Here is a 72,089-nt window from a genome sequence, read left to right as displayed (position 1 = left end):
CCTTGACTAAAATAATCCTAAAATCCAGAAAGCTGGGGAGGTCTTTGTATCATTAATTTTAGGATTTAATAATTAAAATAAAACAAAGCTAAGTTCTCACTTCAACATGGCCCATTGAATTTGGGAGATGAGTTTAAATCTGCTAGTCAGAGAAGGAAGAAAAAAATGGCTCAGAGTATAGAAGGAAGTGGCTCATCTTTCTCTCTCCTGATGTGAGGTGAAGGGAACATAATGAGTCTTTTGCATTAACATCTTGGTCATATCCTGGGGCAGAGGTGAAAGCTATCTCGGTGACCTGGTTCGGACATCACACTAAGCCATGGTGGGTTGTCATTGTGGGTGGTTGGAGGTGGTTGAACCTGGAGCAGCTTTCCTGTTGTGGGTTGATTTTCACAATCTAGCCATCCTGAGAACCCATGGGTTGTAGAAGAGTTGTTTAGGGTGGCTTGTTCTCAGCCTGGCCTAGCGTGACCCAGCAGGGCAATTTTATCATGGGAGGAAATGGTTAGAGAGCTGGCTGGCAAGAGTGGCAAACCCCCCTGCAGCCCCTCGCAATCTCACTAGTGCCGCTGCCATTCTCCCTCATCCTTTCTCAGCGCCCTCCACCTCAGGATGGATTTTTAATTCATTTTTTCATAGAAATCTTAAAGAAAGGACACTGGACAGTGTCCCAAATGTGTCTGCAATTTTTAAGAATTATTTTTATTTTCAGTCCTGCCCAAGCGTACAGGAGCAAATGTCAACTGCTAGGAAATATGCATAATTTCCCCCTCCATTTTACTGCTCTGCCTTGACATTTGTGTATGTTTAGTGACCCACACACTGCTCTGTAGTTCCCATATACATCTGACAGCTAGCAGTGGAGACCAGTGGAGGGAAGCAACAAGTATAAAGTGGGAGGGGAGCCAAAAGTGGCTGGTGGCTGCACGAAAGAAGGAGCTTTAGGGATGGGTGTTATTTCTTCAGTAGAATGTGAAGCGGCCTCTATTTTAAAAAGGTGTTCATTAGCAAGGGAAGCAGGGAAGTGGAGAATGACATTGACAAGGACACAAGTGGGGGATATTGGTATGCTTGGCTAAATAACAGACAGGCAATCTTGTAGGGATGTCAGAGAATTCCACCACAGACTCTAGTGAGGCTGGATTCTTAAGAATCCGGCCCCCCAGAATCCATGGCAGAATGGCCTCCTCCCTGTCACCCCGTGGAATCCCCCCGGGATGGAGTGTACCTGGCGGCGGATGCGGCGGCTCCGGCAGCTTCAGTGGCAGCGGATGTGGCGGTGGCGGCTCCGGCTGGTCTCCCGGCTGCTGCTGTGGCTGCTGCGGCTGCTGCGGCTGCAAATGGTGGCCATCGTAGCAGCCGCCATTTGCATGGCTGCCTTTCTTCGTGATAGACTAAGTAAATACACCATTTGCACCCCTGCTCTTTGCCTTGATAGGCTACATAAGTATTTACGTAGCCTATCACGGCTTGGCAGCCATGCAAATGGCATGGCGGCCGCCATTTGCGGCCGCAGCAGCCCAGCAGTGGCCAGAATTGCAGCTGGGGCTGGCCCTGGCCAGCAGCTCTGCAGAGTCACCACGGAGCGGAGCCGGCCAGGGAGGATTCTGGGCGGAGGGATGGAGCGCCTCCCCCCCACCGTGATGCCCTGGAATGGAGCCAGGTAAGTGTTTTGTACATCCCTACTCTTGCAGTCTTGCACACTTGCACAAGACCCTGGGGGATTTTTTTTTAAAATTGCGAATCCATTCTTGTGTTCATAAGGGCTCAGAAAACTAAATCCCTTTGGTGATCTGATGCTTGTGGGCAGGTGCGGGAGTTTCCCTCGTGAGCTGGCAACCCCAGTGGACCAATTGCAGAAAGGGTGCTAATATAGGGAATGAGGAAACAAGGATTTCTGCTGCCAAGATTCCTAGGATACATGCCTGCAGTGGCTGGAGGGACTGAGGGAGAAAGAAGCCATGAGAAGCTACTGAGCAGGTGATCATCTGATGGGAGTAATGGGCAAGCCACCACCCACAGTGGCTTGTTCTGAGCTTGGTGAAGTGTGATGTGCAAACTCACCCAGTGATTGTCTTAAACAAAGGATCCTCACTGAGGTGACAAAAGGCAGTCAGTAGGCTTTGCAGCTTTTCTCCTGCCTATCTCTTTTGAGACAAAAATTGCCTTTGTACCTTCCATTTGGCTTAATCGGGAAGGTTAAAAAATCAACATAAAATATTTCTTGGTAGGTGCTTCTGTTTGTTGACTTGAGGCAAAATCTGCCAGAGAGGAATAGAGGAAATCAGGACACAACACACCAGAAAGGTGTTTGCAAAAAGTCACATATCCAATTTCACTTGGGACTTACACAACCTGAATGGTCCTAATAGAGGCTGAAATCCCAAGCCTAGACTACAGTCTTATTCCAGATGCCAACTACCTCTTCCCCAAACAATAAATGTAGGGGCGCTTGGTAACAGTAGCTTTTGCTGTATCTAGTTAACATAGTACCTTTTTTTGTCATACCTGTATAATTATTGTGCAACGTTCAAGTTGGCTATTCAGTGGATTCTCAAACTGCTGAACATGAACAACAAAGAGACTTGCGGCACCAAGACTATTAAATTTATGTGGCATAAGCTTTCAAGGACTAGGATCCACTCTGGTCCATAAAAGGTTATGCCATAATATATGTGTCAGGGCCAAACTAGACATGATTGTCACTAGGGTTGGTCTTGCATGTTTGTTGGTTTGTTGAACAAATAGTTGGTGTATGGTGTATGAGTGAGACAGGGAATGCAGGGGAGGATTTTTAACCCTTGGCCACCAACATGGTCCCAATCGGAATCACCCCCCCCCAGTTCATGCGCCCAGTTCATGTGTCCAGTTCATTCACCCCACTCCTCAGTTCATGGTCCCAACTGGAGTCACCCCACCTCCCAATTCTGGCACCTGCTATTCGCTGTCAGGTGCCACAAGACTATTTGTTGTTTTTCTGCAATAGATAGCTCTGAAAATTATATGATGAAGCTATCCATTTCAATAGGAACCATCACTACTATTGAAACATAGGAAGCTGCCTTATACTTGGAATTTTGGTCCATCTGGCCCAGTATTGTTGTTGACACTGACTGGCAGCAGCTCTCCAGGATTTCAGGCGGGGGCTTTCCTAACCCTCTCTGGAGATGCCAGGGTTTGAACCTGGGACCTTCTACATGTAAAGTGGGTGCTCTACCACTGAGTTATGGTCCCTCCCTTACAAGCATCTTGTAAGAGCTCATTTTATGAATATGAATTGTCTCTAAAATGCTGGGAGAATACACAGAGAGTTGAAAGTCAAGCACTCCCCGTGCTCTAGCTATCCCTCTTTACTAGGGATCATCGATGTTTGGTTGTACCTGTCCCTGGCAAATAACTGCGCTAATTTTGTCCTTTCCCCCTTTTTTTAACTTTTGTAGGAAGTGGTGTTTTGTTTTGTTTTGTTACCATTCTGCTTATGTGAGTTGCTACAACAGCCACACTTCTGGACCTTAAACCCCTGAGTGGGCTGGATGCTTATTGATGCATGTAAGTGAGAGCACAGGTACATTAAAGGTGCAGTCCTTTGCCCACTTATCTGGAAGTATGCCCCATTTAACTAAATGGGACCATTTGAGTACTCTTGATTAGGGTTGTTGGAGATATCCACAATGGATTCCAGTGAGTTTGGATTTCTGAGCCTGACCTGAGCATTTCGCAGTGGACTGCCTTTTTCCAAGTTGTGTGGATTCTATGGACTCGGAGACTGTTTAAAAAAAACAACAAAACTTGTGTGGGGGGCTGTGCAAATGCACAGATGCACATTTATGTTCTGTGCATTAGTGCAAGTTTTTATTAGCGCAAATGCAAATTAGTGCATGTGTGCATTAGCGCAAGTGCGCATTTGAAAATGAACAAACTTCTTATACAGTTTTGTTGTGAACTGCTCAGAGAGCTTCGGCTACTGGGCAGTATAGAAATGAAATAAACAAACAAACAAAAAATCCAGTTCCATCAATGAGCAGATGACGGAACAAAAGAATCCCAACAATCCGCAAAACACAGACAGAACGGATGTAACAAAATCCATACATTCTTAGACATGAATAGGGTTGTGCTATAAGACACCATGTAGCATACTGCTTGCTGTTTTATATACTACAGATTGAGAGGTTCATTTTGAGTGGTTGTGGACGTTAACATATTATGTTACAATTATGTTCTCCTAGTAGAACTTTTATCCTCTTCACTTAAAAAAAAGTGGGGGGCAGAGAAGGCAGAGAAGTGCTTTCAGCAGTGATTGGTAGGGATGTTCTTCAGCAATCCTTGTGTGAGAATAATACAAATTCTTATTCTTATTCCTGCAATGCGCTCTACGTGGGTCTGCCTTTGAAGACGGTTTGGAAACTGCAGCTCGTGCAAAATGCAGTGGCCAGATTGATAACTGGGACTAGAAGGTCCGCACATATAAGACCAACTCTGGCCAACTTGCACTGGCTGCCTATATGCTTCTGAGCTCAGTTCAAGGTGCTGTTTTTAACCTATAAAGCCTTACATGGCTTACATGACCACAATACCTGATGGCACGTCTCTCCTGGAATAAACCTGCCCACACACTATATTCAGCATCTAAGGTCCTCCTCCGGGTACCTCCTTCGAGGGAAGTTTGGAAGGCAGCAATAAGGAAGAGGGCCTTCTCAGTGGTGTCCCCCCATCTGTGGAACAAGCTCCCTGATAAGGCCCTCCTGGCACCAACATTATTATCTTTTCAGCGCCAGGTTAAGACCTATCTCTTTTCCCAGGCATTTAGCAATTGGTCCTGCATGTGTCTTTAGCTATGATTGACAGTTCAAAGTTGTTTTAGTTATATGTTGTTTGTGTATATTGTCTGTGTGCTTTTATGTAAATGGATTTTAAACTTTTTATATTGTATTTAATGTTTTAACTTCTCTAAACCACCCAAACAGCTTCAGCTATGGGGCAGTATAGAAATGTAATAAATTATTATTATCATCATCATCACCATCAGACACCAATATACATGGTGTAGTCTCAAAAAAATGACATTGCAGAGGAAAATAAAGGCAGGGGTAGTCAAGGGAAGAATATGCAATTAATACAGTTACATTTACTCCAGCTTAGTTACAAGAACTGGTTAGGTAGTTACAAGTTCACAAGAATGTCTCTATTCTCAACTGTGAAATATTGGAAGGTATGGTACTGCAGGATCATAATTTGCGGCATGCCATCAACCTAACCTGGTTACAGCAGTTGTCCTTAAATTGTAAATCATCTCTTTATTTAATGACAATGTTTCATAACGTTAAATATTTGATGGCAAATTGCATGAAAGAATTACCCTAACTCTTGAAAGAATGGTTTGATGATCATGGTAGAAGAAAAGAGAGAGCAGAGGTAAAATGCTTTAAAAAAGAAAGAAAAAAGGAATATTTTTGTTCAGTCAATAAGCTATGAAATAGAATATTTTAAATGATAAGCAGGGCTTCTTTCTTTCTTTCTTTCTTTCTTTCTTTCTTTCTTTCTTTTTGTAACTACAGTCATCTTCCTCATGCCCCTCCCCAATCTTCTGATCTTTTTGTAACAAATTTATTGCTTTTTCCTTATCTCAATAATTACGCAACAGACATGAGAAAATAATGGACATTGGTTGGAGTCTTAATAATCTTACTTTGAAGTCCAGAAATGTCACCACAAATGGTGTCCCCTGGTTATATGTCTAAAGTATGAAAGGTGAAGCAGGATAACAGAAAAATACCAGAAAGTTTTCTTTGTTCTCAGATGTAATACAATCTTTTGAAGTCTTCATTTAAACATAATGGCTAGCATCCTGTCAATGACTTCACAATGAAGCTCGTTCAGTGTGTTTCTGCTAGGAGCTGGACTGTCTTGAATATGTCCTGGATCCAAAAGGTTTGGGCCCTTTGGGACATATGCATTGTGTTCATTCTGATCCTCCTTACAAACTTGGTTAAAATGGGATTGTTATCAATCATATGCATTACCTAGGGATGCATGAGAATTTTGTTTTGCTTTGTTTTTGACTTGAATTTCCCTCGCTTGCACCTCTGAATGTGAACACGAACATTTCCCCATTTTTCTGAGGGAAAACTTGGATGTTCCTGAATGTGCATTCGCATTCAAAAAATGTGCACTTCTTAAAAGGCACATTTTTTAAAAAAAATAATTGTAATGTTTTAGTCTATGGGGAGGAAAGTCCATGTCTGAGTGTGTACTTTCAAATGATGTGTTCCTAAATGTGCAATTTCCCCATTCAAATGAAAAGAAAAACAGATCGTAATTGAAAACGGGAGTGAGTTGGACCATGCTTTGAGATGGAACTTAGAGACTGGTGATGAGCTGGAGCCTTGCTGATTCTTCCAGTCCTAGCATAGCCACAATAAAACCCTTTCACATAAAACCCTCTTCACATTTGTGAACAGGCTACACCTGCTAATGTTTTCCCTCTTGAAGTTTAGCAGCTTTGTCTCCTTTTACTAGGGCTGTGCACCGCTTCAGCTGGAAGGCTGAACTCCGAGCCAAAGTGTGGCGGATTCATGCTGCTTCATGCCACTTCCGAGGTGAGGCGGGGGGGGGGGACGAAACGGCACAAAGCAGGTCAGGTTGCTCTGAACCGCTTCAGCGTGCTTCAGAGCGATCTGGAAGCCCAGCCGCGCCGCTGTGGCCATCGCCGCCCAGCCCCCAGCTCCTCACTTGGGCCCTCAGGGCATGCACTGACTCCTGTCTTGTTGTTCCAGGGAGTTTCCATTTTTAAAATGTAAAATGTATTTCTGGAAATAGATCTGGCGCAAATGGCAGCTGTCAAGCATACAACATTAATGTAGCGTACTTGACAGCCACCATTTCTGCAGGAACTATTTCCGGAAATACAAGGAGTTACCATTTAAAAAATGGTGACTCCCTAGAACAACAAGATGGCTGCTGGCACACATCCAAGGGCCCAGGAGTTGGTGGTGGCAGCAGCAACTCTCACTTCCTGGAACAAGAAGATGGCTGCTGGTGCGTGTCCTTAGGACCCATGTAAGGAACTGGGGGCTCATGCAGCACCTCGGGTGCATCAGAAGGCAGATCGGGGGTCTCTGAACAGCCCTACCTTTTACTCTTGGTCCATATGGCCCTGCTATAACTGTTCTTTGCTGAAGAGCTGGTGTGTTGCTAATTTGCTGCATGATCCCATGTCCATTTAAAATATTGCCTGTTGTTAAGCTGCAAGCTAGTTTCTGCTTGCTTTTTCTTGCTACTGTGAGCTCTTGAACAATGTGCAGAAAGGGTAAACAAAATGACTGGGGGGCTGGAGCGCTTTCCCGATGAGGAAAGGCTACATTGTGTGGGCTGTTTGGGCATATAACGTTAATATAAATAAACTATACAATGTGTTGGTTGCTTTACTGCATTCTAAAAATAATTCAAGATATAAAAATATTTGAACAGTTCCGACCAATTTCCTTTCATTGGTCATATGCCCAGTTCAGTTTGAATGGTGTTTCTACATGTGTTTTGTTCTGACTGAGAAGTGATGACGAGGAATAAGTGATCTGAGGATCTGATCTCTCAGGAAATATAGGTTGTCTAAATCTTTGTTTAATCAAACCTTTAATTAATTTTTGTCTTGTTAACTAATGAACATTGAAGGAAGGGATTTTTTGTGTAAATAATGGACCACAGACTTTGAATCACCATCTGAAACAATCAGGTTATTTCTATAACAGGAAAAAAAACAACCTGTGAGCTACAGAAAAAAAATTCTAGCAGTATGCATTCTTTCAGCTAAAATCATATTTTATGTCCCACTCTCCTCTTCCTTCAAGCAGTCTCACTCCACTTATCTAGCAAATTCAATAAAGCAAAGAAAAAACCAAAGGAAGATTGTTTTGCAGAGCTGATATTCAAGCCTGGCACTGAAAGAATATTCATAATGACATATTTGCAGCATCAACCCTTGTTCTTTCTAAAGATATGCAAAATACATGGGGCTGGCAATGCATCAAAGGTGGGCATGGTTGGGCACTTCCTGAGGGCCCACACCCCAACAGCGGCCCACTGACAAGAGCCCCCTGGACTTGCTCCTCCTGTTCACACATTGCAACCTGCTTGTTCACCTGCCTCTCACTTTTGCCCAGACAATGGTGATGGTGAGAAGGACGAGCAGTAGATGCCACTGCTGACTTGATCACTGGCTCACTGCCTGTCAAGTAAGCAAATGGTAGCAATGATGAGAAAGAGAATGTGGAGCAATAGCAGTTAGTGACCAGGGATGGCATGGGAGTCTGAAAAGAGGGTGGAGTCCGATGGACTGCCTGCACATCCAGCCTCCTGGACCCCGCACCGATGGACCCAGCTGCCAAGCACCCCAGAGCTCGGCGAGCGGCTGGGAGCACCATGGTACCCCAGCACTCTTGCCCTGGCCTCCTTGAGAGGAGGCCAGGGTGAGAGTGCTGGGGGCTGGCCACTCCTGGAGAGGTCCTGCCTCGGCTGGCTGTCAAGGGCTTCCTTAACAGCTGGTGTGGCGATGAAGGGCCTTGACGATGGTCAAGCCCTTGTGCGCATAAAGCAAGGGCTTGATGGAGTCCATGGCATGGAGGGGAGGGGTAGTTCATGCAGCTTGGTGGGCGGGCAGGGCCAGCGGGGATGCTTGCCGAGTGGGTCTGGCCAGCATGAGCTGGGGGGAGGCAGCTGGTATAGCTCCCCCCGAACCGGACAGAGATGGGTCAGTCCATCCCTACTAGTGACAATGGCGGTGGGAAAGTAGACTCACTGAGGAAGATGGCTTATTGAGGGGGTCTTGCCCATCAAAAAAACTGGATCTGGCACTGAAAACACAATTAGGCAACTCGTTTTGGTTGTGCATACATATAAACCCTATGAGGAATTCAATACCTATGTAATTCCAGTTGCCTCAGGGAGGGGGGATGGAGCCATGTTCGCTGGGGCCAGATGACTATTGCAACCCTGTCATCTCGCCCCACCAAAGTCTACTTGTTGGAGAGGGAAGGTCTATGATCTACATGCATTCAGAGTGTTGTCCTTTGAATGTGTGGAAGGCAGTGAGGCTGCACAAGGGGGAAGCCGGAGCCAGCAAACATATATCCTCCCCTCCACATGTATTCCAGTCACAACTTGTAACTTGTGCTATTGCCATTATGATAATGATCACTGTAAGTCCTTAGAAATGGTGAATTTGGGTCCTATGTGATGTTAAGCTCCTGCAGTAATGTGTGCCTTCTGAAAAGAATTACTATACATTTTGCTATATAAGGCTTACATTGCAATCCTATGCATGTTTCCAGCTGCAATTGTTTTTAGTGCATTATTCAACCTGTGGATCTAGAAAAAAAATTAAATGTTTTTGCTAATGCATTAAATTGAAAGAAATGGAAAATAAATATTTTAATTTGTCATTTCTCTTTTCTAAGGACAGGTCCCTTAGGCTGAAATTCTATCTCCACTTACCTGGCAGGAAGCCCCATTGAACTCAATGGCTTGGAACCAGCCTTAGTCATATTTAGAGGACACCCACTGAACTCTACTTCTGAGTACACATGCATAGGACTGTACTGTAAACTGCTATTGTAAAAAGATAGCTTAAATATTTTCTTCTTTAATCTGTTCTTAGAATAACTATATGGAGACAGTTAACAATTGTGAAACCTCATTAATAAAGTTAATGAATCGATTTTGCTGTTAAAGCACTCAATATTCCCTGAAACTAACATCATGAATATTTAATCAAACATTGATCTCAATCACTGTCTTTAAACTTCGGTCAGACTTAATCAATGCTGTTCATTTAATTTGCCTGTTATTTTTTGTTGTTGCTGAGGGTGAATCCAATAAAGCCATGTTATCATTTCATTACAGAAACATTTAATATCAGATTTATCAGTAATTCCGTTTTTACACTGAAAATGTCAAGCTCTGCTTTATTATGTTACCTGTCAAGTAGCCTATTAGAAGGGGGGATTCAGGCTGTAATACTATATGCAATTAGCTGGAGGTAAGCCCCATTAAATTTCATGGGACTTACTTCTGAGTAAGCATGCATAGGAATGCAGTCAATTACTTTAATCTCTGAGGAAAACAGCCTCTGATTTCAGCCTCATCTCCCCCTCCCAATTTTGCAGAACATTTTAAGGTGACATAAAATGGTAACATGGCAACAGCAGAGTAGTTGTTTTTTTCCAGCTGCAATTGTTCATTATTATCTCCCTAATATGAACTGGGATCACAAACGTATGGCAAAGATGATAGAGAGTAGCCTCAGATTTTTAATAATGTGACTGTGTTTGAATTGTGTTGGGATTGGTACCTTTAGCCAAAGGGGGTTGTATACATCAACTTAGATTTGTGTTGTCAGTTCTGTAATTAACGGCACCTCCAGTGAATAATGATGATTGTTATGCACGGTGATAAACACTCATAATGTCTCCTGAGATAATATTGACTAGTTATTGTAAGTCTGTGTATGCAAAAATATCTATTAAGTAATCTGTCCTCTTAACATTTCCTCCAATGATTAAAAAATACTATAAATAGTTCAAAATGAAAGTTACAGTATCAAGTTTTATTGTATATTTTGATAGGTTTTATATTTACTTGGTATTGGATTGAATAATGTGTCAGGAAGAAACTTGTATATCTCACACCAAACAGCATCAATTTTGGTATTTCTGAACACAAATTCAAAGGAAATGTCTGACAGGTTTGTAGCAGTACAGTTCGTTCTGCATCACTGCAGTGGGTGTGGGTTACTGTTTGAGCTTCATGATAGAACTTGGGCTTAGGGAGAGAAACCAGTTTCTAAATACATCAAAAGTTCTTGATTTCATTTGGAAAACCTTTGAAACTGAAAGCCTGATTTGCCTGTGGTGGCAGAAATGTTTTCCAAAGACTGTAACCTTATGTAAGTGCATTTTTGTACGTACTGCTTGAAGATTACATTCTAAAACTACCTTCGAAAAAACAGTCAAACTTGGCTAAACTCAAAACGATGCAGTTCCATGCATTTATTCAGCTGTTTCATATGCCTCAGATTCTGTGCGCCGGAAAGAGGTTTATATCTGAATAAACCTTATTATCTTAATAAAGAAATCTTTATTTTGCATGTGCTTGGTTCTATGCCACCACATGGCTCTCAGGGAATGGGCAATAGTAACAGAGAGATGCCTCCAATGGCGCTCTAATCTCCCTGCAGATGGCATCTTCTAAAATGGAGCATCCTCACTTCTTCAAACTGTTGCTGGGGGGGCCTTTGCCCCAGTGTGTGTTAGGCAGAGAGTTGCACAGGTTGGTTTGGGTCAGTTTTTAACAGTCTTGAATCTGCTAACTTGGGGCAGTATCTAACAGTGTCATCCCACAAACTCAAGTACTGGTGGTGTAGCAGAAATCAGAGTCAGAGAGACCACGGAGTAAAGAAAAATGGGTATTCTTTATTTAACGCGCGGGCTTAAGGCTGGAATCTTTTCCAAAGAGCCAAAAGCCCAGAGGCATAGCCACACATTACTTTTATAGAGATGATGACACACAAGCGACCCTTTCTCCCACCCCCTCTCCTGTGGTTTTACAGTTGGTACAGTTGTTTATAGTACAGGAAATGGGCCATAGGACATTCTATCTTGAGAACAAGGATACAGTCTTGCAGTAAGCAAAAAGGCAAAATCATGACTGTGTTGTGCAATTCGGCTTGCTGACAGGGGAAGTCTCTACATTGCTGTTCCTGCCAAACTATGCTAGCTCAGCAAGAACATGAGACCACTTAGTCTGACCCCCGACATGGCTGCTACAGTGGTGGAGCTCCACTGAAACTTTCCATTGTGCAAGCGGTTGCTCATTATGCTTGTACAGCCTGTTGCACAATGGGTTGCACAAGAGTTATGTGCAAGTGGTTGCACAATGGGTTGCGCAAGTCAAGTGTGGTTGCAAGCATTGTGCAACCACACTTGACTTGCGCAAACTTAACTTTAGTTGGATTCTCCTCTTGCACATAGTTCAGAACCTAGTTTCCGCTAGCGGAATGTCATTTATGCTAATGGAATGGCACAGCTGGATACTGTCCTTGGGTTTTAGATCCCCAAATCGATTCCAATTTAGATTGGAAATCCCAAGACTGTGTTGAAAGCATTTTTTATTTATGGTACTTTTAAACCAGCCCATAACCCAAGTTCTCTGGGCAGTGTACAATACATCAAAAACATTAAATGCAAACAATGCATAAAAGTAGTACATAATGAAACCAAGATGAACCCAGCAAAAAGATGGTGAAGAAGTATGTGAGGCTTGTAACATTTTGGCCTGCAGTATGTATCTGCTTCCTTTTTTTCCCCCTGAGTTGCCTGTACGGTAAATTGAATTTGAGACCTACAATGATCACAGTTTTTTTAAAGGTCAGGAGAAGAAACAAGAGATTCATCCCACTGTGCAGAGCTGGCAGACTGGGTTCTGAACTTCTGGTCTGAGCATGAAACTGAACCCTGGTCTCCAGCACTGATCTGGAGACCTCCCCTCCTTCAACTAAGTCTGTTCCATATGTTGAAAATGTCCGTTTAGGCTGGCTCAACATGTTAGTTCAGTAATCTCCTCCTGCACGAGGCTGCTCTCACTGCGTTCAGCATATGAGGCTTGGCTCTGTGAGTGCACTTGGTGGGGACACAAAGCTTCTCCGCAGTAGGGGTGTCAGAGAATTCTGCCGCTGATCTCAGTGAGGCCGAATGCCAGTGCATTCGTCCCCTCGAAATCTGTCGTGGAACGAAGCCCCCTGCTCCACCACCCCGTGAAAGGTGTGCGAAACGGAGCACTTACCTGATGCCCTTTGCGCTGCTTTGCAAATGGCGGCCGTATTTGCGGCCACCATTCGCTTCCCCATTTTTGCCATGATAGGCTACGTAAATACTTACGTAGCTTATCACGGCTAACGTAAATATTTATGTAGCCTATCACGGCAAAAAAAGGGAACGCAAATGGCAGCCGCCATTTGCACATCTGTTTTTTTGCTGTAATAGGCTACGTAAATATTTACGTAGCCTATCATGGCAAAAAAACAGGAACGCAAATGATGGCCGCTAGAGCCGCCGCCATTTGCGTCCGCAGGCTCCACATGCCTGCGAATGCACCCGGCCGGTGGCTCCACGGAGTTGCTGTGGAATGGAGCCAGCCGGGTTAGGATTTTGGGGTGAGGTGTGGAGCGCCTGCCCCCCACCACGAATCACCCCCTTCAAAAAGGTAAGTGACTTTCGCACTTCCCTACTCAGCAGCAGTGCCCAGACTGTGAAACTTCCTCTGGAAAGAGGCACAGTCGTCCCCTCTCTCTTTGCATTTTGGGAGTCTGGCACAAGTTTTTCTATTTTGCCAAGCCTTTAATCCAGGGGTCCCCAATGTGGTGCCCGCAGGCACCTGAAAATGTTTATTTTTATTTTGCCCCATTTTTTTGTATGAAATGCAAAACCTTTCTAGCAATTATGGGCTGCAACAAAAGTGGACCAAATATCAAAATAAGTATCCATTTGAAGGTGACATCTATATGCCACCGTTTCAAATATTGAAGGTGTTGTCAGCTCCTTAATCCATTGCATTATGGGAGGTGAGGGTTTATCCTTCCAGTGTTGTAATATCAATGTTTTAACTGTCCCAAGGGTCCAGAAAATCCATTTACACTGACCATTTGTTAATTTCCATGAAGCAGGGAAATAATTTAAAAGAGTGTGTACATCAGTGAATATTAAAGGCTGTTCCAGTTAGGGATGTACGGAAATCACTTACCTTTTGGGGATTATGCTAATGGTTGGGGGGGAGGTGCTCCGTTCCTCCCCCCAGAATCCTCTCTGGGGGGGAAGGTGCTCTGTTCCTCCTTCCCCGGAATCCTGGCCGGCCGGCTCCGCTCCGCAGGGATTCTGCAGAGCTGCCAGCTGGCTCTGCCAGCAGCCAGACATCCGGCTGCTGGCTAGCAGGGACGCAAATGGCGGCGGCCGTAGCTGCTGCCATTTGTGTCCCTGCAGTCAGTCGTGATAGGCTACGTAAATATTTATGTAGCCTATCACGGCTGATTTAAAAGAAAAACAAACAAACGCACGTACACAAATTTGCGTTCCTTATTTTGGCATGTCTTAGTCTACGTAAACATTTACGTAAACTAAGACAACGAAAATAACGGGAACGCAAATAGCATAGTGTCTACGCTATTTGCGTTCCCCTTATTTTCGCCGTCTTAGTCTACATAAATGTTTATGTAGACTAAGATGTGCCAAAATAAGGAACGCAAATGGCGGCGCCCATGGGTGCCGCCATTTGCGTACACGCATTTTTTTAAAAAAAATCAGCCGTGATATCACGGTGTTTTAAAAAAATCTAGCCATGATAGGCTACGTAAATCTTTATGTAGCCTATCACGTTTTTTGTTTTTTTGTTTTTTTTAATTGGAAATGGCGGCAGCGGCGGCAGCCGGTTGGAAGCCAAACCGCCACCTGAGCCGCCGCCAGTGCCGCTGCCGCCAGGAAGATCCGCCCAAGGTAAGTCCTGTCCCGGGGGGGCGGCGGGGGGGTGGCAGACCGTTCCACCACCGATTTCGGGGGGCCGAATGCGCTGGCATTCAGCCTTCCCGAGATCCATGGCAGAATTCTCTGACATCCCTAGTTCCAGTACAAAATCTTCCTGGGGAGTAACCTCGCTGCAGAAAGAAGCAACTACTGGACATTGCCAAAACATATATTTAAAAGAAGCATTAGCTGTATTGCACTGCCAGCAATTTGCAGAATTAGACAATTCCTTATTAAAGAGATGTTGTGGTGTCAAGACATGAAGCAAACGTTTTTGCTGATAAAGACACAACCTAAGATCCATAGACATGAAAGGTAGACACCAAAGCAGTAATCCACCAATTAGGCATTTTGTGGTGGTGTCCATAGCAGTATCTCAAATTCCCAAATGTGCCCACGGGCCCACAAAACTTGCCCCCCCCCCCGGTGACCTTCTGCTGTTGCTTTGTGTTTTTTAAATGGGCTCGGTTGTTTTATGCCTCCCTTATGCTGCTCTTTTAATGATGTCATTGATGTGCTGTATCTACTTTTATCTCATTATGTTTTGGTGTTTTTAATCTGGAAGCCCCATTGGAGGCTGGCAGATGGCATAGAAATTTTCTAAAATAAAATTCTTTTTAAAAGGCACAGCCATACCTTCTTATTTAGATTTTTATCCCATCCTATCCCAAGACTCAGAGCAACTTAAATGCTGAAAACAAAATCCAAGGGGTGGTGGAAGGAATAGAATATTTCCAGTGTTTTACTTTTATATGAAGATGGGGAAAAGGCACTAATTTCTCATAGAATTCATTCAGCATTCATCTTTCCTCTCAGTACTTAACCTCTTCACAGAGAGCACCCATTCCCCCCTTCTTATTTTATTTATTTATTATAATAGAATATTTATATCTCACATTTTCATTTTAAGAAAAAATTGTAGATCAGCTTACAACATTAAAAACCCTAATTAATACTCATTAATATAAAATAAGACAACTTTAACAAATAAAACAGCAGAAACATAAATAGTATTGGAATCACTGTACATTAAAAGTACAGACAAATAAGATCATTTTAACCTGGAAGCCCAAACTCAACTTGCCTGTGAACCTCTCTGGGGAAGGAGTTTCAGGAGAGTGGCATCAACAACCCCAAACCCCGTACATAAGGATGGGCGAGCAGAAGGCAGCTTGACACCCAAATTAAAGCCTTCAAGCAAGAGGTGATGCTGTTCAAAAGAATGTTTGCAGGGGCACAAATCCACTGCCCTCCCTTGCTTGTCCCATAAGGAGAAAAGGCCAGGGTGGCCAGGTGTCCTCTTTTACAGAGGACAGTCCTCAATCTGAAGGGCTGCTAGAGTACTGTCCTCTGGTTTGAAGGCATCATCTGTTTGAAGGGCTGTTGAGTCCAAGTGCAGTTTAAACTAAGTCAAAGGACCATCAGAAGGAAGAGCTGGGCCTTGAAGTTGCCCATCAGCAGCACCTGGATAGAGGAATGAGCAGGTGCCCAGGTCACAGTCTTCCACACTATGGTGAGATGTACTGTATTTCTATTTAAATTATAATAATTCTTTCTAAACTTGCACCTATACATATAAATTAGCATATGCAAATGTTATGCAAAGAGGTGTCCTCTTTTTTGGCAATTCACAGGTAGCCACCCTAGAAAAAGGTTACCTTGGGGCCTAACAGGTGGTGGCAACTTCTGTTTGGACAAGGCCTACTTGGCCACCCTTCTAGGGATATTGCAAGAGTCTGAGGGGGTGGTGGTGTCCAGCAGACTTCCCCCCACTCGACCTTCCAGACCCCTGTCCACGGACTGGTGCCACTTACCCACGTTGAGAAGGCTATCAATGGTTCCTAGTCCTGATGACTATGTGGTGCCTTCAGTATCAGAGATAGTATACCTATGTATACCAATTCCTGGGGAACATGGGCAGGAGGATGTGTTGCACTCATTACCTGCTTGTGGACTTCCTACAGGCAGCTGGTTGGCCACTATGTGAACACAATGCTGGACTAGATGGACCCTTGGTCTGATCCAGCACGGCTCTTCTTATATTCTTATGGGTGTTTGTCTATGCAAGTGTTCAATTTCTATAACGCTGTCAGGTGAAAAAGCCAAGTGCCCACCTATGATTGTCTCACTCAAACAAGCTGACCTCCCACTAGGGATGCTACGGGAATCTGGTTGGGGCTCGAAGCTCAGCGATTTCTCAGTGGCTTGGCCCCCTGGACACCACTCCGCTGATCTCCATCCTTGCCCAACTTGGCATACAACAAGTCAGGCAAGTGCAGGGATCCCTGATCCCTCACTGAGCTGCCCGTTTGCATTAAAATGGTTTTACAGAAAGGCCAGTTTTGAGCAAATGGCAGCCGTAAAGAGTCTAATGGGCTTCTTTATGTAAATAGGCCTCTTTACGGCCACCACTTGTGCAAAGCAGAGCTGCCATTTTTATGCAAAATGGTGGATCAGCAAGGGAGCAGGAGACCACTTGTTGCTCACCGGCTGCCCGGGGACTGCACATGGTGAGCAGGGTCAGATGGCTGGTGGGGACCTGGCAAGCGGCATGTGATGCAGGATGAGGTGACTTTGCCCATCCCTACCTCCCACCTCCCCAGGCTACTGCTGTTTAGTAGTTTTCACTCTTTCTCCTTTATTTATTAATATTTCACATTCTTGTTTATCCCCAATAGAGTTATACTTCTCAGAGGGGAACATGAAGCATTTTTATAACATTCCTTAGAGAAAACTTACTTAAATGCAGGAGATACGGAATTCCCCGTTGTACTAAGGCTGCATGTGGATGCATCGTGGTGCAATCTGTATGCAAACATTCCATATTAAAGAAGGCATAAGCAGCTATGTTTTTGTTTATTAAGAGTGTTAATCTCCTTTTTTAGGATTGTACGGTCAGTTGGTTCAACTAGAAAAATGGCTCTGCAGGTCAGTGACAGAGCGCATGTTGTGCATGCAGAAAGCCCCAGCTTCAATCTCTGCCATCTCCAGTTAGAGCTGGAGACAATGCTGAGCTAATGGACCAATAGATGGACTTACTTGGTCTAAGACTAATCCCTTCTTTCTCCCTTTATTCTCATCAGTTCACTTTACTGCAGGCATAGTGCTTGTGCGCAGAAGGGCTCCCATGCAGCATTAGCATCATCATCATCATTGTTATTTACATTTCTATACCACCCCATAGCCAAAGCTCTCTGGGTGGTTTACAGAAGTTAAAACATTAAATACAATATAAAAAGTTTAAAAGCCATTTACATAAAAGCACACAGAGAATATACACAAACATATAACTAAAAACAACTTTGAACAGTCAGTCATAACTAAAGAGACATCTAAGACCGATTAAAACTCATCATCATGTGCTGTCAAATGCCTGAGAAAAGAGGTAGGTCTTAACCTGGTGCTGAAAAGATAACAATGTTGGCGCCAGGTGGACCTCATCAGGGAGCTCGTTCCACAGATGGGGGGCCACCACTGAGAAGGCCCTCTCCCTTATTGTTGCCTGCGAGCTTCCCTCAGAGGAGGCACCTGGAGGAGGATCTTAGATGCTGAATGTACAGCATGGGTATGTTAATTTCGGGAGAGGCGTGCTGTCAGGTATTATGGTCCCAAGTCGTGTAGGGCTTTATAGGTTAAACCAGCACCCTGAATTGAGCTTGGAAGCATAGGCAGCCAGTGCAAGCAGGCCAGAGTCAGCCTTAATAATGGAGCTTGTTTGCCCCTTTAGCTTGACATGGACTGAATGGATATAGAAGGAGCACATGGAAGTCATGCTTCCCATTCCCCATTAATGATGCAGCACAAGTCTTATGGGGTTCCCTGTGCATTAGGGCACGGTGGACTGGGTTGAACCTAGAGATGTCAGAGAAATCCGCAATGGAACCAAATGAGTTCAGATTTTTATGAATCTGACCCGCGGATTCTGCAAAGGACTGGCTTTCCCCGTCAGGTAGATTCCACAGACTTGCAGTCCATTTTATTAACCTTTGGGAATTTTGCACAAATTTCATCATAGAAAAATACACCATTTTTTTTTTTAAAGCCAAAAATGCACATTTCCTCCAAAGGCTAAAGTGTGAAAATGCACATTTTTGTGGGGATTAGTGCATTTTGCATGTGAAAATTTGCACAAATTTGGAAACTTAAAAAAAGAATCCAGTTCTGTCAATGGATGGACAGTGGAATGAAAGGCACCTGACAACCTGCAAAACAGACATAATGGTATTTACAAAATTCATACATCCCTAATTGAATCCCTTGAATCTTTTCAAGTAGGGAAAATATGAGGATTAAGGACTGGGGGAATGAATTTTTCCAAAATCGAAATAAATCTTACCATGTAGCCACATGAAGCAGTGACTACAGCCAGCAACCTCTAAAGGGCGGGGGGGGGGGGGTTCATTTTCTTGATTCTGTCACTTCTTGTCACAAACAAACAAAACCATTTCAGTCCCAAGCTTCAGATGCAAAAAAATGCACACGTCTTATATTGGTCAAAGAAATGAAAAACACGCACTAATTTTAAAGCAGATAAATACAGCTAAAAAAAAATTGCTTTGGCAATTTCTAAATAAAAATGAAAACTGAATTAAGTTGTAATTAATCAGCTCATCCCTTCTTTATTACTTGAGTCAGTGTAATCCTACCCTACATTTTGTTTTGGGATTCTAGGATTCTAATGCTGTTCTTGTGGATCTCATCATTCATTTTTCACACTGAGCAGTAAAGGAAATAACATTTAGGTTGCAATCCCCTGCACGCTTACCTTGGAATAAGCGACACTGAACACAGTGGAACTTACTTCTGAGTATACAGACATATGCTTGTGCTATTAGAATGGATTCCCAGAAGCCAGAGCAATATTGGCCTATGCAGCATGAGAAATATTTTCTAGAAGAGGAAGAAATGTTTTTGGCTTCAGTTCTACACTTCCTTTTTAACATTTTGCCTAGTGTACAGAAAGATTGGGTTCCTTTCCCCCCATTTACAATATATAGCTTTGCAATTCATTTGACCTCTTTTCTGATTTCAGCAAATGAAGGACTCAGTGTTGTAGCTGAGGAAAGCAGAACTCTTCCATGAAAAATGTTGCCATTAAAAGGAGGAAAGCAAACTGCATAAATTACAAATGAACTGCTGCTGCTGCAGCAGCGATATACAAGCATGTTACCTGATTATACATGCATGTTTTCTTTGCCATTAATCCAGGAAAATAGCATGGCAATATGTGAACCTCATTGCAATCCAGATCTCTTTGTAAAGAAATACCAATTTTGAATTAGCTATGAATTTATGGGCCTTACATAATGATGTAAAGTTATAATGCTAATTTAATAGACACATTTATTTGGTCCTTTGCTTTCGACATGCTTAACGATGGCCTTTAATACTAATAGAATGCAAATAAGTGACTGCTGCTTGCTGATCTGATGAAGGGAAAACTTTCCATACCATCAGTGAATATTTGCTTCTTTTCTAACTGCCTTACACATTTATCCGTAAAGTCCTCTTTGCACTTACCCAAATTCATCAGAACACCTAAGTGCATCATTTAAAAATTGAAAGGGAATGTTTTGCTTTTAAAAAAATTGTTCTTATAAGTTGCTGAAGGGGGAGGAGGGAAACAGCAGGGGCACGTCATTTGGAGCTCTTTAAAGGGTCTCTTTGCTCGAAAAAGGTCTTTGGAGTAGGGTTGGAGTTTTGCCATCCCATCAATATGTGAAGGATAACCAGCTCTGTTTATGTTTCACATCACAATTAGGTGTTAACTGTGGATACACTGAACAGGTGCCTCAAATCAGTAAATGCAGAATGAGAGCTAGTAAACTGAAGCTCAAACTGAGGTGCTTTTGGTGAGTGGTCTATCAATCCAATATGAACAAGAAGCTTGGTTGCACTATTATTTTTGACGTATGTCTCACACATCCCGAGTCTCTAGAATCTCCTTTTTGTCCCAGAAGACTAAGTATGAATTTAGGTTTAGCCAGGGCAAGAAGGCTGTAATTTACCTTTGCTGGCATTTGACCTAATTAAATCATCAGGAGCAAGCTCACTAGTATGCAAAGCATGGGAACTCCTGAGCCTACAAATGTCTCTTTACTCGCTGAGTCACTATTTTAATCAAGCTACCCAAGGTACGCTCTAACTTTGCCAGCCTAGCCCTGGCAGGGAAAAAAACCCCTCCATCCATAAAGCACCACCTCCACCACCAGTAAACACCTTAGCATTTGCAGACAGAACTTTCCATGCATCAGTGGCTAGGTATCTCAGTATCCTAGATTCCCCTTTGTTCCCTTCAAGGGAACCGCCTCTCTCCTTGGCTAAAGTTTTCAAACAGGATTTCCATTCATGGAATAGAGAGAGTTTGTCTGTCTTTGTTGTTGTTGTTGTTGTTCAGTCATTCAGTCGTGTCCGACTCTTCGTGACCCCATGGACCAGAGCACGCCAGGCCTTCCTGTCCTGCGCTCTCTCCCAGAGCGTGCTCGCTCAGCCTTTAACCTGCAGTTATCTCTGCTCCCCTTCCATCCTATCCTCCCCCCCCCACTCTCCTGTTGCCATTCCCCATATCTGTGTCTGTTATTTTACTGTCTATCTAGTCAGGGCCTCTAGGGTATGAGTAGCTCTTCAAGCATTCCAGCAAAAAGCCTTAGAAGGTGCAGAGTTTAAAGGGACCAGCAAAGGACCTTGCTTGCTCCAGTTCCCCATCATACAATCATAGAAGGACAAAGCCTGAATCTGGAACTGAGCCTTACAGCATCCCACGACTTTTCTTTGCATACCTCATCCTCTGGAATAGCCAAACTTCCATGCTTTCACCTTTCAGTTTCCAACTTTTCATCTATCATCGCTCTACCTTGCATTGCCCAACCCCATGCCACTCTCTTCCAAGTTGGCCTGATTGTGGCCTCCAACACCACATGCCAAATCCTCACCCTCCCCATTCCCTTATTTGGCAACTTAATTTCCCCACCTCCATCGTGTTCCTGGTTATAAAGGGCAATAGCTGCTAGTCCAACCTACTAGTTTCTCTGTGTATCAAAGTCATATATTTGGGAATCTTGCATGTTTTGTAATAAAGCCAATATTCTTTGATTCAAAGTCTTAGTCTGTGTTCAGTAGCTAATCTCCGCTGGTTTAAGTGTAAAGTGCAGCTTCCTTACAGCACACGTCACCTCTAGGCCCCGAACCAAGACATCTTTATGTTGATCTTGCTTGTTGCAGTGCATGTGTAATCGAGGACACAGTAACTGCAGGGAAGGGGTATTCTAGGGCCACACTCCAATCTGAGGATATTGCACTGCTCGGGATCTTCCACCAGTTCTGGCTTATGCACTGGCTATGCTCTTTCTCAGAGAGAGAGGTGATTAGGCCCCATTTGTCTGTGCCCTAGTGCCTGGGAGCGCAACCACTTTTTGTCCAGGGGGATGGATTAACCAGTGGGCTGGATGACAGCAAGGGAGCGGAGCCCCACCCCCTCCCAGGATGTCATCCACTCCTGCCCTGCCCACTTCAAAAGGTATTAGTTTTTCTCTGTGCAGAGAGTGAGCAAGCGAGAGAGAGCTGGAGCTCTGTGCCTCTCTCTGCATGGAAAAAGGGACTCGGCAAGGGCTTGCATGGAAAAGGGACTCAACTGAATTGGGGTCCTTCTTCATGGTGTTTTGTCCCGATCAGGGCTTGAGCGGTGTGGGAAAGGACTTGGCCAGGGCTTTCAGGAGTCGGCCAAATGGTGCAGAGAAATCCCCATATTACCTCCAATCGGAGATAACAAAGGGATACCCCTTTGCACTGCTTGCCCTCTGATGCAGGTCAAGTAATGCAAAGGGGATTCCGATTGGAGATTCCTCTCCCACAGGGGGTGGGTCTTGGGGAGGGCATGGGCTGGTGCTCATGGAGGGTGCTCAAACCTCCATGGGCCCATGGGCTGGAAGTTGCCCTCCCCTGCCCATGTAATTTTGAGCCTGCACTACTGTAATGCATTGTGGGTGAGCCTCCTTTAAAAGCATCTGACAAGGACAGCTGGTTAAGAACATGGCAACCAAACTGTTAGTGCCCAGAGGTCCTCTTTCACACAGGACAATTGTCTATTTCAAGAGCTTCCAGGGGACTGCCTTCTGTCCGCAAGTGTCCTCTGTTTGAAGGACCATCCAGTCCAATTCTGGTTTGAAGTTAAAAGAACCGTAAGAACTGTTGCCCATCAACCGTGAGCACCTGAACAGGTGGGCACACTGGTCACCTGGCCACAGTCCTCCGAACTGTACTGAGAGATACTGTATTTCTACTTATAGTAATAATTTCCAAATTTGTATCTATACATATAAATGAGGATATGCAAATTTTATGTAAACCAGTGACATCTTTTGTCCTCTTTTCTGGTGATGCATTTCCTCTTTTTTGGCCAGCCTAGCAGGGACTGAATGCCACAAGCACATCAAGACAATTTCAACAAAGCTTTGCTGCCTGCCAGCTTGTTTCAAAGCTTGGTTCAGCTTGCTGGTTTTGTCTTTTAAAGCCCTAATTTGCCTGGGAGCTGGATGTCTGAAGGACTGCTTTATCGCTCCCCATCAACCAGCATGGCAAGTAAGATCATCTAAGGCTACTGGGATTGCACTTAAGGAATTCCCTCCCTGCAGCATGTGTGCTGGCACTGTTATTCCTATCCTTTAGATACCTGGCAAAGTCTGTTCTGTTTTCTCAGGCCTTTAATGGGATTTGATGTACCTTTTCTGGTATCTATTTCCCCTTTTTGTTTGTTTTGATGGCTCCAGGTTTGCCTTTTTTTGTGCTGCCTTCTGCTGTTTTTATGTTGTTTTATTGTCCTTATTATTCATCCTTAGCCACCTTGATACAATTGTTTTTGTGTGTCAAGCAGGATGTTGGCCTAGATGGCCTATAAGCCCCTCTCCAACGGTGTGATTGTGCTTTGTTTTGAAGTACACAAAATATACACAATGCAAAATTTTTATATATAGCAATATAAAAGATTCATCATTTTAATATAGACAAGTCAAGCTTAGAAGAGATCCATTGAAATCAATGGGACTTAAATGTACTGTTCCTACATATAAAGATCAATTTTCACCAGCTATAAATACAATATTTGTAAAATGATGGGGTCGGCACATGAGACGGAGTACTGAAAGAAAGGCCCATTGCTCATGTAGATGACCGTTCTCCTTAAATGGTATTTCCTAATAGGCTACTGCTCCAGGAGAATATGAACAGAATAATATATCAACCTTCATATATTTTAACATACACCGGCAAGCTCAACATTAATTATATAGTTCAGCCTCTTTATGAACACGAGGAAAGAAAGAAACCTCAAGCTTGGTCCTGGTAGAGAATGTATGCGTTAAATTAGTGATGACTAACTTCTCCTGTTGATTTCAGTGGGTCTTCTCTTTCCCCCCTTTTGCACACATGCCACCCAGTGCAGGAGCAATGGTGCCGCAGGCCCTGATTCCAACGCCCCCTTCCTCTGCAGGCAGGGCTCAGCCTCCTGCACACGTTCTTCTATGTCGGCCTTTTCCTCTTCACTCACCTGCAACAACTGGCTGTTCTTCTGCTAGCCAGAGAAATGGCTGAGCTACTGCTGTGCCTCTTCCCCTGAGCTACCGCTGCACCTCTTCCTCCATGTGCCTCTTCCTCCGCCTGGTCTGGGCAACACTATGTGCTGTCCTCTTCTCCTTCTACCTGCAGACCTCCCTGAAAGCCAGCCAGCTCTGGCTCCAGCCTTTCCCACTGCTGGCTGCTCTTCTGCTTCCCCATCCGCCTCGAAGCATGATTAAGTCTGGGTCCAACTCATTCAACATGAAAATGATCTACAAAACATTATCTTTAGGTTTAGTGGCCTACCATGATTGTAAGATGTAAAGCTCTGTGATTCTGTGATTAATCTTAAAGTAATTAAATGAATAAGGGAAAGGTGTGCAGTCCAGGGTGGGCCTAGACTGTGTTCAGACATCACATTTTTCCAATCCTCCATAGACAATCAGTAATGAGCCATATGCACACGTATTCCTGCCTCCCCCTACATCCCTGCCTTCTGCCTTTCACACATCCAGCTTATTAGAACACTTCCTGGGTTTAAGGTCCAAATCAGCACACTGGCTGGAGCATTCCCTTCAAACCAGGATTGCAAAGCAACGGAGAGATCGCTCTAACTATGGCTTGCCAAACCAAGAACTGCTCTATGAAGCTGGGCATACAGTGATAGGAAGGAAGGGAAAGGGTGAGAGGGAGTGCATGAGCACATGGCTACTGTTTTCAGGACTGAAAAAATGTGACATTTGAATGTAGCCTATGAGTAACTGCTAATTATCTGGGCCAAATCCTAGCAAGCCAATGTATAGATTCTTAACACTCCTCTCCCAAGCGTTTGGCATTTTTTCCCCTTAGACTCCTCTGCTTTAAGAAGGAGCAAATTCCAAACGTGGGGTAGGAAGTACAATGCTGAACAGGGAAATTCTGAAGAAAAAACCATGCACATACATAGGGTGGCCATGTGTCCTACTTTACAGAGGACAATCTTCTATTGGTAGGGTTGTCAAGGACAGTTCTATTTATAGATGTCCTCTTTCAAAGGGCCTGACCAGTACAAATCCAATTTAAAGATCAAGAATCATAAGGAGGGAGAGCAGCAGGGACCTTGAAGTTACCCATCAATAGTTAGCACCTGGTCAGTAGACTGAGTGGCCATAAGGTCATCTGGGGACAGACGTTTGCACTATGGTGAGATATATTTTATTTTTATTTGAATTATAGTAATTGTTTCTAATGAGCAAATATGCATGTAGATAAGCATATGTACATTTGATGCAAACCTGTACTCTGTTTTGTCTTCTTTTTTGGTGATGCATAAATGGCTGCCTCGTGTTGTCTAATTACCTCTGAGAATGTGTCTCTGATATGGCTGTGATCTTGACTCTTAACACAAGTGGCACATCTTCTCTTGATTGGCACATCAACATCAATCCAATAGTTGTACTGAAGTACAGCATACCTCTTTTGACCAGTACTGTAACTTTGGAAAAACTTGAATCTGGATTTTCTGTTGCCCCCCACCCTCTCTTATTAAAGATATACTACCCTCAAAGTCATATGATTGGTAAATATTGTATGTTATTTTTATTAATGAAATCAATCTTTAATGTATTGAGTTTGGATTCCCTCAGGGTAATCTGTTAAGATATTGTGTGCATCATTTAAGCAGATATTGGAATTGCAATTCTGTCATTTAAAATTTAACACTGTATCATTCATCTAAAACTGCATTAAAGGAGGAAAGGAATTAAAAAATAACATTTTTAACATTTTAAATCTTGCACAGGTTCAAAGGTGGTAAATTCTAATGAATCTCCTTAATTAAAGAATTCATTATGTATGCCTGTTTGTAGTAAATTAATTAAACTTTTATTCCAGATGTAAGCAGAAAGCTAATTCCTAACTAACTGATATAAGGAATCTGGAGTCTGACATAGTCACTGTACATTAATCCATCACTGATACAGTGGCAATGCACAGCATAATTAAAAGTGTATCCAACAGCAGAAACATAGATAATAGGAAGTTAGCATAGTCAAATGAAACATGCAGTTCTCATTTTACTTTTTTTTTTTTTAAGTATTTTGCCTGGTAGTCCAATCCCACTCATATGGTTTACATTTGGCCTGGCTGTGTATCTGCTGAAAACACTGATGACTGGTTGGAGCAGTACTATATCTCCTCCCCAGCTCTTTCAACAGGTCATCTACAGTTTCTAGGTTGAAAGTACACATGTTTTGTGACTGACTGTGCTGGCCATGGCAGCCATTGTGTGAAAGGCCATCCTCCCATTGCAGCCATTTTGTGATGGTGCCCATTACATTTTCTCAAACTTCTTAACTTGCCCCAAAAGCTTGGAGATCCCTGCTTCTGAATTGACTCCATCCACCCAGGCTGACCACTGGATCCTTCTGGCCAAGAAGGAGCAACTTGGTCTTCCTGGGCATATTCCTGTGAGTTTGGTTACTCTTTGTTCCTGACTCCTATCTTGCTCCTCGATCCTGCCTGCCTTAGTTTTCCCTTCAGTCCTGATTTGTCATTTAGTCCTGCTGCTGCTTTGTTCTATAGCTTCTGGTTCCTGGCTCCTGACTCCCCTTGGACTCTGCCCACAGCCCAGCCTTGATATTCTCAGCCTTTTAAAAACATGTTATTTTTTAAAAGCAGTTCATGGTTCTGTTTTGAATTGGATTGCTCTTGCTCTAGTCATCTGGCTTTTATTTCATATTTTCTTAAACAATATTCTGACAATCATATTTTTATTTTATCTCATTTGTGTTAGCTGCCCTGGTAACGCCCAATAGCTATTGAAAGTGTGGTATATAGTTTATGTAAATAACTAGATAAATGCATAACCTTCCTACTTGATTCAAGCACATGCTGATCAAGCATTGAAGTCATGCCAATTGAATCAAATTTATTTGAAAGGCAAGTCTTATGCAATAAATGTGTTTCTATCTTATTAAATAAGTATATTTCTCCTTTCAGGAGACTTCTTCAATGGCTAAGACTGCATCTGTACAACTGCAATTATATATGTTACAATTATGGTGGCATTTTCATTCTAATGCCCCCCTTTTGTCTTTTACTGCCAATCTGAAGAGAGTTAAGAACAGAAAGTAGCTTTTGCAGTAGATGAATTTCCAGCTATCTTTGTAACAGTTCCGTTACAGCAAACTCTCATTAGGTTAGATACTTACACAGTAATCTAAAGCAGTGGTGACCTTTGTAGTTTCGTTAACTGCAAAACATACATGATGTGGTAGCTCTCAGTTCAACTTGATCTATATTGGATAAAAACAGTGGTCAATCATCTTATAAGAGAAACGATTGCCTGAATATCTACCTTGTAAAAATTAACGGGTTTTTTCTGCTATAATGGTATATCGCTGGCTTTTGTAGACTAGGTCAATGTTGACTTACACGGGAAGATTTTGGGTGTAATCCTATGGGGGTTTAGACAGAGAAAAAGTCCTAGCTGGCTGGGGAATGCTGGGAGTTGTAGGACTTTATTTCTGTCTAAACCCACATAGGATTGTGTCCTTAATTATGCATGATTCAATTATTACAATGCAAATTGATTGGAAGGCTATTTAAGAGGTGCTAGCCCCTGTCTCGCCATTTCACTAACAAAGGCATGAATGGAGAGCCACTCTGGCACAGTCGTCTACTTCTTGAGTTGGAACTGAATGTAAAATTAAGGTTTAACAGCATGTTGTTGTTGTTCAGTCGTTAAGTCGTGTCCGACTCTTTGTGATCCCATGGACCATAGCACGCCAGGCCTTCCTGTCCTCCGCTCTCTCCCGGAGTGTACTCAAGTTCATATTCATTGCATTAGTGATGCTATCTAGCCATCTCATCCTCTGCCATCCCCTTCTCCTTTTGCCTTCAATCTTTCCCAGCATCAGGGTCGTTCCCAGTGACTTTTCTCTTCGCATTAGGTGGCCAAAATATTTGAGCTTCAGTTTCAGTATCTGTCCTTCCAATGAGCACTCAGGGTTGATTTCCTTTAGGATAGACTGATTTGACCTCCTTGCAGTCCAGGGGACTCGTAAGGGTCTTCTCCAGCACCACAGTTCGAAGGCATCAATTCTTCGGCGCTCAGCCTTCCTTATAGTCCAGCTCTCACAGCCATACGTTACTACTGGGAAAACCATAGCTTTGATTATGCGAACCTTTGTCGGCAAGGTGATGTCTCTGCTTCTTACTATGCTGTCTAGGTTTGCCATAGGTTTCCTCCCAAGGAGCAAGCGTCTTTTAATTTCATGGCTACAATCACCGTCTGTGGTGATCATGGAGCCCAAGAAAGTAAGATCTGTCACAGCTTCCATTTCTTCCCCTTCTATATGCCAGGAGGTGATGGGGCCAGATGCCATGATCTTAGTTTTTTTAATATTGACTTTCAAACCAGCTTTTGCACTCTCCACATTCACCATCAACAACAGTCTATTTAGATCCTCTTCGCTTTCTGCCACTACGGTGGTATCGTCTGCGTATCTGAGGTTGTTGATAATTCTCTCGGCAATCTTAATTCCGACCTGTGATTCATCCAACCCGGCGTTTCTCATGATGTACCCTGCATATAAATTAAATAAGCAGGGCGACAATATACAGCCTTGTCGTACTCCTTTCCCAATTTTGAAACAATCGGTTGTTCCATGTCCGGTTCTTACTGTTGCTTCTTGTCCCTCATACAGGTTTCTCAGGAGACAGGTAAGGTGGTCTGGTACTCCCATCTCTTTAAGAATTTGCCACAGTTTGTTGTGATCCACACAAAGGCTTTAGCATAGTCAATGAAGGAGAAATAGATGTTTTTCTGGAATTCTCTTGCTTTCTCCATGATCCAGCGAATGTTGGTGATTTGATCTCTAGTTCTTTAATGAGCTTCCGTCGTGCATTAAAAACGTGGTTGTTCAGGCAGGCATTTGGGGTGGGTTAGGGTATTTTTTTAAAAAAAAATTTTATGGTAAAATTTTATTGTTTTAAATTGTTTATGGTGGGTTGTACATCGCCCAGAGTGGTTGGGTGACCAGTCAGATGGGCGATTAATAAATTTAATAAATAAATAAATAAATAAATAAATAAATAAATAAATAGTTCCTCTGCCTCTTTGAAACCCCGCTTGTACTTCCGGTAGTTCTCGGTTCACATACTGCTGAAGCCTAGCTTGTAGGATTTTGAGCATCACCTTGCTGGCATGTGAAATGAGTGCAATTGTACGGTAGTTTGAACACTCTTTGGCGTTGCCCTTCTTTAGAATTGGAATGTAAACTGACCTTTTCCAGTCTTGCGGCCACTGTTGAGTGTTCCAAATTTGTTGGCATACTGAGTGCAGCAATTTAACAGCATCATCTTTTAGGATTTTAAATAGTTCAGGTGGAATACTGTCATCTCTGCTAGCTTTGTTGTTAGTAATGCTTCCTAAGGCCCACTTGACTTCACTCTCTAGGATGTCCGGCTCAGGCTCAGTGACCGCACTATTATGGCTATCAGGGACATTCAGATCTTTCCTGTATAGTTCTTCTGTGTATTCTTTCCACCTCTTCTTAATCTCATCTGCTTCTGTTAGGTCCCTGCCTTCTTTGTCCTTTATCATGCCCATCTTTGCACAAAACGTTCCCTTGAGATCTCTGATTTTCTTGAAAAGATGTTTAATCTTTCCCATTCTATTGTTTTCCTTGATTTCTTTGCATTGTTCATTTAAGAAGGCCTTCTTGCCTCTCCTTGCTATTCTCTGGAACTCTGCATTCAGTTGGATATATCTTCCCCTTTCTCCCTTGCTTTTCACTTCCCTTCTTTCCTCAGCTACTTGTAAAGCCTCCTCAGACAGCCACTTTGCTTTGTTGTATTTCTTTTTCTTTGGGATGGATTGAGTTGCTGCCTCCTGAACAATGTTACGGACCTCCGTCCATAGCTTCTCAGGCACTCTGTCTATCAGGTCTAATCCCTGAAATCTATTCCTCACCTCCACTGTATATTCATAAGGGATAAGATTTAGGTCATACCTGAATGGTTTAGTGGTTTTCCCTAGGTTCTTCAATTTAAGCTGGAATTTTGCAAGAAGCAGCTCATGATCTGAGCCATAGTCAGCTCCAGGTCTTGTTTTTACTGACTGTATAGAGCTTCTCCATCTTTGGCTGCAAAGGACATAATCAATCTGATTTCGATATTGACCATCTGGTGATGTCCATGTGTAGAGTCACCTCTTGTGCTGTTGGAAAAGAGTGTTTGCTATGATCAGCATGTTCTCTTGGCAAATCTCTATTAGCCTTTGTCCTGCTTCATTTTGTACACCAAGGCCATGCTTGCCTGTTATCCTGGTGATTTCTTGACTTCCTACTTTAGCATTCCAATCCCCTATGATGAAGAGGACATCTTTTTTTGGTGTTAGTTCTTGAAGGTGTTGTAGGTCTTCATAGAACCGATCAACCTCAGCTTCTTTGGCCTCAGTGGTTGGGGCATAGACTTGAATTACTGTGATGTTGAATGGTTTGCCTTGGATTCATACTGAGATCATTCTATTGTTTTTGAGATTGTACCCCAGAACTGCTTTTCCCACCCTTTTGTTGACTATGAATGCTACTCCATTTCTTCTAAGGGATTCTTGCCTACAGTAGTAGATATAATGGTCACCTGAATTAAACTCGCCCATGCCTGTCCATTTTAGTTCGCTGATTCCCAAGATGTCAATGTTCAGTCTTGCCATCTCATGTTTGACCACCTCCAGCTTACCTTGATTCATTGATCTTACATTCCAGGTTCCTAAACAATATTGTTCTTTACAGCAGCGGACTTTCTTTTCACCACCAGACAACATCCACAGCTGAGTGTCCTTTCGGCTTTGGCCCAGCCGCTTCACTCTTTCTGGCGCTACTTGGAAATACCCTCTGCTCTTCCCCAGTAGTATATTGGACACCTTCCGACCTGAGGGGCTCATCTTCTGGCGTCATATCTTTTAGCCTTGTGATACGTTCCATGGGGTTTTCTTGGCAAGAATACTGGAGTGGGTTGCCATTTCCTTCTCCAGTGGACCACATTTTGTCAGAACTCTCCACCATGACCTGTCCGTCTTGGGTGGCCCTGCACGGCATAGCTTATGGCTTCACTGAGTTACGCAAGCCCCTTCGCCACAACAAGGCAGTGATCCATGAAGGGGTTAACAGCATGGGTGGTGTTCAAAAATGGAAAATAATTGTTTTGAAAAATGGCCTAGAAGTATGAGTAGTAAATAAATACATCTGCCTAGTTCATTTTTGTTCAAATACCAAATATTGGGTTGGATACAGATTTAGTCATGTGTGACCGGACTGGTAGAACTAGATTTCCTTGCCCCCTGCTCCCTAGGTCAGCCCCTCCAGACTCCTGAAAAAGGCTACAGAGAGGCTATGGGGTATCTGTGAATGGGGTGAGCTGTGGTTCATGGGGAGGGTATCCCCCCAACTCAGGTGGAGGCACCTTCCATGAGCAGATCCTTTCCATCTACAGAAGGCAGATCCTAGATCCATCCCACTGCATCCTGCTTATTGTATTAAAATTAATCCTTGAGGTCTGGTATTATATCTTCTTACTCATGTGCCCATTATTACAATAGATTTAAAATGTAGCCTCAGGCATTGCCCTCAAACACAGTTACGAGATTCTGCATAGTTAATGCCCTGGTTCCTATGTTGAAGAGTCTCCAGACTATCAAAACAAAAAAAGGGAAGTTGAAGAATAGCAGGATTCTGTAGACAGCCCTCATGTGGAGGCATAAATCCATACCGTCAGCTTCCTCACAGTTCTCCCAGGCTGACCACATGGGGTATAAAAGCATAACAACATCAGCAGCTCCATTTTATATGAACCTAAATTAATAACATTTTACAATATTTTTTGCAAAGAATGTGATCATCTGTGTATATAAAATATGTATATAGTTGGATGATCTAGTGTTACCTCATGAGCAGTGGACTGGCTCAAAATGTGTGGTTTGTTTTCTGTTCCCATCAAGCTGCCTCTGCAGCCACTTTAGGAATCATTCATCCTCAAGGAACCCTATTCCTTAGACATTTCTTCAGAATGAGCAGACTCACAGGTGAGAAACCTCTTGGTGGAAGCTCAGAGCTCAGTGAGTGAGAAGAACCAGAAGAAAGGCAAATGCAGCCTATACACCAGCCTTCCCGAACCTGGTGCTGTCCAGATACGTTGGACTGCAATTCCCTCCAGATGTTTTGGGTTACAGTTTCCCAAATCCCCCAACCAACTATGCTTGCTGGGGATTTGGGAAGTTGTTGTCCAAAATCTGGAGAGCACTAGGTTGGAGAAGGTTGCTACAGACCTTGCATTCTCTACCACTTCTCCAGGCTGTGGTCCCAGAGTTTTCCATGAAAAGGTTCAGTTGGCCTCCCTCAGATGGACATATTATCTTCCATAACATAGACATTTAAAAAAATCCCAGTAATGTCAGCTCCAAAATTAAAACTAAAAATCAAGTCAAAACATGTATTTCCTATATCTGAGATCAGAGGCAGAGGTTCAAACAACTGGGAGGTAGCAAATAACATAAACTGTTACAGTGTCATTTAGTTTGCAGTAATGTCAAATACCTGTGAAATGCTGGACATGATGTGTGGTGGAATCCAATTTCACCTTTCCTTGTAATCTGAGGAAATGGTGACAAATCACAATATAATGAGAACATAAGGTGATTACTGTAGCTTTTCAACACTAGTACAAACAATTCCACAGCAAGGTAATGCCTCAACATTTTGTTTTGTTTTTAATATTTGACTTAACCAAATGTGTATATTCCTAGTGTTAAACCACTTAGGAATGGCTTTACTGAATTTCCCTGTGGTTGTCGGTTATGGATTTGGTTACTTAAATGGTAACGGAGTTATAGAAATCAGTTTAATGTAGCTTTTCACTTGATATGGTGGCCAGGTGTTCTTTTTCTGTAATGCTTTGTATTCAGCATTGCATTTGGGAATTTCAGGGGCTAAAGAGTGATGGTCCATGATATATCTGCATGCAGTTTGGCAAGTAAATGACTACTGGATTATTTTAGCTTCTAAGGGAGCAATCCTATGGCCGCTAGACAGCGGCTATATGGCCATAGGATATGTTGTTTTCCAGGATCTGACCTTGCTCCACTTCTGTGCTGCCTTGGAGGCAGAGTGGAACAGCCCCATCCTCTGCGCTCTCAAGAGGAGTGCAGAGTGGCTGAAAAGGGGCATGACTGGGGGCGTTCCAGGGCAGGGAGGGCGGAATTGCCTATATGACACATCCTATGTCAGCCTCCTTCCTTGCTCCATGCTCTCGAGGCTGCACAGCCTCAATTTGCTATCTAGCCAAAAATGCAGGGCAGGAGGAGCACGGAGGGAGTGATCCCCTCTGTGGTTCTCTTGCCCAGCTTTGGATGGGCGGTCGCCTCCAAGTTTGGAGTAGGGATGTATGAAACACCTACCTGGCTCCGTGCCGGGCAATCCGCAGTGGGGGTGAGGCACTCCGTCCCTCCCCCTGAAATCCTTGATGGGGGGGAGGCGATCCAGTCCCCCCCCCCGGAATCCTGCCCGGCTGGCTCCGCTCCGCGGCCAAGCCGCGGAGCCGCCGGCCAACTCTTGGCCGCCCGCAGCTGGACATCCAGCCGCTGGGCAGCCCTGCAGGGACGCAAATGGTGGCTGTTGTAGCCGCCACCATTTGCGTCCATGTATTGAGCCGTGATAGGCTACGTAAATATTTATGTAGCCTATCATGACAAGGGGAAAAAACCCAGTGTACACAAATGGTGGTAGCCGCCGCCATTTGCGTATGCTGGGTTCCCCCCCCCCGCCGTGATAGGCTACATAAATACTTACGTAGCCTATCACGGCCTCCGCAGGGACACAAATGGCATCCCTGAGTTAGCCGTGATAGGCTACATAAGTATTTATGTAGCCTATCACGGCTATGAAGAGGAGGAAGCGAATGACGGCCACAGGACGGCCACCATTCGCAAAGCAGCACGGACGGGAGCAGGTAAGTGGTCCATTTCGCACGCCTTTTGTGGGTTGGGGGCGGCGGGGACTTCATCCCATGCACCTTTCATGGGTTGGGGGGGCAGGGACTTCATTCTGCAATGGATTTTGGGGGGCCGAATGCACTGGCATTTGGCCTCAGTCTCACCGAGATCTGTCGCAGAATTCTCTGACATCCCTAGTTTGGAGGCAGCCACCTATCAAGATAAGATTGTGCCCTAAATGTGTAGAATGAGACCATGTAGTGTATAAGAATTGTAGAAGCATCAGTAAGTAAGAGCTAGTTATCCATTAATTCAATAAATGGGACATTTTGCATAAAACATGGTATCTGTCCAAATTCACTTTCTCTCAAGTTAAAAGCAAAAATAAAGTACTCACTGCAGTACAGAATTTCCTAAATATTTTCTTTTTTTGGTTTCTATAATAATGATAATAATAATAATAATGGTAATAATATTGCTTTCACTGAATTTCTTTTTTGTTGCCTGCCTTTCTCTGCTTTCCTGTGTAATGAGCATTTTATCCTTTCAGGGTTATTTCAGGTTACTGAGCTCTGTCCCGCAAAACACACAGGTAGGGTTTGTGCTATTTGTCGTTCTCATCTCCTGTAAAACAAACTTACAGATCATGCAAATCTCTGATGATTGATGCCATCAAAATATTGTACTGCCAGCTTCCTTTCTTTATTGTATTCTTGCCCAGACAAGAACCAAGAGAAGGAATAAAATAGAAAATAGATTCATCTGTGCATGCATAGGAACCAAGAACAGCAGAAAAGAAGGTATTCTTGGCAAAGCATGGGCAACAATGGGCCTCAGTTCTAAGGCATAACCAATGTTGTTGACAAATAACAACAGTGCCATAGCTGTCATGAATAGACATCTGTCCATACATAATTCATTGTTCTGGAAACTGAAGACATCATTTTCTTTTCAGTCTAGAACAGTTTATAGGTAACTTAAGCTGTACTTATTCCCAGCTGTGACTCATTAGGTAGCAAAGGTAAAATTCACTTTATATTTGCATAACATCAGACAGCCATTTTTTAAACCTAAGAATGTCCCTGGGGAAAACGCTATGTCCTCATAGAGTGTCATTTCCATGGGAATTCTGGTCCAGGAAGTATGGCCAGGAGGCAGAAGACAATCTCATTGCTGCTGCAAGAGGTGGCTTGGTGGTGGTGGTTTTAATTTTTTTTAAAAGGAAAGAAAAATCCACTTGGGCCCTCATCTAAAGTAAGGTAAGCCTAACCACAGCTGAAATTTCTACAGAGTTCACCCACTTCACTTTTGTACACCTCCTCCCACAAATGCCTAAAGAAAGTGAGCCCAAGTGTTTCGGCCCAGCTGTTGTCTGAGCACAAGACTGAAGCTTTTCCTAGCAGTAGTGGGAAAACAAGCAATGCCGCTGGGATGTAGCTATACTTGCAGTAAATTTCTGTGCCCATCTGAGCCACCTTGGGTTTTCTCATCTGTCTCTGAAAAATTATTGAAGGGATCAATGTAATCAAACTAATTGTGTGGATCACAATTTGTTTAACATCCATACTAAGGGGCATTCTCAGCATATGTACTCAGAACTAGGAATGTTGGAGAAATCTGCAGATTCAAATGAGTTCAGATTTCCATGAATCCGACCAGAGGATTCCACAACAGACTGGCTTTTTCCAAGTCACGTGGATTCCACAGACTTGTGTAGGGATGTACAAAAGTCACTTACCTTTTCGCGGATGTGATTCGCGGTGGGGGGGAGGTGCTCTGTCCTTCCCCCCAGAATCCTCGACCGGGGGGAGGCTATCCAGTCCTCCCCGCCGGAATCCTGCCTGGCCGGCTCCGCAGAGCAGCCGGCCAGGGCCGTCCGCAGCCGGAGTTCCAGCCATAGTGGCTGCCATTTGCGTCCAGCCAGGCTGCCGTGATAGGCTACATAAGTATTTACGTAGCCTATCATGACAAGCCAAAAAAAAACCACAACGCGTACACAAATGGCGGCTATGGCGGCCGCCATTTGCGTTCCCTATTTTTTGCCATTTTATCTTACGTAAATATTTACGTAAGCTATTACGGCGGGGGGGAAAAGGAACGCAAATAGCGCCCACTACGCTATTTGCGTTCCCTTTTTTTCGCCGTAATAGCTTACGTAAATATTTACGTAGGCTAAAACAGCGAAAAAAAGGGAATGCAAATGGCGGCGGCCATAGCCGCCACCATTTGCGTACGCATTTCTTTTCTTGCCGTGATAGGCTACCTAAGTATTTATGTAGCCTGTCATGGCAAAGGCAACTACGCAAATGGCGTGGTCGCTGCCATTTGAGTTCGCAGCAGCCGGCCAAGAGACCAGCTGCTGCTGCTGCTGCCGGAGCCACCGCCACTGGAACATCCGCCCCAGTTAAGCTTTCATCCCAGGGGGGATTCTGTGGGGGGGTGGGGGGGGAGGCCGTTCCACCACGGGTTTTGGGGGGCCGAATGCCAGTGCATTCGGCCTCACTGAAATCTGTGGTGGAATTCTCCGCCATCCCTAGACTTGTGGACCAGTTTTTTTACTTTTGGTAGGGATTTGCAGAAATGTGCATTTCCACAAGTGCACACTTGCTCTAATGCACATTTGCAAACAGGAATGAAATTCTTGCACACTTCTTTCACACTTGTGCACATGTGAACTCATGTGAAACAGGAATGAAATTCTTGCACACTTGTGCTGATGAACATTTGCAAACAGGAACACAATTCTTGTATATCCCTAAAAATAAAGTCGATTCTGTCAATGAGGGAACGAAAGGCGACTCTAGGGATGTCAGAGAATTTCTCCTAGGGATGTCAGAGAATTTCTCCATGAATCTCGGGGAGGCCGAATGCCAGCGCATTCGGCCCCCCGAAATTGGTGGAGAAACGGTCTGCCCCCCCCCCGCCCCCCAGGATGGGACTTACCTTGTGCCATTTCCAAGTTAAAAAAAAAAAAAGTGAAAGGCTACGTAAAGATTTACGTAGCCTATCACGGCTAGATTTTTAAAAAACACCGTGATAGGCTACGTAAATGTTTACGTAGCCTATCACGGCTGAGTGAAAAAAACAAACAAACCCGCGTGTATGCAAATGGCGGCGCCAATGGGTGCCGCCATTTGCGTACATGCGTGTTTTTTTTTTCCACTCAGCCGTGATAGGCTACGTAAACATTTATGTAGCCTATCACGGCTGACTGCAGGGATGCAAACGGCGGCAGCTACGGCCGCCGCCATTTGCCTCCCGGCAGGACAGGATTCGCGGCTGGAGGAACGGGGCGCCTCCCCCCTGGCCAGAATTTTGGGGGGAGGGACAGAGCGTCTCCCCCCCACCATGAATCAACTTTCGGGTTCAGGTAAGGGACTTTCGTACGTCCCTATGTGAAACACAGACAGAATGTATATAATAAAATCCATACATCCGTGTTCAGAACTTGACCATCTCAGTTAGAAGCCATCAGTAATGCCTACACATGATTATTTACCCAAATGAGGATTTGCAGCCATTTGAAAAAGTTGGCCACCACCATGCAGTCCTGCAACTATTGGGCTCTGCAGAGGATATGTGCATTGAGTTGTGGATATAAGGTCATCTATTTGATCTTAAACTGCCATACTAATTTCATCAGTTGCTGTACAATGTTGTAGTTATTTTTTATGAGAGATGACAATGATGCCCACTTAACTGTTACTAACAGGCATGGGAATTGACAACTGACAGTAATGGAGACAGCAATTCTCTGGAACATCAGCCTCTTTGCTGGATAGGTTGCCATGCCTATGCCATTCCTACAATAGCATTTTTAGAGGAGTCCAAGAGATTTTCCTCTATGGGAAAATGTGTTGCATCAAATGCTTGTGAAAAGATCTCAAAATTGCTCCCCTGTGCTGGATTCATTTAAAACTCCCAGTGTGCTGAGTATATTGGATTTGTGTTACTGTGCTCAAATAATAATGTGGGAAAAGGTCCTAGTCTTCAAAGGCTACAATCCTAAAAACAGTCCTACCATTAGGTAGAGTGAGGCGGCCACCTCAGGCAGAAGATGCTGGAGGGCAGCAAACCATGGCAAGATGTTGGAGGCAAAGCTGTGTGTGCCAAATGGCTTGCCCTGTGCCCCCTAAGCTAGCCTGCTGCCCTCTGGTGCAGTGGTGAATGTGTCAACCAGTGTTAAAGTAAGATTTAGATGCCAGTCTGGTTGGCTCTGTATGTGCAATGGTGAGGGAAGCCTTCTCGTCCTTTACTCCAGGCAGCAAAATGTCTCAGACCAGCCCTGAGTAAACTACATTGCATTCAGTGGGGCTTATCTCTAAGTAAATATGCATAGGATTGCACTGTTAGAGTATATCATACAGGAAGAAAAATAGTCATACAGTGAGCTTTGCAGGCATGGTTTATACTTCCCTGCCATATGTGTGCCAAGAAATGGGGAGGGACCATAATTCCACAGTCTTTTTTTTAGTGGGATGCTTCTCTGTCAGAAAAACCTTCTCACTCTTCCCCCCAGATGCCACCTTTCTCGGGGGGGGGGGGACATTGTAAAAATTCGGTGCAGCCCTAGTAATTTGTAATTTTGTGTTTGAGTGGGTCCTGTTATATGAACTAAGAAAAATGGCATTTTTCTTTGGTAAACAATCACATTATTTTGGGTTGAATCAAATGCACCATTCATGCAAGGTTGCTTGTCCAAGATAAATTTTCTCTCCACCCCATACCATCCCCCTGTTGCCCAACCAAAAAGCCTAAGAGTTGGGCATCTCCCAAGAATGGCCAAGTATTTGGGGATGCTGTTGAAGGGGATTATCAGGGGAAATTAGACAGAGTCCACTTGCACGAGTGGAATTTGCACAAGCTGCCTCTGCCCAATTTCCCCTATCTCCCTATCATTGCACCCTTTTCCCCAAATCACAGGCCTTTCCTGAGTGTCCCCAGGAGGCTGCTGTGAGGGGGAAGAGATGGGGAATTTCCTTTGTGTACATGCTGCACTGGGTGCAACACTTTGTATCTGTATCTTAACTACCATGGGACTGTTTATGGCATTATTCTTGAGGGAAAGATTTTAGTTATTATTGCCAATGTATTGGTGTAATGAAATGGTTGTGTTGTGGGCCACCATTAAAAAGGAAGATGTGGTGGCCTTCAGAATTACACCAGGACTGGAAGTTATGACTGGGAGTTGGTGTCTTTATTGCAACAGAGAGGAGCCAATTCTGATGGCCAAGCAAGACTCCAGTGACTGCTAGGAACCTGTCTAGGAGTGTGGTGATAGTTGTTTGCCTCAGGCATATAGGTGAGTTGAGAGCTTCTCAGTGTTTCTGTGTTTGGTACCATATATCTCCACGGAGAGACTCTGATTTGAGATCCATGGTCTTTGACACTTCAGCATGGTCTTTAACACAGGAAGCAGTTCCATCACTTCCTCTGAGTCTTGTCAGAGAAGGCAAGGGAGTTCTAAGTTGTCATGATTTCTTCCTTCACTGTCAGATCTTCAGGCACGTGTCCATTGCAAGCTGACAGAGGATTCGGTTTGAGCTTAACATGATGTAAAGACATCTATGAGAGTTCAATTTATAAAAATGCAAATTTTTGATCCTGGATTTATTTTTCTAAAGGATTGCAAATCCTAGATGTCAGACGATGTGCTAGTCATTTAAATAGTTCAAACCAGAAAGCTTCTCGTAATCTTGAGAACAAACGCTGTGCATTAAATTTAGTACTTCAGAAGTCAGCAGTATTACTTTTAAATAGTAGGTAAAAATTCTTATAACAAGCGGACTCTCTCATAGGTAGTGCCCAACCCCTCATTGTGTGCACATATGTATCCATAGCACATTAATTAGTTCAAGCAGTTGGCAGTTGGCATATAGACAACTAGGGATCGATCCAAAACAGAATCCTGGATATGTTTCCCAGCTGAACTTTCCTTTGCTGCGAGAGCTATGAAGTACCACATGCAATGCTCTATTAGGCCAAATATCTCATTGCCCATATATTCAAATGAACTGTAGAGGTTATTAACTTGCCCTTGGCAAAAAGATTTAGTTTTCTAGGGCAAACGCTTTTATAAATTCTATGTGTGACAGTTTTATTACATATTGTAAATAGAATAGCCTGCCAGATTTTTATGACAGCCATCACTAAGTCATTCAGACCTTATTACTTTGCAACCCCTCATGTACCTTGAATGTTCTTTTTTTAAAAACATTTTTAGCATGTTTGATTTTTGAACATTGCCATTTTTGCATATTGGAGAGCAGCTAGGCTCACAAAAATGATTTTTAGATAGTTTTAGATTACAGTTGCCTCATATATCTTTTTGTTAAAAGGCTACATTATAATGGTGCAGACAGACATTAATTTACACGTTCTGCATTTATAGCCATAGACTCATTTAAGCTTGTACAGTTACTGATAGCATTTACTTTAATGGTTTCTGTGCTCAGCTGCATACCTCTGCTGAGCCCTCCAAGCTGTAACCAGTGGGTGTTCTTGTACCTACTGCAGTAGGCAGTTTAATGTCAGTGGTTCATATTTCATAATAATGTACATGTTTTATTATAATAAAAAGAAGGGTTTGCCCAGTTTTCATATTAACCATCATGGGGCCATATATCAACTAGATGTTTGTTCCTCTCTCCTTTTTTTGTTCCTTTTCTGTTCTCCAATATCTAAAAGTTACATTTTAAAATACAATACCATTTATTTTTGCATTGAATTAACCTTTGCAGTTATTTGCAAAATATGCCACACAATGCCTAACGTGCTTAGTGCTTTTCACACCTGGAAACTGAGGATGCAGCATTTATACAGATACAGATTTATAACAGCAGCCAAAATTCTGAGCTCTGCTTTGACTAAAGGTGATAGGTATGTTATTCAACAAATCTGTGCTACACTTCACCATCACTGCTGCCATTGCTTTGACTATTATCCATGTTCCTTTAAAAAAATAAATTACTCTCAAATTTTGGGCAGGTTTTCAAACACACTTACAGCAGGTGCATTGCTTGCTTTTTGAAGAGCACATATGGGACAAATGTGATGTTGTATATTAGATGAGTAGCGTGGAATAAAGGATGGGTGAATCCTATGCCAAATGTTTTGATTCAAGCAAAACTGACCTATATTTTTTCTCTTTGAAAACAATCTTCTCAAAGTTGTAAACTAGTGTTGAATAAAGCTCTCTTTCAGACTAACAGTGTGCTGAACATACCTCTCCACGTATGCATGTGTGTGTAATACTCTGGGACTTTCTGGGTGTGTGAAATTCTAAGAATTTTCAAGTGGCCAAAGGTAATGTTCCCCAGGGCATATTTCTGTCCCAGGAAAGCCACTGAGTTTCTGCGCACAGCCACCACTCTTTGAAATGGCAGCAAGCCTTTTCTTTCTTTTCTTTTTTGTAAAAGAAATGGATGGAGTAAAAAAACAACAACCCTGGCCACCCTGAAAGGCCCTAGAAATTCAACCCTCCTCCAAACTTTAGGGAGGGCATTTTTGCCCTACCCCCATGAAATGCCAAAATTCTTCACAGTGCTATTTCAGACCATTTTCATGAGAAGCTGTTCTCTTCTAAACCAAGTCAGACCATTGCTGTCTTGATCTTGATAATATCTACATACAGTTTACTGTGTCTGAGGCTCCCAGTTCTGCCAGGAATGACCTTCTGCAAGCAAAGTACTATGAGCTGCAGCCCTTCCTTATGTGTATTGCCCCGGCCACGGACTTCGTCCTCTTAATTTAGAGGTGCCAAGATAGTGATAAATCAGACCCAGATTTACTTACAAGGAGTACTTTATTGAGTAACTTACAGCACACAGGCATATAAATGGTTGGATCAGACAGCTTCTCTGAACCCAGAGCCATGGGGTACAATGGGTTTTATACCATACATGTTAGCAATGAGGCAGCATAACAGCAGCAAGTGCCCCCTAGCATTCATTCCCAGCATAGACTAACAGCACGTGGTTCTCAGCACAGCCACCTGTAGCTTTAAGGTAAACAAACTTCGCTTCCCAGGCAGAGTGCTTGATAACACTCTCACTCATTAGTATGGAATGTGCTAGGCCGCACTATTGGCCGCACTCATCTCCACATGCTCAGAGGCTTACTAACAAGGGAATTGCACTAATAATGAACTTAAGCAAGCATTATGGATCTCTAGGCCCCTCTAACACTACAGGTGACTTGATATGCTCCTGGGGCCAATACATTATGTTGCTTTGTATAATTGTAACAGACTGGGATTCTGAAATCAGTCATGTAATGGAATAATGTAAGCAGGAAAGGGAATCCAGAAAGTTTGATGAGAATTAATTTGTATATTCTAGGTTTTAAGTGTTTGGTTTCTAAATGTGAAAAGGAAAATGCTTGTTCATAGGGCATTTGAAAGAAGAACTGTGTTATGGACAAGAATGTGGCTAATTTCAATAAAGAGCTAGGAGATTGTCCTAGCTTCTTGAGAGCTGTGGTATATTTTCTTGCCTTCTGGAAGAAAGAGACTGCTGTACTGCTTGTGCCTGGGCCAGAAGTTGTTTTGCAGCGAGGATCTGAGAGAGTGGTTTTTCAAGGGGTGAGAACCCATTCTACAGACTGGTATCTGGTGGCTGCTGCAGAGCTTGTGCCTGGTAGCCTCCTGAGCCAATGCTGAGAGTGATTAGACTTCGCTATCTTTTGTAATTGCTATGAGACCCTGGTTTGGGATGCTTGTGACCAATCCATCCATGGACATATGAGGAACTGTGCTAAGCCACTCTGTGTCTGGCTATTCTGCAAGGGACTAATTGGGATTGCCTTTACTTGATGTATGCTGGGGTGTGATTGATGTTCAATGTGTTGTAATACATCTCTTCTTAATTGACTTTCCCTTGCCCAGATGTGTGAGTAGGGTTAACTTCCTGGGTTGTTAGTCAGATTCAGGTTGCCCCATATAGAGCCATTTCCACTGCAGTGACATATGTGTGAATAGTGGGACTTTCTTGCTCAGTCAGCTTGCTCACCCTTCTGAGCTGTTGAATCATAGGAAAAACCAGTGTAAATTACCAAGTAGTCACTATTTGTCACATAGAAGTGGTGGTCACTGGGGTGATCTTCAAATCAAAGATGACCTATGTGAGTCACTTACTCTCCTCCAATGTGCAGGTCATTTGAATTCTATAGTGAATTATTAGAATCCCCATCATGCATTATATGTGTGAAGTGGACATCATGACATTACTGGGCAGTGTGGCTACACTCTAAATCCCACCCCTGGTAATGGGCACACTGCATGCAGCTGCTCACATGTAGCCTTCCATGTGCTAAGTGCTTAAGAGACAAGCAAAAGAAGCAACAGCTTATGAGAACTTTGTTATAAGGGTTTGAAGGCTATCCCAAAAGAGAGGGAGCAGATTGAGAGAGTGAGTGAGAGAGAAGCGGTGAACTGAAGGTCAAGGAAAGAAGGAGGGAAGAACAGAGAGAAATACAGCTTGTTACCTATCCTAAGGTATCCAAAGGTAATTATATCTTTTGAAAACAGAAGCACTGGGATAAAATGGAAGCTCACCCACTGGCAACAAGTCAAGATGGAAGCGCTGTTGGTTGGTAATCTATCTGACCATTGGGGTGGTGTTCAGCCTTTACTGTATGTAGATCCAGCTTTGTTGATTGATACACAACTATTCCACTTTCTGAAGAGATTACCCACAGTTTGGTAACAAATGGCTTGATTGGTTCAATCTCTTATAGATGAGGCTGTCTCTGAAAAGTGTTCAGAAACATCAGGGGGTTCAAAATGCAGCCTCCAAGTTGCTAATTGGGATTCACCATGGGAAACATATTTCCCCATTATTTGAAAAGTTCCACTGGATTCCACTTTGTTTCCAAACCCAGTGTGCTAGACCAAGTCTAGTCCAAGGTATTTGAATCATCACCTTCTCCCTTATAAAGTTGATCAATTAAGATTGTCATCTCAGGGTACTGGATTGTTCCATTTTGCCTAATCAATGGATCATTGCTTTGGCATCAATACGTGTCATGTCTACAGGGATGGTGCTGGCACCCAACTGGGTCCAGGAGTCCATCAGACTCCCCCCTTGCTCACTCCCCCAAACCAGCTTGGCGAGCTGCTGCCCCTGTCCACCGAAATGCATGAGCAGGCGGGACTTACTGGACCCGTCTGCTCACGCCCAGCAGCCGCCCATCCTCCTTTCAAGTTATCATCTTTTACACAAGATGGGGCTCTATATTTTCACATGTTTACTGTTGTGCACAACCACAGCCATAAAGGGACATTTCCACAACATTTGTGGCCTCTAATGTTGTGAAAATGGCCCTTTACAGCCATTCACAATAGTAAATATATGAAAATATAGAGCCCCGTCTTGCATAAAAGATGGCGGCTCGCCTTGAGGAGCAGGCAGCTGTGGCATGCTCCCAGACAGCTCTCCAACCCCTCCAGGGGCTCAGGCAGCTTGGCTTACATGGGGGAGTGGCAGCAGTGGCTGCTCAAGCACCTGCCAAGCAGAGAATCCAGTGAGTCCATCCATCCCTATGCATCTTATGGATCTTAGGCTGCATCTTATTCAGCAAAAATGTTTGTTTTGTATCTGTTGGATGCCTCAATATCTAGGGATGTCAGAGAATTCTGCCACAGATCTTGGTGAGGCCAAATGCCAGTGCATTCGGCCCCCCGAAATCCATGGCGGACTGAAGCCCCCCCGCCCCCCCGCGAAATGGGCCCGGAATGGAGCACCTACCTGCTGCTGTCCATGCTGACTTGCGAAAGGCGGCCGCGTCTGCGGCTGCCATTCGCTTCTTCCATGTAGCTGTGATAGGCTACATAAGTATTTACGTAGCCTATCACGGCAAAACTAAGGGAACACAAATGGCGGCGGCTATGGCAACCTGTTACAACCTGCAACCTGTTACAGACATGAGTTAGAATGAATATTGAAAGAGGTGGAATTTGGAGAACCTCTACGAGCTCGAATTTTGCTGATTTGTCCATCCTGAATTCACACATCCAAGTTACCTCTTGGTGCAGCAGATTTCAGGTGAGAAACAAGGATGTGTGAACCAGCCCACAATGTGATAAACACAATGCTGCACTGGTCAATAGCAGGACATAATACATACAGTGGACATTCCAAAGCTGCAAAAGCCTCAGGCAGAAATACTTCATGTGAGTTTCAGCACATTCCCACCTTTATTTTTACTCTATAGATAGGCAATAAAACAAACTTAATTCATGACTGCGTTTCAAAGTAGTTTGCAATTATTCTTTTCAGACTGAAACATTACCTTAGGGAATGTGGCTTTCTCATACATCAACATGTTATTGTGTTTGTGAGAGTATTCCCCCTCTGATTTTGACTGACACAGCTAATTACAACAATTCTTGAACTCAATGTGATTTTCTGGCTGTGACTGACCATTCCAAATGGGGCATGAATAGAGCAACCTGGCTGTAGGAGATATTGAGATTTTTAAATGGCAGCTTCCTTTCCTGCAGCACAAAAGCCAAACATATTTTGGCACAACAAAGTATTTCACATAATACCTTTAAAGCAAGTCCAGAAGGTGTGGTTATCCTGAGATAATCACCCTCAGGGGAGATTAGAAGCAATCTTCTCGTAAAAAGGCATAAACAAACTGAAAGGTCTGCAAAGAACAAGTCAGAGGGCAATGGGAAAGAGAGCTTGTCCGCGGGAGCTGTTGACTGTAATTGCAAATAAAACACTGGTCGCGTAATTCCAGCTACTGATGTTATTGGCAGATAAAGATGCAGTTCTTGCATCACATTTTCTAGGATAGTTTTAGTAAAAATCAATGTAAAAATCCTACTACTGAAGATTGTAGGACAAAGGATTGTGGCCTAGGCCAGCACAACTTGTGACTCACCAAACAGAACATCAGCATGATGCTAAGTAACACCCCATGAATGGAAGAGCTCCTTCTGTCTGCAGAAGGAACTCCAATTCACCAGAGGCTTCCACTGGAAGAAGAGAAGGGGAAGATGATCTTCACTCTGATCTTCGGTCCCCTGTGCCATCTCCATGCTGTTTAAGACCCCAACCCTTGGCGGCAAATTTTGGGGGTACAAGAGGCTGCAGGGGAGAAGGAAAATTGTGTGCGGGGGGAAAATGGCTTCTCGCATTCTGCTGGCAGGATTGTCCTGTGAGCAGAACTCCAGTGATGGGATACTTCCGCCAGTGGCGTATTAGAGTCAAACTACACTGTACATTTTTTTTTCCTTTTTGTAATCTGTGCACAGGGAGGCAGAATTTTAGGAAGAAAATGGAGCAGAACCAGTGTGCACCAAGAAGGGGGGATTAAACCTCATGTAGTTTGACCCTTAGTTATGATCCAAGCCATAGTGCACTGGGATGTGTGTATATATGGGCAACATTCCAAGATATTAATAAGCCACCTAGTTTTTCTGCCTGCATGGTTTTCCAAACTATGGGGATAGTTGAGCACCTCCTGGGAAGCCATGAGACATGGCTGTTGGGCTGCATTGGACTTGGTGGGACATGGAGCATTTCATATGATGGGTTTGTTTTCACAGCAACTTTCCACCCATCCTCTCCCCTGGTCCTTCATGTAGTCCATCAGCAAATGTAATCCTGTAGGACTGTTAGTGCAATGAATATGGGAATGGTGCCAAATACAATATTGGTTAAGGAGTGGGTTTTGGTCCTATACATATAAAAGATCAACATGATTGAGTGCAAAACATAATGGGTTGGATCCAGACTTAGAACAGACCCACGGAGATCAATGGAATAACTTGTCCCATTGATTTCAGTGGGCATACTCCAAGTCTAAGCATAAGTAAGTCTGAATCCATCCCAATATTTCTTCTGTGACTGTTATGCATAAGGAACAGTGCCATTAGACATGCTTTTTCTTCAGTTGCTGACAGACTAGGTTACATTTTTCAATTTCAAAATCCATATTAGTATAATAGCTGAATGAGGTCAACCATAAGATCACAAAAATTGTGCAAGTTTCGGTATCTCCTGAGCTTGAACAATTTTAATAATCTTTTAGTTGACTTAATAAAGGTGTCACAGTAATATGGATGTATAAAAAAATCATAACTCAGTCTAATAGTAATAATATTTTTGATTACATTATTCCCTATGTATAAATAGGGAAGCATGTAGAATGAACTGGTTGCAGGTCCCTTAAACACTGATGGTTATTAAAGTTGCAGTCCCATTACTAACTCAGAAGTTGGTGTCTCCTTATTCCAGTACAACTCAGCCTTCTGGGAAAACAACCTCTTCATAAGTTGAGATCTACCAAGCTGAAAGCAGCTCACCCTGCCATGAATTGTGGTCAACTAAGTGCCGAGCACCCCCCCCCTTCCCATTTTTTCAGTGTTGGATAGGTGGCAAATCCAGAGGGGTTTTTCAGTTGTGTGTGGGCCGTGTTTCACTTGATGGGCCAGAAGTTGTGCAGGCCTAGTTTACACAGTTACAGCACAATCCTTTCCATGTCTCCTCAAAGAGAAGCCCCACTGAGTTCAGTGAAGTTTATTTGCAGGTAAGTGAGTCTAGAATTGCAGGCTTAAGAATTGAAAGACAGGCTGGAGTGAGTTGAAATAAAGGGAAGAAATTTTGCTGGCAAAATTTTTAATTCCAAGATAACTGAAATGGTAACAAGAGATTTGTGCTCAGTGGAGTTTCACTCATTCTGAAGTAAGGGAACAGGGCAGTGATTTTTGCCAGTTTCTCCTTCCAAATCCACTCTGCCCCCTGAGCAGCTGCAACAGAGGATTGGGGGATCTTCTGGCATAGTAAGGGAGGTGGTACTGGGGGCTGCAGGAGAAGGGGAACCAGCAAATATCAGCTCCCACCTCCTTGCTTCAGCAGAAAGCTTCTGCTGGATTGGTTCCCTCTACAAAAGGAAGGAGCCCTTCTGTTCATGGAGGGGCAAGTCAGCATTTAACCCTAGGTAAATTTGTTATGTATGCAGTGGTGGATGGAGTGCAGAGTTTCCTGCAAACACAAGTTAAGATATAAATGGGCAATCAAAGAGCGATTTTTCAAAGTGAAACAGTATTACTGCCATATATTTCAGCAACACCATCATCCTTGCTGCCATCAAGTATTGTATATGAATTGTACATGAGACCAAATTGGAGGTAGGTTCTCCACCCGCAATTGCCTTTATCAACTTTTTAGATTAGATGTGCATGTCTACTGTTACTTGCTCAAATTCGTGGTTTACTAGATCTCTCCTTCAGTACTTTAGCTTATCAGGCCAATCATGTCACAACTGCTGTTGTCCAAGCAATAAGTTGTTTCGCTCATTGCCCTGGTTCACATGACACAACAGCCCACCATGGCTTGATTTACAGGGGTTGTCGTGTCATGCTGGGCACCCACAGACATCATTTTTGCATGGCACCCATGGATGCCCACCTTGCCATGGCTTGTCATGTCATGTAAACCCAGATGCCAGGGGTTGTTTGAGGATTAGACAACCCTCAAATAACCCTAACACAAGCCATAGTGTTGTGAGTTTTGTGTTTGTTTTAATGTTTTGTTTTGTATGTCGCCTTGGGGCCCCTGTTAGGGCAGAAAGGTGATTTATGCATATTTTATAAAGTATATTATGAAAATATAAAAAGATTACAACAAAATTACTGTTCAAACTTTGTCAGAACAAATATTTTAGAATATATGTTCAGTTGAGAGATGCTGAATTGAAAAATGCCGATACATTCTCCATCTGGCACCAGCTTGCGGGTTCTTTCTTTCTTTCTCTTTCTTCATTTTCACCAGGAGACTAAACTATATAATTAATGTTGAGCTTGTTGGTGTATGTTAAAATATATGAAGGCTTATATGTTATTCTGATCAGATACTACTACAGTAGTACCCTATTAGAGAACTCCATTTAGAGAGAAAAGTCATCTACTTTAACAATGGGGCTTTCTTTCAGTACTCTGTCTCATGAGCCGATCCCATCATTTTTCAAATGTTGTATTTATAGCTGATGAAAATTGATCTTTATATGTAGGAACAGTATATTTTAAAATGATGTATTTATGAGAAATGGTGGCATACTTTGATTTTAAAAAAGCAATGTTCAGAAACATGGTGTATGAACATGGTAGAAGCCTACTATTTCTGAAAGTGTGGAACAGAAAGAGATCTCTGGTGTCGGGCTATGACACCACAAATGACTTTCCATTGTTTGTTGCCATCCAAGCAAGTTGTGACTCTGTTCTGCATGCTTAAATGCATACCTAAATTCAATTACTACTGGGGCAATATCTTGAAACTCATGTAAAATGTCCATGCAGCTTTTAAAATCAAATGAAATCACAGATTTATGAGACAATTGGATGGGACTTAGAGATGAACACTTATGAAAGTGCTGCAGACAAGAAATTGACCTATTTATCCACCTCTAACAATAAAAATAGTTTGCATATCTTACAGTCTGTATATGTCTATTCAGAAGTAAGTTCAATGAGGTGTAGACCAGGGAAATGAATATAGTGCTGCAGCCTTAGTGAAGCTGAAGGATAGGCATCGAGGATGGAAAAATAGTGGGAATCTTTCTTGATGTATTTGAATGACAGAGGTTTCCCATCTAAGGAGAGGGTGATGCTATTAGCTCTTTCTCCCTCTCCCCCCCCTCCCTCCCCCCCCCCCACAGAGGACAATAGAATAAGTTTTGGAGACTCTGAGCATTTCTACACCAAACTAAAACCATGCACCCTTATCGAAGCTTCTGCTTCTAGATTCCTTGCAGGATTAAGATCAGCTCCTTTTCATGTGGTTTCATCCACTTTTTTCTTTCTGGGCAAGTTCAATATGTTTCACTATACAGCGACTAGATGGTGCTGCGACATAGCATGACTACAGAATTTCAACAGAAAGTTATTGTGCTTTGAAGTCTCTTATCATGTTCCTCCATAGAGAATTAAGCCGCTATGATGACCAGAAGGGATGGGAGGGGCCCTGGAGGTTGACAACATCATGTAAAGGGCATGCAAAAAGGCATGAGTGACCAATCATGAGTGCACCATAAAAGCCTTGTGTAGAAATGCTCTGTGTCAGGGAGACACAGAGGAAGAGGGAAGGCTGGACTGTGAGCTGTAAGTTGAAGGCACATTATGGTGCATGTAGTTCTCTCTGGGAATTTGTTGTGAGGTAGCATGGCTTACCAAGAGTTGCTTGGTATGCTTCCTGTATCCATTTATGCTCTACTTCAGCTTTCCCCAAACTGGCTGGGGGATTCTGGGAATTCTAGTCCAACACATCTGGAGGGCACAAGGTTAGGGAAAGCTGCTCTACTTGTACATTTGTAAATAAACCAAGTATTACCGCCCCCACCATCAAACAAAAAAACCTGTAAGCCACCCATGAACTGTCTTCCAAAGGGAACCAAAATCTAAGTAGTGCTTTCTCACTGCTCACAGAAGTCAGAGATGGCATATAACAGGATCAAAACTTTGTTCCACTTTAAAAAAGATCCAAGACATTGTTCTGTGGGTTTATGGTGCCCCATCATCCACTCTGCTACATTCCAGTTTAACTTGGGGCATTTCTAAAATTAATTTTGGAACGTACACATGTATAGTTTGCTGCAGTTCTCACATTGTGTCTCTTGTTTTACAGGCTACAGATGTGGTTCAGCACAGATGTGCATTGTTTAAAGCACAGCACAAAAAGGAATCTTGATGCACAATTGTGTGATCACCTCAAGATTTCTTTTTGTTGCTGTGATTTAAACCAGGGTGCTGATGCCCTGGAGAGCTTTGGTAATCCGTAATAAAAATGTGAACTGAAAACTGGCAGTTGCAAAATTGTGCACGCTGAGCAGTCTGAACCAAGTCTGGAAATCAAATATGGAAAAATGGCAGATTGCTAATGCATTTGGATGCTGCCATTTTGGATGGGGAGAATTTTCATAGGACACCAATTCCTAGTCTCAACATATGTGCTGGCATATTTTCTCACAACATCAGAGTATGTAACATCCCTCTTATATCAGTGAGTGGATGTTGTGTTATTGTGACACCAAGTTTTAGTCAATGTGTGGGAGTTGGGTGGGGGGAATGCCCTAATAACAGTGTGAGTTTGGCTATATTTTAAACCCAATGATCCAGCATCTCCAAGCTGTTTGATGTGGAGTTATGTAAACAATTATGGACTATGAGTACATTGTGAAAGTGTCTTGTAAGTAGTAGAGAGCATTGTAATGTGATCATTCAGTTTATGGCTGTGATCCAGAGAAGCTGCTGCCAGGTGACAAGAGGTCTGCATTTGCAGACAAATTGCCTATGGGAATGTAAATTGTCATGTGGAATATTCTGCACAGCCATGATCCCAAGCATTTATGGGCTCACAGCTTTCTCCCACCTTGTGCCAAAGTGTGCAGTGATAGAGGCGTAACTCTTGCAAAGATATTTGGTAAAGTGCCATGATGAACAACCTATCAACTGAATGCTGCCTTTACTGACATTGCTGTAGCTCTCCATCTCCAAAGAATAAATGGGTTTCAGTTTCAGGGCTAGTGGATTTTGAACCAGAAACCTGCTCCTTATGTGCTACTGCAGAAGCACCACCTTCAGCATCCTTTCCCCAACCTGGTGGCTTCCAGATGTGTTGGACTACAGGCCCCATCATCTCTGCCAGCTATCTGGGGATACTGGGGGTTGTAGTCAAACACATCTGGAGAGCATCAAGTTGGGGGAAGGCTGGTCTTCAGTTTATTCCCAGTGCTCAAGCTATTTCAGGCTGATTGAGATTTGAACCATCCTGTCATCCTCTAGCTACAAATATTTGTGCCAGCAGGAGAGAGCAGTGCAAGGGTGATAAGAGAAGGGAATGCGCAGAGAAGCAGGGGTAGTGAAACAGGCCATAGCTCTAATGGATCCAGAAAGTAATGCAGGCAAGGATCTGGATTTATTCCTACCCGTTGCCTGAAATGCACCAATTGGCCTACCTGCTGGGGTGAATATTGGAGAAGGATGGCACAGGCGAGAATGAGTCCACTGGAAGAACCAAGCTAGGAGTGGTCTGGTGCAGTGCAGATAGCCAGGGACCAAATGGTACGGCTGTGTACGGACCCCCTGATCTGCTTCGGATGCCGCTTCAGATCATCCAAAGCAACCCCAATCTGCCTCGGATCGATTCAGACCCCTTCCATTCTGACTTGGATCCGAAACTGAAGCAAGATTCAGAAATCCGGATTGCATGTTTTGGGCATTTTCCCATTGACTTGCATGGGAAAACACAAATGGTCATAATCTTTTTAGTTTTTACAATACAGGCATGAAATTTGGGGACCTCTCTGTGCCCCTGGAGAGGAGGCCACCTGCAAAATATCAGTTTGGCCCAGCAGTTTTTGTGCTAGGTGGAGTTGAAATCTGATGTTTTCCACAGAAACTCTCAAAGCAAAGAGCTGTAAGTTCTCCCTGTTTCCACAGATGTGTGTGAAACCTGGGCTTCTCCCAGCCCCTCTCCAGGGCATTGCACCCCCTAAAGCCCAGGCAGTTTGGCCCACCAGCTTGTGTGCTAGATGCAGGTGAAATTTGAGTTTTTCCAGGAAAACTCCCAAAGCAAAGAGCTGTAACTTATCTCTGTTTCCAGGCACGCATGTGAAACCTGGGCCCCTCCCAGCCCCCCTTGAGGGCATCCCACCCACCAAAGTCCAGGCACTTTGGCCCACTGGGTGCTGGTGAAATTTTATTTTTTCCAGGAAAACTCCAAAAGCAAAGAGCTGTAACTGCTCACTGTTTCCACACACATGTGACACCTGGGCACCTCCCAGCACCCCTCAAGGGCATCCCACCCACCAGAGTTCAGGCACTTTGGCCCACTGGCTCGTGTGCAAGGCACTGGTGAAATCTGAGGTTTTCCAAGGAAACTCAGAAAGCAAAGAGCCATAACTTCTCCCTGTTTTCATGGATATGTGTGAAACCTGGGCCCCTCCCAACCCCCCTGAGGGCATCCCACTTGCCAGATTCCAGGCACTTTGGCTTGTGTGCAAGGTGCAGGTGAAATTTGATTTTTTCCAGGAAAACTCGCAGAGCAAAGAGCTATAACTTCTCCCTACCTCTGCCCCTGCCAACACCCCAAAGATGCCTCATATTGCGCTGAATTGCTTTGCCACACAGTGGACTGTTATTGGAATAAGAAGGTAATTAATATAAATACTATGTGTCTCACGCTTTTTCAACATTGCCTTGAAATTTGGATGTATAGTGTTGGTGGAACAACAACCTAGCTCGCACACATATGCGGACACAGACACACAAGAGCTAAAGAAAAGCAGAACTACCAGAGCAAATGATGGGTGTCTTTAATTTCTTGTTTTACCTTTCATGTTCTTTTATAGAAGGTAGGATAACTTCAAGAAATACAGGGCGATAGCACAGGTGATTAGATAACAGCCAAATCAAACCCTTATTTAAAAAACAACAACCCTTCTTTAATTTCTGTTTTGGGAGGATCAACACAGAGAAGACACAGATGGTTCACTTCAGCACGGGGGTGGGGGAACAAACACTACACACATAGGCTGCTATAATATGTGTTTCTTTAAGGATTTAGAAAGAAAGAAAATACTGAATGCTTGAATATGACTTAAAAGGGCGGGGAGAACATGCCCAGAAGTCGATGTTTGTTTTTAAAATTCTAAATAAGAGTCGGTTTGTAAAAATCTGACAGAGACACACAATTGACTGACAAAAACGACAAGAAAATACAATAGAGAAAGCAGAAGTAAGGCTCAATGTTACACAACAAACTCAGCCTTTTCCGGAGTCCAAAACTGAGATAAATACAGGAATGGTGGGGGGAGGGGGAGCATGGCAGCAATTTGCAAAGAAAAGCTTTGTTAGTTTGAAAAAATATGGAAAGGAGAGATAGAATCTAATCAAATACAAATAACAAATGAGTTGGAGGTACAAAGATATAGGAGAAAGTGGCTGGAAGAGGTGCTGCAAAAGTCACTGTCCCAGTGGGGATGGACGATCAAGGGGTGAGAGAAGGGAATGCTCCCAGTACAACGAAACTGTTTCCTTTTAATTTAAATTCTGAGGAAAGCCTAATGGTGATCAAAATTGGATAAATTAAAGGAACAACTCCTAGGAATGCACGCGCGCACACATGATCATCTACCCACACCAGCCCTCTCTCCCAAAGACACAGCTAGCGCAATGACTGAATGCAGCCTTTTGCCGAAGTATATACCCCCTTCCTCCAACTCTCTCTCTGATTGGAGAGTGGTAGCGTTGGTTCTAGCTAAGGGTTCCTATTCCCCAAAGCACACTCCCTCCTCCTCCTGCGCTCACCTTCCCGCCTCCCTGCATCCACTTCCCTCCTCCTCCTCCTCTTCCTCCTCCTCCTCCTCTTCCTCATGCCCATCTACATGAGAACTGAGAAGTTCATACATTTTGGAGACAGCCTGTCTGGACTGCTGAGGCATTTAGTAGAGCTCCACATATACAAGTCAGAGGAGGTGCTTCGCCCCAGGGCACCTCGGTACTACTCTGAACTGCCTCATATCACAAGTTTTTTGCTCCAAAACAGCTCGCTTCACCTTGTTCAGGGGTGTACAAAACCCCGCTTACCTGGCTCTACCGGGTTCTGCAGGTGGGGGGAGGCGATCTGTTCCTCCCCCCGGAATCCTCAATGGGGGGAGAGGCGATCCTTTCCTCTCCCCCTGGAATCCTGCTTGGCTGGCTCTGCTCCGCAGCCAGGCCGCAGAGCCGCTGGCCGGGCCAACCCGCAGTGGGGCCTCCAGCCACTGCCGGACCGGTGCGGACGCAAATGGCATCCTGTGTAGGGGATGCCATTTGCGTCCTTTCCCCTCCCCGTGATAGGCTACGTAAATATTTACATAGCCTATCAAGGCTAAAGCAGGGACGCAAATGGCAACCCCTATGCCATTTGCGTTCCCACTTTAGCCGTGATAGGCTACGTAAATATTTACGTAGCCTATCATGGCAAAACTAAGGGAACGCAATTGGCGGCTACGGTGGCCACCATTTGCGTTCCCTTTTTTTTCCATGATAGGCTATGTAAATACTTACGTAGCCTATCATGGCTTCCACAGGGACCCAAATGGCATCCCTGCATTAGCTGTGATAGGCTATGTAAGTATTTACGTAACCTATCACGGCTATATGGAAGAAGCGAATGGCGGCCGCAGATGCGGCTGCATTTGCAATACAGCGCGGACGGCAGCAGGTAGGTGCTCCGTTCCAGGCCCATTTCGCAGGGTGTGTGTGGGGGGTTTGTTCTGCTACAGTTTTCGGGGGGCCGAATGCACTGGCATTCGGCCTCACTGAGATCCGTGGCAGAATTCTCCGCCATGCCTAACCTTGTTATTCAAACTTCCTAATGAGTTGGTGCACAGCCCTACCAAATGGCAGGCAAAGAAAGCAAAGTAATCAGTCAAGAATCAGAGTCCTGGAACAAGACTGGTCATAAAGAAGTCCTTCAGAACCCTGGAGAGGTCCCAAGGAAGGAATGATGTATTCAGACTAGGGATGGCAGAGAATTCCACTACGGATTCCAGGGGGGCCGGATTCTAAGAATCCGCCCCCCCCCTGTAGTCTGTGGCGGAATGGACCACCCCACCCCGCCACCCTGTGAAGTCCAACCCGGCCGGATCATACCTGGCAGGCTGGCACCGCCGGCTCCGGCTCCAGCCGGGTCCATCCACGGCTGGTCTTCGGACGCGAATGGTGTCCAGCCTAATGGATGCCATTTGCATACCTTCCCCTTCTATGATAGGCTACGTAAAGCTTTACGTAGCCTATCACGGTAAGGGGAAGGGACGCAAATGGCGTGTGCTATGCCATTTGCGTAGCACACAATTTGTGTCCCTTCCCCTTCCGTGATAGGCTACGTAAGCTTCCTGTAGCCTATCATGGAAGGAGAAGGGACGCAAATGGCATTTGCTAGGCTGGACACCATTTGCATCCTGAGACCGGCCGTGGCCGGAAGTCCAGCAGCAGTTGGCCCCGGCCAGCAGCTCTGCGGACTTGCCACGGAGTGGAGCCAGCCAGGGAGGATTCCGGGGGGTAGGGATGGCGGAGAATTTCTCCCCGAAACTTCGGGGGGCCGAGCGCCAACGTGTTCGGCCCCCCGAACAAGTTTCGGGGAGAAATCCTCCGCACCCCCCCCCCCGGGACGGGACTTACCTTCCCTGAATGTCCCTCCCGGCGGCGGGTCCGGCTGGCGGTTCGTCGGGTGTTCGAGCGGGGCGGGAGCAGCAGCGGGTCTTTCGACCGGCTGCCGCCCCCGCCATTGCAATAAAAGAAAAAAAAAACACGTCCCCTGATAGGCTACGTGACGATTCACGTAGCCTATCACGGCTAGATTTGCAAAGTCAGCCGTGATAGGCTACGTGAATCGTCACGTAGCCTATCACGGGTGACTTAAAAAAAAAAAAAAGTGTGTACGGATAATGGTGGCCCCCATAGGGAGCCGCCATTCCCGTTCCTTATTTGGTCGCTGTAGTCTACGTAAATGTTTACGTAGACTACGGCGAAAATAAGGGCAACTCTATTTGCATTGCCCTTATTTTCGCCGTAGTCTACGTAAACATTTACGTAGGCTACAGCAACTAAATAAGGAACGCGAATGGCAGCTCCCTATGGGGGCCGCCATTCGCGTACGTGCTTTTTTTTTTAAAAGTCACCCGTGATAGGCTACGTGACGATTCACGTAGCCTATCATGGCTGACTTTGCAGATCTAGCCGTGATAGGCTACGTGAATCGTCACGTAGCCTATCAGGGGAAGTTTTTTTTTTTACTTCCGCGTTCGTGGCCGGGCGAGGCGAGGCGCCTCCTCCCCGGCCTGAATTTCGGCCGGGCGAGGCGGGAAGCCTCCCCCCCCGGCCTGAACTTCGCGGGGGGAGCAGCGAAGCGCTCCCCCCCACCGCGAACAAGCTGCGAGAAAAGGTAAGTGACTTTCGTCCACCCCTACCGGGGGGGAGGACCGGATTGCCTTCTCCCCCCCCCAGTGGATGCAAGGTAAGGGGGTTTTATTCACCCCTAGTTCAGACAAGAGCTGGATGCTGACTCAGCACTTCAACAGACTGGCAACCATGACTGTCCTCTTGCTTGACAATAGAGGTCTGTACAAGGGCATCTGTAATACCTGCCCTTAAGGGCTTGGCATGTGAGCTGCTCAGGTGCGTAAGGTGGGAGGGGCATGGACTGGAGGGAGAGGAGAGTGGAAGGGAAGTTTGTAAGCCACTGGTGGGGCTAAGAAAGGAAAGAGGGAGGAGAGAAAGGGCTGCAGGAGAAAAGGAGGCAGCAGAAACAGCAGAGTGAAGGAGTGCAGCTGAGAAGGAAGTCCAGGGAAGGCAGCAGCGTGGTGAAGAAGAGAAATAGGTAGATAGAGCAACCAGAGAGGAAGAATGAACCACCAGAACAGAAGCCAGCAACAAAAAGTAACAACAGACTGAAGGAAGTGGGACAAGCAACTGTTGCTGGTCTAACAACAGCAGTACTGTGTTTTGTCATGATCTGTGGTGTAAAGTTAGAGTTGTTCATATCTGCTTCATTCTGTTCTATTTGTTATTTCATTAATATCGTTATTTACCATAAATCCTAAAGTTAAGTAAATGCTGTTAAATATTTAGCTGGCTGTCTCTGGGCAGATGGCAGCCTGCCCCTCCTCACCCTAATTATGAAACCCGAGACATCACACGTCCCTCTGGCCTGAGGCTCGGGGCTGGTGCCACATCGCCTCTTGGTCAGCACACTGCCTGCTGTCATGCACACATGTACCTGTTAGATATCCTTTCCTCGGTGGGGTCCTGGTTCAGGCCACTGACAGTCTCTGACTCAGGGTCCAGGTCCGGGTCCAGCATCTCTGTGGGTTGTGCCACTGGCCCTCCTGGTGCCCTCTAAGTCAGTGCCCATGTCAGTGCTGGGAGCCTGGGTCGTATAACCCCACCAACAGCTTGAGCCATTTCCACACAGCCTGTGCCCCAGTTCTTGGGAGGGACGGTTGCCTGACCTGTTTCCTAGAGGTCCCTTATGTGAGGGGTGTGGGTGTGGGGTGCCTTTCCTCCTGACTATGGATTCTTCCAGGATTCATACACAGGAGCGGGAGCAGGTGTGAGACAACATTCCTGTCTTGTTCCAGGTAAGGCAAGGCTTGAATGTAAACCACCTGTTTCCTTGTTCTCCTTTGGCTTCTTACACTTTCTGCCTCCTTTCTATCTTTTCTCCATTGTTTTCCTTTCTTGCCCTTTTCCCTCTTCCTTCTTTCTGCTACCAGGGCCCTCTAGAACAAACCTCTGAAAAACTAACTGGGAAGGATCTGTAGCTATAAGGATACAACTATAACATAATGTGGCAAAGGTAGGACCTGACAGTGGCAGCAACAGAAGCTATAGGGGAAGGCAAAACTACTGGCCTTCACTTCATCACCTGGGTAAAATGCCTTCCCGGCCCCAGTAGTCAATGGCTAACACAGAGCCCAGAGTAACACCTTGGCGATAGTAACAGATCTCTAGCACTGAAGAAATCAAACGGTGCAGCTAGGAGGTGGGAGGGATCACAGTAAACAACCAGCTCCAAGAAAGCAACTGGCTCTCTAAATAGTCCAGAAGCCCTTCCTCTGGCCTGCCCAACCTGGTCCCAACTTCCTCTGCCCCCCAGCTAAACAGCAGGTGCTGAATGGCTTCAGAAGGAAGAGTGCCCTGATGTGGGTATGGCCAGAGGGTTCGTCTGGCCACACTCTCCCAGCCAGCCCAATGTGGTGCATAGTCCTCTTTGTCACTGTCACATCACAGAGCACACCGGGGGGCTCCCCCTCAAATGGGAGAGAGGCTTTGGGTTAGTTGCATTCTGCTCCTGTTCACTTGAACTGATTTCTGGCCTTTGACTTTTTCTTACCCATGGTTTAGTTCCTCTTTTCCCCTTCACATCTTATCTAAGGCTTAATCCTCATGGGGATGGTCAACCTGTCTTTGTGCTAGACCATGCTGGAGTAAAAGTGGAAAGATCACCTGACTGAATCTTCCCCTATCCCCAGAAATCCCTTCACATGGAATATTGGTATGTCAGAGAGACAGGACACAGCAATGAAAAACCTAGCAAGCCGGAGAGAGTGTGAGTCTACACTCTGACGTGCTAGGTTTCTATGTGCATAATTTTTCATTTTTCATTTGTACTGAGGAGCGTTTTATCACATGCAGACTGCAGCCACCCCAGCCCAGACTCAGGTATGCCACCGCAGTGAGAATCAACTTTACTTACTATATTTGTTGTTCAGTCATTAAGTCGTGTCTGACTCTTCATGACCCCATGGACCATAGCACGCCAGGCCTTCCTGTCCTCCGCTCTCTCCCGGAGTGTGCTCAAGTTCATATTCATTGCATCAGTGATGCTATCTAGCCATCTCATCATCTGCCATCCCCTTCTTCTGTTGCCTTCAATCTTTCCCAGCATCAGGGTCTTTTCCAGGGACTTTTCTCTTCGCATTTGGTGGCGAAAATATTTGAGCTTCAGCTTCAGTATCTGTCCTTCCAATGAGCACTCAGGGTTGATTTCCTTTAGGATGGACTGATTGGACCTCCTTGCAGTTCAGGGGACTCGTAAGAGTCTTCTCCAGCACCACAGTTCAAAAGCATCAATTCTTCTGAAGACACTCAGCCTTCCTTATAGTCCAGCTCTCACAGCCATACGTTACTACTGGGAAAACCATAGCTTTGATGATACGAACTTTTGTCAGCAAGGTGATGTCTCTGCTTCTTACTATGCTGTCTAGGTTTGCCATAGCTGACCTCCTAAGGAGCAAACGTCTTTTAATTTCATGGCTACAGTCACCGTTTATGGTGATCTTGGAGCCCAAGAAAGTAAAATCTGTCACTGCTTCCATTTCTTCCCCTTCTATATGCCAGGAGGTGATGGGGCCAGATGCCATGATCTGAGTTTTTTTAATGCTGAGTTTCAAACTAGCTTTTGCACTCTCTTCTTTCACCCTCAACAGGAGGCTCTTTAGATCCTCTTTGCTTTCTGCCATTAGGGTGGTATCATCTGCGTTATCTGAGGTTGTTGATAATTCTTCTGGCAATCTTAATTCCAACCTGTGATTCATCCAACCCGGCGTTTCTCATGATGTACTCTGCATATAAGTTAAATAAGCAGGGTGACAATATGCAGCCTTGTCGTACTCCTTTCCCAATTTGGAACCAATCGGTTGTTCCATGTCTGATTCTTACTGTTGCTTCTTGTCCCTCGTACAGGTTTCTGAGGAGACAGGTAAGGTGGTCTGGTACTCCCATCTCTTTAAGAATTTGCCACAGTTTGTTGTGATCCACACAACCAAAGGCTTTAGCATAGTCAATGAAGCAGAAATAGATGTTTTTCTGGAATTCTCTTGCTTTCTCCATGATCCAGTGAATGTTGGCAATTTGATCTCTCATTCCTCTGCCTCTTCGAAACCCAGCTTGTACTTCCAGTAGTTCTCAGTTCACATGCTGCTGAAGCCTAGCTTGTAGGATTTTGAGCATAACCTTGCTGGCATGTGAAATGAGCGCAATTGTACGGTAGTTTGAGCACTCTTTGGCATTGCCCTTCTTTGGAATTGGAATGTAAACTGACCTTTTCCAGTCTTGTGGCCACTGTTAAGTGTTCCAAATTTGTTGGCATATTGAGTGCAGCACTTTAACAGCATCTTCTTTTAGGATTTTAAATAGCTAAGCTGGAATACTGTCATCTCTGCTAGCTTTGTTGTTAGTAATGCTTCCTAAGCCCCACTTGACCTCACTCTAGGATGTCCAGCTCAAGTTCAGTGACCACACTATCATGGCTATCAGGGACATTCAGATCTTTCCTGTATAGTTCTTCTGTGTATTCTTTCCACCTCTTCTTAATCTCATCTGCTTCTATTAGGTCCCTGCCTTCTTGGTCCTTTATCATGCCCGTCTTTACACAAAACGTTCCCTTGGTATCTCCAATTTTCTTGAAGAGATCTCTAGTCTTTGCCATTCTATTGTTTTCCTCGATTTCTTTGCATTGTTCATTTCAGAAGGCCTTCTTGTCTCTCCTTGCTATTCTCTGGAACTCTGCATTCAGTTGGATATATCTTCCCCTTTCTCCCTTGCTTTTTGCTTCCCTTCTTTCCTCAGCTACTTGTAAAGTCTCCTCAGACAGCCACTTTGCTTTCTTGCAGTTCTTTTTCTTTGGGATGGATTTAGTTGCTGCCTCCTGAACACTCTTATGGAACTCCGTCCATAGTTCCTCAGGCACTCTGTCTATCAGGTCTAATCCCTTAAATCTATTCATCACCTCCACTGTATATTCATAAGGGATATGATTTAGGACATACCTGAATGGTTTAGTGGTTTACCCTACGTTCTTCAATTTCAGCCGAAATTTTGCAAGAAGCGGCTCATGATCTGAGCCACAGTCAGTTCCAGGTCTTGTTTTTACTGACTGTACAGTAGGGATGGACGAAAGTCACTTACCTGTCCTCGAAGCTTGTTCGCGGTGGGGGGGAGGCGCTTCGCTGTTCCCCCCGCGAAGTTCAGGCCGGGGGGGGAGGCTTCCCGCCTCACCCGGCCGAAATTCAGGCCGGGGAGGAGGCGCCTCGCCCGGCCGCGAACTAAAAAGTTTTTTTTTTTTTTAAATGCCCCCATGATAGGCTACGTGATGATTAACATAGCCTATCATGGGGGCGTTTTTTTTTTCTTTTATTGGAATGGCGGCGGCGGCAGCCGGTTGAAAGACCGGCTGCCGCTCCCGCCCCAGACAAACACCTGCCGAACCGCCGGCCGGACCCGCTGCCGGGAGGGACATTCGCCAAAGGTAAGTCCCGTCCCGGGGGGGGGGTGCGGGGTGTGTGGGGGTGCATAGAATTTCTCCCCGAAACTTGTTCGGGGGGCCGAACACGTTGGCGCTCGGCCCCCCGAAGTTTCGGGGAGAAATTCTCCGCCAACCCTACTGTACAGAGATTCTCCATCTTTGGCTGCAAAGGACATAATCAATCTGATTTCGATATTGACCATCTGGTGAGGTCCATGTGTAGAGTCGCCTCTTGTGCTGTTGGAAAAGAGTGTTTGCTATGATCAGCATGTTTTCTTGACAAAACTCTATTAGCCTTTGTCTTTCTTCATTTTGTACACCAAGGCCATGCTTGCCTGTTATCCCAGTTACTTCTTGACTTCCTACTTTAGCATTCCAATCCCCTATGATGAAAAGGACATCTTTTTTTGGTGTTAGTTCTAGAAGGTGTTGTAGGTCTTCATAGAACCGATCAACCTCAGCTTCTTCGGCCTCAGTGGTTGGGGCATAGACTTGAATTACTGTGATGTTGAATGGTTTGCCTTGGATTTGTACTGAGATCATTCTATCATTTTTGAGATTGTACCCCAGTACTGCCTTTCCCACCCTTTTGTTGACTATGAGTGCTACTCCATTTCTTCTAAGGGATTCTTGCCCACAGTAGTGGCCCTGCATGGCATAGCTTTGGCTTCACTGAGTTGCACAAGCCCCTTTGCCACAACAAGGCAGTGATCCGTGAAGGGGACTTACTATATACCTAGCTTGATTTCTGTACTGCTGCTGCTGCTGTTTCACTGAGCCTTGAACAGGATTCAGCAAAAGATTCAGTCGTGTGATGCCAACCTTGGCAGCAGATTCCTTTCCTCAGCAGCAGATGCTCAGTTCTCCAGCTAAAATATCATTCTTTTGTTGTTAATGTAGAAGGCAGATCAAAATACATTTAACCTGTATGTGATGGTGTTAGCTCTGGACCGCTGCCTGGAGCAAACTGCATTGAGACCGTCATTTTTTCAATAATATCCATTGATATGCTGGAAACTGACATATAGCATGGTGTCGGGTGAAGGGGTGCCTTTTTCTTGGCAGTTGCAGTGTAGAACTTCCGATGAAAGACAGAAAAGCAAGCAAGCAAATAAGGAGCCCTTTGAAGAACTGAACATTAGGTAGATCGGTATGTTCAACATTATCCAATAACTTTAAAATCCCATTGAAAACATAAACTCCACTGTAGCAGGGATATGTTTTATTATGTTAGTTTAGTATAAATCTCTGGAATATTTGCGATGGATATTACTTCCATATGAAAACCTTGGCCTGCTTCATAAAGAAGAGGAGACATTTATGATAAAAACAACTGTGTATAATCCAGGGACAAGCAGTGCATCCTATAGACCAGCCTTGCAGCCTGGTTCTCTCCAGCTGTAATACGATACCTCCTACTCCCAACCCACTGAGCTGTTCCAGTCTGTGAGGCTGCTGTGAGGTCCAGGAAAACCAAAGGGTAGAGACTCCCCATGACTTTCTCCCAAAGTTATCAACCAATGTGAGGAAGGCTGCTTCAGTGCCAAGACTGGACCTGAAGCCAGACTGAAATGGGACTAGATAATCTGCTTCATCCATGAACGTCTGCAGCTGGTCAGACACCACCCTTTCAATCACCTTGCCCAGGAATGGGATATTCGCAACTGGGTGGTAATGATCTAAAACCTCCAGGACCAGGGTGTGCCACTTCAGAGGGGTTTCACCAAAGCATCTTTTAAGGTGACAGTGATAACATCCCACCCCCTGTAACAAGGCATTTACTAACCCCCTGGACCCACCCAGTCAATCCAATCCCTGCTAGATTTCACAAGCAAGGGAGGGCAGGGATTGAGAGGGCACATAGTCAGCCTAGCTCTAATAAGCATCCTGTCCACATCCTCAGACTGCAACAACTGAAATTAATCCCATAACCCATGACCAGATGGTGCCCTGAATACTTGCAACAATAGGACTTGCAACAATAGTGGAGTCCAGTTTGGTATGGATGCAAGTGATTTTGCCCTCAAAATGCTTCGCAAAACCACCACAGTGGTTTTCAAGGGCCTAGCTGGTCCCATTCCCAGACTACATCTCATCAGGCCAGTCACCACCTGATAGAGCTCTGTGGGTTGATTAGCTGAAGATTCAAAGGTGGTGGTGACATATGCTCTCTGTCTTCACTGCTGCCACATGGTAGGGCCTCACCTGTGTTTGGGCACATTTGGACTGAGACCTATGCCACCTGCACTCTGGCTGCTGTTCAATTTGTTTTATTTCTTGGAAGGCCTCAGAAAACTAGGGAAATTTCCAGGTTCCATGTGGCTGGAGAGGACACGCTGGAGCTAACATGTCAATAGCCCTACATATCTCACCATCCCATAGTGAGATGAGTGTGTCAACAGCCATGTCAGCCAGAAAGTTCCCCAGAGCATGTAGGAATCCTTCAGATCCCAAAGATCTCTGGGGTTGGCCCACTAACCTCCCCTGCATGGTTCCCCCACCCCTGCAGGGGAGGTTGTCACAACCAATCCAAACTTCACCAGGGAGTAATTTGTCCATGACAATGGAGTCACATTCACCCCCTCCACCAGTGCTTCACTCCAAGACTGCCCTACAGCAAACACCAAATTGAAAGTATTACCTGCAACATGCGTTGGGTTAGCGATGTATTGAGACAGCTCCATGGTAGTCACTGTGGCCATGAAGTCCTGAGCCAACCCAAGGAAGGAGGCTCTGGCAGGAATGTTCAAGTCCCCCAGGGCCACCTTCCAAGGATTCTTCAACACTGCCCACCCCCTGGAAGTTGCCTCTGCCAGCTCAGCCAGGGAGCTTGTTGGGCAGTGGGGTGGACAGAACACCAACAACATCTCTGTCCTGTCTCTTTGACTCAACACCAGATAAAAACCCTTGCATTCAGCTGCTAAGTAGACTGCTTTCCTTGTGAGAAAGATTGTTCTGATTATTGTGGTTGACTGCAACACCTCCCTATTCCCTGAACCTCTGACTAGGATTGGTACTGCATCAAATAGAACTAGGCCCACCCAGCTCACCCACCTAGGTCTTATACATGCCAGGTCGGCCCCTTCATCCACAAGCAAATCATGGATGAGTGATGTTTTCTTGTAGACTGACTTGGTGTGCAGGAGCAGCACCAGGTGGGAGGGTTGGCTGGTATGGCTACCCAAGTCTTGAGAGAAAGGGTGCTGACTAGAGAGGGATAGATTCCCTAGTTGATGAATCCATTCCTCCTATGATGGTTCCCCCTGCTCCCCTCTCCAGACTTCCCCATACCAACCACCATCGTAATAGCAGAACAACAAACCTCCCATGCTGTCCCCTTCCAGCTAGGCACATATCCTTTGCTCCATCTTACTCCCAAGTACTCAGGACGTAATTCTGTATTTCAGGTTTGAACCAATATCTTGATCACCACACCCATTTTTTTATTTTTGTAAAGGCTGGTGGCAGGAAATATAAAGTTTATTTATTTAAAATATTCATATTCTTCCTTTATAGCTGTGACAAGTCTCCAAGGCAGCTAATAACATGATTACTAACAACCCATTTAAACAATTAAAAATAATTGCACATATAAAATAAAAACTAACAGCCAATTTTAAAAGAGAACAAACAGTGCAACCAGCCAGTCAAATCAAATGCCACCCAACGCTTGACTAGCATTTAAGGTACCTTGCTCCCAAGCTGTTTAGGATCCTTGAATTGTGCATGGAATCCAATGGGTAGCCAGTGTAACCCTTCAAGCACTGGCAAAATATGGTCAAATCTATAAGTCCTGGCTACTGACCTAGCAGTGGTATTCAGTACCAAATGTAGTTTCTCAACAGTCTTCAAAGGCATATCATGCATTGCAGTAGTATAATGAAGATACCACCTAAGCATGGAAAACACACCACAATGAAATATTGGACTTGAAGAGTGAGAGGTCACAATGAAACATGTTGTGTACTTTCTAGTTTAATATTACTTTGAAACTTTGAACACCAGTTGCACCTTTTTTCTTGGGTGGCACATGGAAAAGAAAAGCTGTGGAATAGATCAGTTGCATTTGATATTTGAAGCTGGCCTCTCAAATGCTTTTATTAATGAATTACAGTGCAATCTGATGTCTACTCAGAAGTCCCACTGAGGTCAATGGGAGTTACTCCCAGGTAAGATTGCAGCCTTAATAAATTTATGTGATGTTTTCTTCAATTCAAAGAATAATAGAATCATAAAGTTTGACAGGGCATCAAAGGTCATCTTATCCAACCCCCTGCCAATGTAAGAAATCCACCACTACAGCAGCCCATATTGGTGGCCATCCAGCCTCTGCTTAAAAACCTCAAACGAAGAGTCCACCACCTTCCTATGCTAACATTTCTCCATCTTCTTCTTCTTCCTCTTCCTCTAAATATAGTCCCCTAAACCCTCCCCCCCTTTTTCTAATATTTTTTATTGTGAATTTTCAACAATACAAAATGAAACAAAAAAAGGAGAAGGAAAAATGGTAGGTACATAAATTTTAATATATCAGTTTCAATGCATGCATATTTTATATATATAGGGGGGGGGGGTTGGTGTAAAGCCACACAATAGCAAGGCTACAAGGAGGCTCTGGATCCACTGTGGATGCAGTCAGTCTTATGGTAAATGTATAAGAAGAATAGAAAGACTAACAACAGAGAATTCAAAAAATGTATTTAAGCTAAATGTTTCAGCTTCCTCCCTCATCAGTAGCTGTGCTGTTAACTAGATATTAGGAGTGGCAGTTTGGAATGCCTGGAAATGAAAGTTCCTTAGGAGAAAAAACAGAGGTATGAGTGGTGTAATACTTACCTCCAGATAATTGTCCTCCAGATTAAGGCCATTTGGACTAAGAGTTCTCAGTCTGTAAATCCCGAAATTTTCCCTTTTACCAAGCATATCAGGGTCTAGGGGTGTACAAAACCCACTCACCAGTCTGCTGGGGGGGGGTCCGCAGGGTGGGAGGCGATCTGTCCCTCCCCCCAGAATCCTCCCTGGCCAGCTCTGCTCCGTGGTGAGTCCGTGGAGCTGCCAGCCAGGTCCATCCACAGCTGGACTTACATCCTCTGCTGGTCTGCGGATGCCATTTGCGTTGCTTCTCTTTGCCGTCATAGGCTACATAAATCTTTACATAGCCTATCACAGCAAAGAGCAGGGACGCAAATGGCGTAGGGGACACTATTTGCGTCCCTTCTCTTTGCTGTGATAGGCTACGTAAATCTATACGTAGCCAATCATGGCAAAGAGCAGGGATGCAAATGGCATTTGCGTCTCTGCTCTTCGCCATGATAGGCTACGTAAAGATTTACGTAGCCTATCATGGCAAAGAGAAGGGACATAAATGGCGTCTGCTACACCGCACGCCATTTGCTTCCGCAGACTGGCAGCGGATGGCAGCGGAAGGACTGGACCCGGCTGGTGGCAGGTAGGATCCATTCGGGGGACACTTCACGGGATGGTGGAGGTGGGTGGTCTGTTAGAATCCAGCCTCATTGGAGTCTGTGGCAGAATTCTCTAACATCGCTATCAGGGTCTTTTGTTTGTTCTATTGGAAGCAACTGTAAGTCTGAGAGACTATGTGCAGGAGAACTGAAATGTCTTGCAACAGGCTGCTCCAGTTTTTTTTGTGTGTGTTTTGTAAGAATCGCAGATTTGTGGTTACAGAATCTTGTACTTAGGTCTGTTGTAGTTTTCCTACATACTGCATATGACATCCTTTTTTTTTTTTTAACCTTCAGTTAATTCAACCACACAAGTAGAAGTGCATGTTAGTAATTGTCTAAAGCAATACATTTTATTAGTAATTGTGCTCCTGAAAGAAGTGGCTTCTTGGAGGTAGCTGCAGGTAATGCAACATTGATTTACAATGGTATGATCCTAGGTTGCGAGTATCTTGTTTATCCATCCAACGATAAAATTTATCAGTTACACCACAACTGAAAACCCAAAATTACCCTTCCTGGATGTCCCTTTAACCACTCAAAAGTCAAAACCATCAAATTGTCACAGACTTATATTGCAAACCTACAGATTCCCACCTGTACCTTAACTTCAAGCCATGTCATCCAAGCCATATAAAGAAGAACATTGGCTCTTAGGATAAAAGTTTGGCTCTTAGGATAAAACACGTTTGTAATAACAAAGAAAACTTCTCAAGAAGATGTAACAAACTTGAAGAACATCTCCAACAATGAAGATACCCTAGTCACATCACTGACTACAACATCAATCAAGCATCAGTAATATCCAGGAATACCCTTCTTTATGAAGCAAAGATTAACTCTTTGAAAGAAAATCACATTCCATTTGTTGTGGACTACCATCCTGCTGCCTCTAATTACCACAAGATAATTAAAGGTAGTTGCCCTATTATATCTACTGTGCTTGTTTAACGGAAGCCATTAATTCTCCACCATGCATCACATTCAGAAAACCACCCAATCTGCGTGAATTGTTTGTTGAACTTGAGGCTGCACTTAAAACAAGTGCTGTGTGTATAGTAAAGGAAATGTGTGGATGGAGGTGTCTTGATGGGGTGTGAATGTGGCATTAGCTCTGCTGACTTTTGGCTTTGACCCTGCCCATCACTCATATGATGCATCCCCTGGAAGGCTGCTTCATGTGAGGGAATGTGGACAGTGGGGTGAAAAAGGTTCCCCACGCTGGCATAGAGGCATCAGGAAAAAATGGGCTGGACACCCTGACTGCTGCCTTACTGTGTGTCTCTCCCCCCACCCATATTAGTGGGTATCCCCACCATTGTCCCAGCTTCATTCTTGTTCCTGTCCCCGGTACATGGCATCATGCTGTTATCTAGGATTTCATCACCCTCCCCCACAGGATTTAATTTACAGCCTTCCTGATTAGGTTTATGAGACTCCTTCCTTAGAAATGACTTACTTATTTATTTCATTATTTCATTTCTAAAAAGGCCAAAGCTCTCTGGGTGGTTCACAAAAATGTCTTCCTCTTGTCCTTCCAGAAGTGCTTCCTGTGTTCCATGCAGAATTTCTTTATCTCCCCTGATAAGCCAAAGTGTGGATAGGTGCACCTCAATCCCTTGTATGTTCTCCTCCAGCAGGGAGGCCATCTCGCACTTGCTGCCAGTGTAGTTTTGTACATCCTCAGTAGGGGTGGATGAAAGTCACTTACCTTTTCTCGCAGCTTGTTCGCGGTGGGGGGGAGCGCTTCGCTGCTCCCCCCGCGAAGTTCAGGCTGGGGGGGAGGCTTCCTGCCTCGCCCGGCCGAAATTTAGGCCGGGGGGGAGGCTTCCCGCCTCGCCCGGCCGCGAACGCGAAAGTTAAAAAAAAAAAAAAAAGCCCCCTGATAGGCTACGTGACGATTCACGTAGCCTATCACGGCTAGATCTGCAAAGTCAGCCATGATAGGCTATGTGAATCATCACGTAGCCTATCACAGGTGACTTTAAAAAAAAAAAAAGCGCGTACGCGAATGGCGGCCCCCATAGGGAGCCGCCATTCGCGTTCCTTATTTAGTTGCTGTAGTCTATGTAAATGTTTACGTAGACTACGGCGAAAATAAGGGCAACGCAAATAGCGTTGCCCTTATTTTCGCCATAGTCTACGTAAACATTTACGTAGACTACAGCGACCAAATAAGGAACGCGAATGGCGGCTCCCTATGGGGGCCGCCATTATCCGTACACACTTTTTTTTTTTTTTAAAGTCACCCGTGATAGGCTACGTGACGATTCACGTAGCCTATCACGGCTGACTTTGCAAATCTAGCCATGATAGGCTACGTGAATCGTCATGTAGCCTATCAGGGGACTTTTTTTTCTTTTTCTTTTATTGCAATGGCGGGGGCGGCAGCCGGTCGAAAGACCGGCTGCCGCTCCCGCCCCGCTCGAACACCCGACGAACCGCCAGCCGGACCCGCCGCCGGGAGGGACATTCGGCGAAGGTAAGTCCCGTCCCGGGGGGTGTGTGTGGGGGGCAGGGGGGTGCGGAGGATTTCTCCCCGAAACTTGTTCGGGGGGCCGAACACGTTGGCGCTCGGCCCCCCGAAGTTTCGGGGAGAAATTCTCCGCCATCCCTAAATTCCTCAGGCATAGCACAGACCTGGCAGGACACTACAACTGCTTTCTTTATGGTCATGTTCAGTGGAGTCGTGTCGTACATTCTGAAGTGCAGGCACTCACCATGACAGTCCCCAGAGCCACAACCCCAAGGAGAGTCCAAAACTTAAGGCAGCTGTGTTGATCCACATCAACAAACCAGTTCTAGAAGTTTTCATCTCCACCAGGAGCAGGACTTTTGTAAAGCTAATAGGGCTTAATTGCCCATTCAAGACCAAGCCACCCCAAAATACTTTGCATTACAACAGAAAACGGTATATTGTTGCTTGGAAAATTCATTCCCTCCTCACTCCCCCCTGCCCAGGCACGCTACTGTGAGGATTGCAGCTAAGCTCACAGAGACATCTGAGGGGGGTGGCAGATGGCAGCAGCTTCCCCGCTAATAAAAAAGTACTGGCACTGTGTCCCTGTGAGCTCTGGCCCCACTGCACCACTGGTCACATTGCTTGGTTCCCAGTAGATGGTGATGCAGCCTCCCTGGACTCCTCTTTAAACTTCAGGGACTCGCATCAAGCAACAGAAGCTCCTCCCACCAGGACCATGTGCCAGGCAGCAGCTCCTCTTTCCCTCTTTCTTCAACCACTCCCACATAACACTTCCTGTTCAGCTTGCACCAAACGTGGAATTATGTGTGCACGTTTCAAACTTCATCTTAGCATATACACTACCATAGGAACGAGATGTCCTGTTTCAGACCTGAAATATGATTTGCATTTCCCAGACATAATGAAAGAAACAATCCATACTGAAGGGATTATAGCTACAGTAGAGTGTAGTGGCTTGAGGGAGGCTGATGTGACACTGATTCAAAACCCATTCAATGGCCATGCGAAGGATTGGTTTTTAGAATAACTAAAGTTCCACCACGAGCTTCTGACAATCCATATAAAAAAATGTTATTTGTTGCACTTCACTTAATTATTTGCTCTAAACAGAATAAAATTGTAAGTATGTAAGGTTATAGGTTTGGGGCAGTCCTTCAAAATCTGTGATTCGCCAAGCCAAATTCAGCCCACAAGGCACATATAGTGGTCCCCCAGGAGATCAATAAACCTCTTTCATTTGCTGCCTTGCTTGGACAGCACAAATAATTGCCAGGCACTGAGAAAGTCATAATACAAGGCTGGTAGGCTGCATTTGGCTTGGGGTGGGGGTGGGGGTATGACAAGTTATGCAGGCCTGTTTTTGTGAAATTGAGTTGTCACTGCCAGTGCTGAGGAAACTGCTTCGAAATGCTTAAAGCTGTTCAAAAAGTTGTATTGATTTAAAGCAGCCTTTCCTAACCTGGGGCCCTCCAGATGTGCTAGACTACAACTCCCATCACCCATACCCAGCCAGTTGGGCATGATGAGAGTCGATTAGGAGGGCTCCAAGTTGGGGAAGGCTGCTTTAAATAAACATTTATATCTTAAAAACAACAACAACAGCAACAAGCCTACTTTATTTGAAAAAAAAAATCAGTTACAAAAGAACAATACACAAACCAACATTTCACACACTAATTTCAAACATAACCACTAATTTACATTTTGATATCTCTTTTCAGTGTTACTAGAGAACAAATTCAGTGAAAGGATAACACAGAATACATTACAAATTTGTATCACCTTCCCCAGCATCCTCTAAACTTGGTGTGTGTGTGTGTATCTCTCTCTCTCTCTCTCTCTCTCTCTCTCTCTCTCTCTCTCTCACAGCATAAATATAGGACACTGTCTAGTAGGCCAGAAACAACACACATACCAGAAATAGGAACCGTTTGGAGTCGAAACTAGGGATGTACGAAAGTCACTCACCTTTTGACAAAATGTGATTCGAGGTGGGGGGGAGGCGCTCCGTCCCTCTCCCCGAAATTCTGGCTGGGGGAGAGGTGCCCCGTCCCTCCCCCGCGAAATTCTGGCCGGGGGGGAGGCGCTCCGTCCCTCCCCCCCGAATCCTGGCCAGCTGGGTCTGCAAATGGCGGCGGCCATAGCCGCCGCCATTTGCGTCCCTGCAGTCAGCCCTGATAGGCTACGTAAATGTTTACGTAGCCTATCATGGCTAAGTAAAAAAAAAACTGTGCGTACGCAAATGGCAGCGCCCAGGAGCGC

Source organism: Heloderma suspectum, chromosome 3 (assembly GCF_057233095.1).
Source record: "Heloderma suspectum isolate Gila_16-S chromosome 3, 16-S_ref, whole genome shotgun sequence".
Taxonomy (NCBI): Eukaryota; Metazoa; Chordata; class Lepidosauria; order Squamata; family Helodermatidae; genus Heloderma; species Heloderma suspectum.
The sequence above is the reverse complement of the archived record's forward strand: the minus strand, read 5'-3'. Positions refer to the sequence as shown.